Source organism: Triticum aestivum, chromosome 7D (genome assembly GCF_018294505.1).
Source record: "Triticum aestivum cultivar Chinese Spring chromosome 7D, IWGSC CS RefSeq v2.1, whole genome shotgun sequence".
NCBI lineage: Eukaryota > Viridiplantae > Streptophyta > Magnoliopsida > Poales > Poaceae > Triticum > Triticum aestivum.
In genome coordinates this window covers 632,967,822-633,038,197 of record NC_057814.1, presented here as the reverse complement: position 1 = coordinate 633,038,197, position 70,376 = coordinate 632,967,822, and the positions used below count along the sequence as shown (strand labels likewise).

General features: G+C 46.9%; 5 protein-coding genes across 8 annotated transcripts in view; 4 read left to right on the top strand and 1 right to left on the bottom strand.

Moving 5' to 3' along the window:
• Positions 1–24,521: 24,521 nt before the first annotated feature.
• LOC123166882 (beta-glucuronosyltransferase GlcAT14B-like) lies at positions 24,522–28,564 on the bottom strand. The gene is made up of 4 exons (XM_044584689.1): positions 27,861–28,564; positions 27,649–27,724; positions 27,422–27,546; positions 24,522–26,061 (listed from the first exon to the last, which is right to left on the bottom strand). The coding sequence occupies exons 1-4, from the start codon at positions 28,474–28,476 to the stop codon at positions 25,517–25,519; spliced, it is 1,362 nt and encodes a 453-aa protein (XP_044440624.1). The 5' UTR covers positions 28,477–28,564; the 3' UTR covers positions 24,522–25,516.
• An 8,579-nt stretch (positions 28,565–37,143) lies between these two features.
• Positions 37,144–40,512, top strand: LOC123166563 (uncharacterized). The gene is made up of 13 exons (XM_044584370.1): positions 37,144–37,368; positions 37,477–37,599; positions 37,674–37,793; positions 37,985–38,065; positions 38,182–38,300; positions 38,640–38,741; positions 38,831–38,947; positions 39,030–39,083; positions 39,486–39,552; positions 39,640–39,693; positions 39,792–39,866; positions 39,978–40,010; positions 40,234–40,512. Exons 1-13 carry the CDS (start codon positions 37,273–37,275, stop codon positions 40,330–40,332), a joined length of 1,140 nt encoding a protein of 379 aa, XP_044440305.1. The 5' UTR covers positions 37,144–37,272; the 3' UTR covers positions 40,333–40,512.
• A 4,970-nt stretch (positions 40,513–45,482) lies between these two features.
• LOC123166562 (uncharacterized) lies at positions 45,483–49,402 on the top strand. Of its 2 annotated transcripts, XM_044584368.1 has the most exons (13): positions 45,483–45,727; positions 45,814–45,936; positions 46,026–46,145; positions 46,287–46,367; positions 46,468–46,586; positions 46,692–46,793; positions 46,890–47,009; positions 47,106–47,159; positions 47,308–47,374; positions 47,465–47,518; positions 47,617–47,691; positions 47,779–47,808; positions 48,004–49,402. In XM_044584368.1, exons 1-13 carry the CDS (start codon positions 45,632–45,634, stop codon positions 48,097–48,099), a joined length of 1,137 nt encoding a protein of 378 aa, XP_044440303.1. In that variant the 5' UTR covers positions 45,483–45,631; the 3' UTR covers positions 48,100–49,402. The 2 variants fall into 2 exon arrangements, with proteins under 2 accessions (XP_044440303.1, XP_044440304.1); XM_044584369.1 differs by lacking the exon at positions 47,779–47,808.
• A 164-nt stretch (positions 49,403–49,566) lies between these two features.
• LOC123171478 (very-long-chain 3-oxoacyl-CoA reductase 1-like) lies at positions 49,567–63,209 on the top strand. The gene is made up of 3 exons (XM_044588964.1): positions 49,567–49,588; positions 50,852–51,268; positions 62,956–63,209. The coding sequence occupies exons 1-3, from the start codon at positions 49,567–49,569 to the stop codon at positions 63,207–63,209; spliced, it is 693 nt and encodes a 230-aa protein (XP_044444899.1).
• Positions 63,210–68,127: 4,918 nt separating this feature from the next.
• Positions 68,128–70,376, top strand: part of LOC123167879 (F-box/LRR-repeat protein At3g03360) — a 3,570-nt gene continuing 1,321 nt past the window's right edge. The window contains exons 1-3 of one of the 3 annotated variants that reach the window (XR_006484122.1): positions 68,128–68,286; positions 68,452–68,605; positions 68,746–70,376. The exon at positions 68,746–70,376 is cut by the window's right edge and continues 49 nt beyond it. Coding sequence is in view for 2 of the 3 variants with exons in the window: in XM_044585743.1 (XP_044441678.1) it covers positions 68,463–68,605 (143 nt within the window). In the remaining variant the exon portion in view is untranslated. The remainder of the gene's footprint in view (positions 68,287–68,451; positions 68,606–68,745) is intronic. The other 2 variants (XM_044585743.1, XM_044585742.1) reach the window with 2 other exon arrangements.

Sequence of the window (70,376 nt, the reverse complement as noted above, 5' to 3'; positions counted from 1 at the left end):
GCAAATACATCGACATTCGCCCGCAGGAAGGCGACGAGCGCGCTTTCTTATTTGCCGTCGAGGGTGGAGCTTATAGTGAAAACTCCGCCCGTGCCGTCCTCCTTGATGGGCACCCTCTTGGTCTCTGGTGGTGCAGCCCTGGATTTCTTGTTCTTGCCGGTGGAGCTCTCTAGCACGTCCTCAACGGGAACGCTGCACTCCGAGGAGGCGCGTTTGCCGGAGTGGGTGCAAGAGGTCTTGCCGGGGCCAGAATCCTTGCCGGCGACTGGGGTTTTGCTGGTCCTCTTTCCCCCGGGGGCTCCACAGGCAGGAGCAAGTGCCTTGGCAGCAGGTGCTACCATAGCCTCCCAATAGACCTGGTCGGCGCAAATGAGCGCATCCTTTTTGTCAGAGCCGACAGTGATGATGCTCATCGGTCCGGGCATCTTCAGCGTGTTGTAGGCGTAGTTTGATGCTGCCATAAACTTGGCCAGTGCTGGACGACCAAGGATCCCGTTATATGGCAACGGGATCTTGGCTACATCAAAAACGATCTTCTCTGTCATGTCGTTCAGCTCGCCGCCAAACATGACTGGTAGTGTGACTTTACCCTTGGGCTGGCTTCTCCCTGGGTTGAACCCTTGAAACGTGCTCGTCTCTTCAAGGTCTCCATCGGGGATCTGCAACCTCTCAATCACGTTAGGTGAGAGCAGGTTCAGACCGGCCCCGCCATCGACTAACATTTTTGTCACCTTGAGGTTGCGAATTTTTGGGGAAACCAACAACGGCAAGCACCCGATCGCTGTTGTGCGATCAGGGTGATCCTCGGCGTTGAAGATGATAGGCGTGCTGGACCATTTCAGTGGCCTCTGGGCATCGATCGATGGCTCTGCCGCATTGATCTCGCACGCCCACGGTTTAAGTTGGCAGTGAGAAGAATGCAACGAGGCGCCACCATCGATGCACATGGCTTCCATGGCCTTCCGAAATTCTTGGTCACTGGACTCGTCTCCCTCTTCGTGGTCATCATCCCCGTCTTTCTTGTCACGGCCCCAAGCAGGCCTCTCTTGTTGCTTTTCCTTGCCGCAGCGCCCTCCTCAGCCACCGCGCTTCTTGCCGAACCCCTCAGCACCATCTTGGCCCTTCTCCTTATCCCGTCTTTCATACTCAGCTTTCTGCCTCTCCACAAGCTACTCAACTTGCCGGCAGTTTTGGAGGTCATGGCCTTTGGTGCGATGGATCTTGCAATATTGCTTGTCGGAGCCCTCCAATTTGTCGGCAGCCGCCAAGTCCTGGCAGGCGGCACACTCGGCAACTTCCTTGCCGGGGTTATCAACCTTGGCCTTCTTGGCGGTGCCGGGGTTGTCGGATCCGTCGACGGCAAGCATGGTCTTGCCCCTGTGCTTCTTGTTGCGCCGTCGGCCCTTCTTTGTCGGGCGGCGGCATCTTGGTCTCCAGAGGCGCTTCCCGTGCCGGCATCTTCGCCGGGGTATTTCCTTCCTTCTTCAGCCCGAGTGCATCTGTCTGCCAAAACATATAGTTCGGCAATATCCCTAACCTTGTTCATGGCCAGCTCTTCATGCATCTTGCGGTTGCGCACGTTCTGATGGAACACGCTGATGTATTGCACGCGGCTGAATCTCTTTATATACTTGCGCAAGGTTTCGCCATCTTTCTAGGGGATGAGATGCAAATCACTTGCCTGGCCAGGAGCTTGATGACCTCCGGTAAAGGCGCCAATAAACTCGTGGCACAGGTCCGACCAAGAGGAGATGGAATCGACCGGCAGGTGCATCAACCACGACCTGACGTTGGGCTTAAGTACCAACTGGAAGTAGTTGGCGAGCACCTTGCCATCCTGAGCCCCGGCAGCTTGCATCGCAATCGTGTAAACACTCAGAAACTCGTACGGATGAGTCTTGCCGTCGTACTTCTCCGGAACCTCCGGCTTGAACGTGCGGGTGTTGGGCCACTGGAACTGCCGCAGCCTATGGGTAATAGCTGGACAACCTACCTTGTAAGGTAGGTCATTAGAATCCCCCGGCGCAGGCCTGTGCACAGTGGACCCCGTGCGCCTATCAGATTGATGGTGCGCGTCCCGTTGCTGCTCGATGGTGGTTCGAGCGTCCTCGTTAACCCGTTCCTAGAGAACTTGATGTTGGTCGCGACGAGCTCATGGATCGGATGAAGCCATGGATCGATCTCCATGGGCATCGACCCGCCGAGCTGACGACTGTTGCTGCCGTGGTGGAGGGGAGTGCACCGTGGTTGTGGCGCCTCCGGCCCTTCTGCCGTCGATACGCGCCGGTTCGGTAGACCGACGCCGCGAGGGGCCTGCCTCCTGATATTGATCTTTATTGGCGTATCCAATAAGGCTCTGAATAGCAGCCCTCCACTCTTCTTGCTTCTCCGCAACAGGAGGGAAGTTGAGGAGTAGTTGCACTTGCGCGACTACCCCGTCGCCCGTCCACGCCGGCACGGGTGGCTCGGCTCCAGATGAACCGATCGCCATGATCCCCTTCTTCTTGGGAGCCATGGTGATCGAAGAAACGATGCGCTAGCCGCTAGTCCAGATTTGAAAAATTATCTGCCCCTACCTGGCGCGCCAAAGATGTCGGGGAAACGACACTTACGGGACCACGAGGATCCCTTCTACGGGTTTGCAGGGAAGAGGAGTAGACCAAAGAGCAGATCTAATGGTCAACACGAGGAACTTTACCCAGGTTCGGGCTGCTCGGGAGCGTAAAACCCTAGTTCTGCTTGAGTGTATATCTGTGTTCTTGAGCTTCGACTAGCTGCAACGCGTGCAAGCTGGGCCGAGGCGTTCAAAAGTTCGAATCCCCCTCCAGTATGCCATGGGCCTCCTTTTATATGTCCAAGGGCTTGCCACAGTGGCACACACGAGGTGTAAAGTAGCTACAGTGCGTATGCTTATCGCTGATATCTTAGGACAAACGCATTAAATGCGCTGGTTACGTGCCCTCTAGCTTTATCGGGGACGGGAATAGAGCCCGTGTCGTCCGTTGCCGCTTCTCCCTGTCTTGACACGCGTCCTCTCCGACGGGGCACGCAGTGCCAAGTTGGCTGGCCAGCTGCTGCGCTGGAGAGGTGGCAGGGTCTTCATGAAGATCTGCATGCCACCACGCTGGTGCTTGCCAGGCTGGCAGGTCGGACACTGTGCTGGGGCCGCGACGGGGCGGCAGAGCCTTGCTGCGGGCCGATGCCCCAGCAAGGTTCTTGCCGGGGCTTCGCCGATGTCTCCGGCAAGAATCTTGACGGGGCCTCGTCTTCCGGCATTCACAAAGGTATGCACGCCACTACGCGCGCGCCCCTTGGTCTTGGCCTTCACATTGTCGATGGTGTCAGAGCTCTCAACCCCAAGGGTGGAGCTCTTGTGAGTCGTCCCGGCAAGGATCTTGCTGGGGTCTCGTGAGCCGTCCCGGCAAGGATCTTGCCGGGGGCCCAGCTTGTCCTCTGTTCTCTGGTCTCTGGCTATTTCTTCATGGTCTTGCGTCTTGCTCTAGCTTCCCTCGTCAGCCCGTGCCACGGGTGTGGCTGCAACTGCCCGTGCACAAGTAAGGGGTACAAAAGAGCCCAAACTTTAGTGCACCGACAATATACTACAAAAAAAGATTTTTGTGATTTTTGTAGTATTTTTTGAGTGAATTCCAATTTTTACCCCCTATTTTGAAATTTTTGACACTGATTACTCCATTTAGCAGGATTTCATCCATTTTACCCCATTTAGCAAAAGTGTTGCCACAAGTTACCCTATTTTAAATATTGTGTGCGTTCTGACCGGCTGGCATGCCACGTCAACAATTTTTTCCTGCCAATTTTTCTCCTTACTCAACTCGTTTCCGATATGAACTATTATGATGGGACGACTATGCTTGATCAGCATGGCATATTACCGTTGAATAAATTATAGGAGAAATTGTCACTGATATAATTTGAAATCGTGTTTGTTTTTCTTTATTTATCATAAAGGGCCTTAAGTATGCATGGTTCTAAGGATTAGACTAAAGCGGTGTAAATATACTACTTTACTAACTCTGATACACCTACATAACTGAATATCTAGGTAGCAAATATGTTGACCGGAAGAGTGTTAATACATGTACAAGTGATAGCATCTATTGCTACTTGCTAGCTGTAAAGGAATTTTGGATCGTTGTATCTTACGATGCATGCTGAAACATGTTTATTTACGTTATTAGAGTAGACTATGATTTATTATGATTGCAACCACCAATTTATTTTATTTTTCTTGCACAAAGCAGATGCCAACCAAGATGTGGAGTGTTAGGCATATTTTACATGTCCATGGATACAAGAATCCAGAGCTAGAGATGATTGAGAGGGATTTCATTATTTATTTTGATATAAAGGAGAATATCAAGGAATTGGGTCCCCACCCTTGGGACAACGTTTATTATCAGAACAACGTGGCCAATGGGAACTCCATGGTTGAGTTAACAGATGATGCAGGCATGATGAACATGCTAGAGGAATTTGATGCTTATACGGAAATCAATTTGCATGTTTGATTGGGGGCGAGCAATGCCAACGAGAAGCCACGGGAGGCGAGCATGGCGCGCGGCTGACTTAGGCGTTATGCGTTGGACGTGACGCGAGCGACCGCCATCGAGCCGAGCCGGTAGGGAGAAGCTCCGTCGCCTGTTTCAAAAGTGAGAGAAATCGTGAGGAAAAACCACCGACGTGGCATGCCAGCTAGACCTAACAATTGTGACCGACCGGTCAAAATGCTCACAAAATTTTAAACACGTAAATTATGGTAACATTTTTGTTAAATGGGTAAAATGAATGAGATCTCGCTAAATAAGGTAATTAGTGTCAAAAATGTCAAAATAGGGAGTAAAAAACCAGAATTCACCTTATTTTTTTGAATTTACTATTTATAACGGGTGCGCGTGATGTTTCATCAAATCTGCGCCCGCATCACTCCTCCTATTTCCGTTCCATCGCATTCGCTGTCGAAGAAAACAAACCAAAAAGGAAAGAAATAGAAGAGACTGCTGGCTGCTTAGCTGAGGTGCTGTCATGAAGGCCGTGGCAGGGCGGAGAAGCCGGTGCCGGCACCGGCGGGGACGCTTGAGGTGGACTTGCTGCCGTATGAGGGGAAGTCAACGCCGCCGTGCAAGTGCCTGCCGGTGGAAGCGTGGATGTTCCCGAACGCCTGCGTCGTGGAGATCGTTGCGCCGGACGTAGCACTTGCTGTGCTTGCATAACCTAATGACTGACGGATGGCTCACAAAACGTGACCCGACCCTGCTCGTACGTCTTTTTTTGAACGGAGGAGCCTACGACTTTGAATTAACAAAGCCATCAACCGGCCAGGAGTACAAGAGCATACCACGAACAAAGCAACGGCTAAAGGATACAAGGGAGAAAGCAGAACAGCTTACAACGCTACACCTATAACCAGCAAACGGAAAATTACATTGAAGTGCAGCTAATTGAGGATAAGCCCACTACACAAAGGCCCTGAAACGACTACGGAAGAAGCCACGAGGATCTGCAGCCGCTAGAATAGGTCGGGCAAATGACTGAAACCAGGAACTGGAGATGACATAACACATGCTTTCTCTAACACCGAAGGGGAACCCTTCCCCTCGCCTAGGCTCGAAGGCGCCGAACCGTCAAAGTGTAGAGACGCTCACCCGAGAGCTAAAGCAAGGTTGGCCTCAAGTCCGGGCCAGCCATGGATCACAACCAACATCACGCCAGAGCACACACACGGAGGCTGCGACGCAGACGCCGTAGGGAACCGATGGAAGAGGGTAAGCCGCCGGGAGAGTCGCGAAAGGAAGAAGCTGCCAAGCCACATGGCGAAGATTAGGTCCGAGGAACTCAAGAACCAGCCGAATCGGCACCAACGGCGCTGCTACTGCCAGGAAGGGGAACCCGATCCCCTTCCGCCCTGTCTCGAGGGCGCCAACCCGCCGGGGCATTGCAAAACACCGCCGCTGAGCAACTTGTGGCTGGATCTGAAACCTGCACCGAATATATACGCCGTCGACTCTACAGACGCCAGATGCCGACCTGCAGCTGCTACACGCCCCCAAAGCACCAACCTTCCCCAGACGGCGCCTCCAAGGAGGACACGACGCACCAGGCGCCGCCGCCGCCCATCCCACGCCGGGATTTGAGCTTTCGCCCGGGAGGCGTGGCCGGGGTGTGGACGGGAGCCCACGGCTGCCACTCCAACAAGCAGACCGACGCAAAAGGGGCGCCGCCGCCGCCGTGTTGGGAATACCAACAGGGGTTTCCCCCGGGCTCGTCCAGCACCACCAGCTCAGGGAGCACCCCGCCGGCACCGGATCCAGGGATCAGAGGCCCAGAATCAGGCGAATCCAGCAAGGGAGAGCAGAGAGAGGGAGAACCTGTCCTTCAGATCTGGAGCAGAGGAGGGAGAACCTCGCCGCGCCGCGACCACTGCCCGCCAGGACCTCGCAGCCCGAACAGCCGAGGGATCCAGCCCGCACCTCCCGCGCGCGCCGCCAGCCGAAGGACGACGCCGCCTCACCAACCGGGCCGCCACCCGGCTTCCGGGGTCCAACGCAAGCGAGCGAAGTGCCGAAGCCCCGCCGCCACCGTCATCAGCAGTCGCCCAGGCGAAGCCCGACGACTCCCTCGGGTGACGGCAGGGGAGGAGGGGTGGAGGGAGCGGCGCCTAGGGAAACCCTAGGGGCCCTCGGGTCGCCCCGGGGAGGACGACGCGAGGGGAGGGGGGGGGGGGGCAAAGTCGCCAGCATCGGTGCTGCTGCTCGTACGTCTCACTCACGTAAAGGAGATAGAAGCTAAATCAGGAGCTCTTTACCACGTTATGCCAGGAGAGAAGAGAAGCGTTGCGGACCAGCTGTTCACCCTGATGATTAGTACCACCTTGCTAGACGACCAGCTCATGCACCAGCTTATATACCCAGCACTCGTCCCTCGCTACGGCCGAGCGTGGCAGCCCACGCTTGTCACTCCAGCTACGGAGGGCTAAAGAGTTGGTAGTGTGGGGTTGTGGGCTAGGAGGAGCCCGTGGCAAAGGTCGGTGCCTGCTGCGTGCTCGCTACCCGATCTTAAGGGGCCTGTCTGATTCTCCCCCTTTCCTCCTTAACAGCCTAGGCCTAGAAGCAAGCCTAGGCCTAGGAGGCAGTCAGGCGTGTGCGCTGGGAAATATTCCCCAGCCGTAGCCTACTGCGTTGTGTGCTTCGGTTTTCACATGCAACGGGTTCGCTCACTCAACTCCATATACCAACTCTTTTTCTGAAAGTAAACTTATATATCCATTTTCATGGGGCCTGTTCGCTCATTCAAATTCCATATACCAACTCTTTTACTTTTTCAATATTTTTTCAATGCTTACTTAGGGCAACTCCAAAGTTGACCACCAAATGGACACAACAAATTTATGTTTTATATCTGGACATCGTCCGCGGACATGATGCGCAGGGAGTCATCCAATGGTATTCACAAATTAATCCGGTTGGGAGGAGACAAAGTAGAGGGGGGCCATGCTTGTGGTGAGATATTGTGGTATGGTGTCCGATTGGGTGGAGAGAGAGGAGAGGGGTTCATGCATGTGAAGAGAGAGAAAAGAGAGGAGAACCACGCGGAGGCTTTATGCTGGTCAAGTGCATCTTCGGACTGCTGCATAGCTCCCCACTTCATTTCCAATTTGCGGGAGAACAGATGTCCATACTGCTCCGCAAACTGATAGGGGTCCTCAATTTATGACAAAAATTAACAAATGTCCATATACCAACTCTTTTATTTTTTAATATTTTTTGTTTACTTAGGTCATCTACAAAGCTGTCCCGCCATCAACCCACCTCCCGAGAAGTTGGGGACGCTGATCAGAGCCAAATGTAGCCGATGCCTGCCGTCGGATGCCGTCGCCTCTCATTCTCGGGCCGCCACCCAAAATCCCCAGGTCCTCCACCACCATATGGAGCAAGTAAGGCCTCACCGCCACCTTCACCGATGTCCGCCTGAGCTTGCTCGGCGACGACCTCATATGGCGGCGAGGTTGGGCGGGGAAAGGGGCTGGTGGCGTGCTGGGAACCCTAGACGCCATCTGAGTCGCTCGAGCAGGCTACGAGGGACGCCTCTCCTTTGTTTTCCATATAGTATGTCCGACCCCCCCACCCCCCCACCCCCCCCCCCCCCCCCCCCCCCCCGCGTTCAGAGATGAGGGTTCAAACCCAAGGCCTCGCATAGTGGTGCCAACCACTGTAACACAACTCTTTGATGAGATGCACAACTATATAACAGAAGTTTACTTTAGTCCAAAATAACTCTCTACATACAGGGTTGTTCTAGAACAATATCTTTGTACTAGAAACTTTCTTTACTACAGGAAAAATTGTTTTTCGAAAAAGTTTGTCAGAATATGCCACATGGGATCTAGTTTCAATGTTCATATCCAAAAAAGTATAACGTTGAAAATGAAATTTCATTTGGACATCCCATTTGAGAGTAATACATTTTAAAGTAATCATACATAATACAGTTATGTGCCATGTTTTTTATGCCGGGACATATTTGCATGCACTGACAAAATCTACGTCGTCGATATGTGGTACCATGTTATTTCTTTTGCTACGTAGAGAATCTACAACCAGACTGGGAAAATCTGGGCCTACGTCCGCGCATACGCCCACTTGGTCCTCATATATCCTACTTGATAACCACACTTCCCATATGCAAATTCTCCTATCCGTGTAAATCCATACATGTCCATCATGTAGCACAAATTCATCACCAATTCAACAATTTGATAATACAAAATAAAGAACAATTCAACAATTCATTACATGCCAAAATAAAATTGAACAATTCATATATACATAGGCGATACAAGAATGAATCAAACACCTCCATTGTTGCGGTCGTTGATCCTCTTCTTCGTGTCAGTCAACCACCTCTTGCCTTCATCATCCAAGAGATTAGTTTCCAGCAACATGATCCTCGACTCATCCATATTTCTCGCAAGACTCTACATGGTCTTCGAAATTGTCCAGGGCCTTTGGAGTTGCGGCAAGTCAGCCATCATATCCTTGGGGGTGAAGTCTTCCAGAAAGCTATCCAGGATGCCCGCTCATTGGGAGGCTGGAACAGAGTCGGGCTCTTATGACGAGTTGTTTTCCCCAGCGGCTAGGATGGACGGACCGGTCGTGGTCACCAGACCGCCTGCGGCCAAGTCCATCTTGTCAACACCGGCTCTCTCTGTAGCTACCTTCCCCACCACTTGACACTCACGCTGCTTCCGGCGGCGCTCCATCCAGGCGACGTTCTCCACCTTGCAACTGACCACCACAGTCGGAAACCCCACGAATTACGCGGAGGCATCATCCATGCCGGTGATGCCCAATAGGGTAGTCGGCAATGACATGTACAATGGCGTACGAGAGAAAATGGAGGACAAACGTTGGAGGAGTGCGGTCGATTTGGTGGACTAGTCAATTTCGAGCGGATGTAGGATGGGTCAGGTATGTCGGCTCCGGCGTAACGGACGTGTCTGGGCGTGCCCATATTTGCCCCAAATGTGGGCTGGATATGGGGACTATCGGTCAGACCGAAAGTTTGAGCTGAGTTTGCCAGGTCCGACCGTGTGACAATTTTCTCTTCGGGCAGTGACCAGGCAGGCCGCCCGGACCATTGTGGCGGATATGGGGCTCCGCTTATGGATGCTCTTATAGCATGCAGAGAGATGCATTGCATGCACGAGTGCGCTTGGGAAAGAAATAAAAAAATGCATGCTTGCCACTTAGCATTTTTTGACATATTACAAACGCAACCGCTCATACATATGTACATACACTCCCTCTTATGAACGCACAGACAACCTACCTCTACGTGCACCTCCGAGAGACTGAGCCGGCACATCATCTCGAGGTTGACAAAGTCGCCATTGACACCTTCGTAGTCGACAGGAACATCTCCTCCCACAGAATGCATATATCACCGGAAGACCTAAAATAAATCCAGGGAAATGCGAGAATCAGTGTCAGGTTTAGGACTTGAGTCCTGGTGGGATGAGGAAACCACTATCTTCCTAACCATCCAACCACACATTGGTTCGCCACACCAGTTAGCGTTTGAGTTTATCGATTGGACATAATAGATGATTAACTTGTACTTATTTTAATTTTTCCAACGTCTTTTGCTCAAGATCACTGTTTAGATGGTAATTCATTTTATCAACTAAAGTAGTTAGAGCTGGCCAGCACGTGTATTTTTGTTGGCCGCACGGCAGTTAGTAGTCATTAGCACTGACTCTGATGGCATAACCCTAGTGAGTAGTGACTGGCTGCGATATCGCTTTGTGCACGCATGTGTTGGACTCGCGCATGTCCCATGCACGCAGAGAAGATAATAAGGCTAATCAGACCAGATGTTTACGCCGGGACGCTGATCCAGCGAACTAATTACAAAACAAATCAGAACCTTAACCCCATCACCCACAAAAAAATAAATCCTTAACCCCGATAATAGTACCACCTCGCTAGACGGCTGCGACCCCCACCAGCTTATATACCTAGCACTCGCCAATAACATCGGCCGAGCGTGGTGGTGCACGCTTGTCACTCCAGCTACGGAGGGCTTAAAGAGTTGGGGTGTGTGGGGTTGTTTGAGCTAGAAGCAAGCCCTTGACAATAATCGTCCTCGGTGTCGCGCGCTTGTGGGCGCCTGCTCGCTGCCTTCATCTTTCTCGGTGGGTGTCTTTATTAGCTGAAGTCGTAACAGGGGGCACGAGATGGCTACCCACAAGCCTTCCGGGTATTGTGCGCTGTGGGAAATCATCCCCAGCCGTGGAAAAAGTCCATTTTAAACCTTGAACTGGTAGACATTCGGTCCTAAACTATGCATTTAAACCTTGAACTTGTAGACATTCGGCGAAACGAACCCTCAACTCGAAATCTCGGTCGATTGCATCTCCCCGGCCGTGGATGCGTCACTCCTCCGACAATGCCATTCCTGGCACCACAGGTGCGGTTGCAGCACGCGGCCCCATAGTTGCAGCATCGGGTTGTGCTGCCCTGCCGTCCTCGCCAACAACGCTCAGCGCGCAGGTGGCACCCGTCCGCTGTCTCCCTCTCCGTCATCTCCTGGAACTCCACTGCTTCGCCGATTGCGACCATTGTTGTCATCGTCTCATTATGGTTTCCAGCTTTGGTGGAGAACGGTTTCAGCATCCACATAGCATGATTGCAACTCCGCTAGTAGACGGTTCCAGCAAAGAAAATTGTCTGCCGGTCGTAGCACCATGCAACTCCGTTATGAAGGATGTAGTAAATTCCCTCGTCGGTAGTAGCAAAAGAGGACGACTGTTGGAGCAAAAAAGGTCGCCGCCGTTGCACCATTGCTTGTGAATGCAGCTTCGATGGTAGTCAATTCCAGCTTTTTTTACCTGTTGGTTCCAGCAGTTCCAGCCGATGGTTGTAGCTTTCGACGACACTGGTCCCAGCTTTCCCCCAGGCAAAGTCTGCAGCTCCTAGCGACAGTGGTTCCAGCATCTCGCCCGCTTCTTCCAGCAAACTACATGGCCGCAATATAAATTAGTTAATAACTATGTTTGAGAAACTCACATAGGGGTAGAACTTGCAAAGTGCTTCCCAATTTGGGCAACCAAAATGGGTTACGCTCTGAGAATTGTACAGATTTACTTCAAAATCCATACCATGATGGGTCCTTATGTGAATTTTCTTTGTTTCGAAACTTTCATGGGCTAAAAAACCCATCTTCTCGAAGACATAGCGTCTTGCATGGCATGGGATAAGCTAGTCAAATTGTAAAAGATGAAAATTACACGTCGAAATAGTTGAAGTCGTGCTTAATTATGAAAAGAACACTTGTCGTCATTGCGTACTGTTTCAACATCGAAGGTCTCCTGGAGCTTAATGCTGAAGCGCCGATCTTCGTCCAGGTGGGGCCTGTCGCACAGACCGCGGTCGTCGTTACACCAGTCGCACTCCCCGGGAGACTTTCGTCGTTCGAGTACGACATTTCCTATGTTCATAATTCAAAGATTAAACTTGTACAATTAAATATATGTACTACAAAAGCTAAATTAGATAATTATTATTCATCACGGGTTGACTATCGGTCTGTCGGGTTTTTTCTTGAAAACTCTTAGCTCACGTGGTGTATATATTCGACCGTCGCTGATGGTAGCTCCTCCTTTCGCTCCCGAGTGCATTACACCAAATTGTCTAGCACACGGGAATGAAGGAGAAGCTACCCCCACGACAACAGTCGGGATTCTTCGTCCTCTCATATATGGTGGAGACTCTCCCTCACTGATTCCTCTCTGACATTTGCGACCGTGGGTGATGGTCGTTGCTCCTCCTTCCCCTAGTGCATAAGAAAGGTCTAGCACAAGGAGAAGAAGGAGAAACGACCCCCACTACAACAGTCAGGATTCTTCGTCCTCTCATATATGGTGGAGCCTCGAGAGACTTAAAGTCAACCCGAAATATCGTTTAATTATCATTCTAGAAAATCCAGGCCACTCAATATTTCCTACATATTCTGGCACAAGTCATACCAAAATTCACGGAAAAATTCGGCATGAACTTCGCTAAAAAAGGACATATCGAGCGCCTGAAATTTGCCGGAACATAAATTAATCAACACTCTGGCAAAACATAGGCCACTCGGAGGTGTAACCTGCAAACATGACCGGCCACTTGGGCAAGCACATATCCTATTTGAGCAACACAAGATATACATGTTTTTATCTACATCATATGAGCATTCAAACTTGATGGTCATTCCATTTCAATGGTTGAAAATATGAGCAAAAACATTTCAAAATATCTTATAGGACTCATATTGACATGGAGATTTCTGCAAAAACAAAAATCCTATAAGCTAATACAGCTCGAACTGTAGCGCCCGACGGGTATCGGCATGGGCGGTGGACACCCAAAGAGAAGGAACCATCACAGGATCATAGCTCCAGTGAGATCCCTGAAGAAGCTGCCAGGTATTGTCGAACCTGCCCTCCAACACAACCATGTAGCGACGGACGTGCTCGTCCTCCTCGCTAACACAGTGACGTACCACCTCCGCGGTGTCCGGAAGCCTCGGCACTGTCACTGGCCCACGCGACCGCCACCAAACAAGGTTCGGGTCAACGACGGGCTGGCTCCTCACCAAGCTGCGCCCCCCGGAAGGTAGCACCTCCCAGTACCCTAGCCCGGCGGAGCCCAGTCCCGGACATGGCCCCTCTGATCAAGCAGGCCTCCTCCGCCGAGTCGAGGACGAGGATGCGGGGTAGGCATCGTCGACGTCGATGCAGGAATAATTGCTTTAACTAAAAAAATAACAACAAATGTGACACCTAAAACACCTAAATTCAATTAACTACGCCTAATTAAAAACCTATATTTTAACATGATTCGATCATAACTAGGGTTCATACTACATTATTCTAAGATTAAACACCTAAAATACCTAAATTAAATTAACAACATGGGGTGGCTGGTCTCACCTCGATCGAGGTCGGAGGGGGTCGGTGACGGGGATGACAGCGGGGATGATGCATGGGCTCCTTGATTTCTGCAAAAACAAAATATAAACAAAAACATTATTATCGTCGTCTTAGGACTTAGTGAAAGTGCATAAGCTAAATTTAATTATTCTATTCAAATTTACTTATAATTTCCTATTCTTTTCAAATTTACTTATTAAAATTTTCTAAAAAATTCCTATTCTATTCAAAAGTCCTACATTTACTTAATTTTTTCAGTTTCGTGTTTTATTCTATTCAATACGGATGTAGTCCTCACAATCAACAACGGGATGTTGAAGCTGCGTACTGATCTTACATCAAATAAGAAACTCGCTGCAAAAAAACATTGTAGAAGAAAATTATAGTAATAAAAATTCCTGTGATGAATTTTGAATTTATGTACTGATCTAAGTCATGTAAGAATGATAAAATGGTGCTTTAGAAAGAGCATAATAAGCATTAACCCACAAATTACGATATTTCGCTTCTCACAATTTTAGCGGTTGTTATAGGACCATCGAATTTCGTATATCATATATATGAATAACCATTAAACAATAAATTTATTTCTCAGATATTTGATTATTTCTTAGACAGGTTCAAATAATTAAAGACAATGCCTGCTAGTTATATACTAAAAGGAAAATACGGGTAAAAATAGGGGAATATCCTATAAATTCCCACAATAATTGGAAACATTCGACCGTCTATTTGATACATGAATGAACCATGACCCAGCCATCTTCGTAATTAAATTTTAGACATTAAGGTTAAATAAAATTACCCACCTTTGTCATTAAGTAAAATAGACCTTTATTTCACGTCAACAAACCTTCGCTAAAAATCCTCAGATGCAACCGTAGCCATTCCCAAATCGTTGGTGCCGCTGCGTTCGACTAGATTCTTCTCACGCCAACGCCGCTGCGCTCGTTTATACCAGCCAATTGATTGGAAGTCCACTGCTTGCCGCGTTCGGCTAGCTTCTCCTCATATCACCGCCATCGCAATTCGTCCTAACCTACAGCGGATCGATCGGGCGTCTACCCGTGCACAGATTTTTATAAAGCGGGGAGCTACACACGCGATCTGCAACGCCAGCAATAACTAGGCAGGCCAAGGGCCACTACGCGAGGACGCACTCACCCACGCCGGCTTCCGATCAGGCACCGGCAATCGGTCAGCTTGGTGCATGTAATTAAGTAGGCATGCCTGATCTGACCTGAGGCACGTACGCAACTTGATCATCTCGTGCCCTTTTTTTTACGAATAAATTCTTGCATTACTCTAATATCAGATATTACATTTCGTCCCACAAGTGGCAAATTGTAATATCTGATATTTGTGTAATGAAAGAATTTATTCGCAAAAAAATAATTCAGTTTCATCTCGTGCCCTTTCTGTCATGTACGGGAGAATATTAATTAGGAGCACCATACAGTAATTATGCATATACGAGCACACCCTCATCCAAGGTTTCCAATTTCAGTTTCAGAAAAATTTCAGCATCAACCGAAATCACCGAAATATGTTTCGGCCAAAAGGACGAAATATTCAATTACATTTAACTACATATTTGAATTTTTTCGAATTATTTTTGAAAAATATTTGAATTCATGTGTACTACTAAAATTGCTGAAATATTTTGGCCGAAAGATAAATATTTCAGCGACTGCTGAAATTAGTGAAATTCAGTGAATTTCATCGAAATTTCACTGAAAGTGAAAACCATGCCCTCATCCCGATGTGTGCATATGCAGCACGCATGCATTTTGTTGTCTACAGTCGAAGCACGCATGCATCCTATAAGCATCTCTTCTCTGAGTTTTTATGTTTCACCAAAATATTTTATTAGGTCGCTTATAATCACGAAAAACATTTTAACCAGGGACAATATACACACAAAACAAGTTTCACTTAGATAAATTAATTTGAAAAATACTTTCCTTAATATCCAAAAGTATATATTTTTATGCTGTGCATATATTTTTATCATCTGTTTTCTTATGGTGGGTAAAAGGCAATGAGATATATTTTACAAACACAAAATACTTGTACTTACCATTGATTGACAATTTATGATGTTGCATATAAATATAAAAATACATACATTTACTTATAAATAAGGAAATGTCACATAAATAAAAAACTTAACACGAAAATTGTTAATTTTCATGCATGCAGGTTGGAATTTGTTAGTAGTTGCATGTGAAAAATAATAACAATGAGAAGGCAATAAGTGCATCTGTGATCATGGAAAATCTTTGTCCACTTTCACTCGTGGGGAATTACGAAATTGAATTTAATATGTCAAGCGGCTTTGATGGATGGTAGCTTCACAATCTATCGTACATTTATTTAAGTTTGCATAATGAAGCTTAGCTTCACTAAGTTCATTTAGTAAACTTTTATTGTAATTGGCATATGTATATAGTGATAATTGCCCGAAATTAATAAATATAATTTTATATACAAAGTTGTGATGGCTTTTGGTAAGAGGAAATAAAATACCTCCATTTTTCTAGCTAATGGGGCAAATAGGAAATATATATACCTTAATATACTAACTAAACAAAGATAAATCTTGCCATGACTATATTGACCATGTTTATATTAAAGAATCAAAACCCATAGTTCTTATTGAGTATACCTACAGAATGTCTAACCATTGAGTTGATTTAATCACCATGATCACGAGAATTTTGTATTTCTAATAGTACCCGTTCACAAAAACACGAAAATCTATTTGTTGGGAAACGTTGCATGGAAAACAAAAAAAAGTTCTACGCACGCGCAAGATCTATCCATGGAAATGCATAGCAAAAAGAGGGGGAGAGTGTGTCTATGTACCCTCGTACACCGTAAGCGGAAGCGTTTCACAACACGGTTGATGTAGTCCAACTTTCTTCGCGATCCAACCGATCGAGTATCAAACGTACGACACCTCCGCGTTCAGCACACGTTCAGTCTGGTGACGTTCGCGCCTTCTTGATCCAGCAAGACAGCGGGATCGTGGATGAGTTCCGACAGCACGATGGCGTGGTGACAGTGATGGTGAAGTTGTCTCCGCAGGGCTTCTCCTAAGCAGTACGAAAATATGAACTGGGGTGTAAACTGTGGAGAGGGGCGCCGTACGCGGCTAGGCAATTGTCTGTTGTGTGCTAGGCGCCCCCCTCCCACATATATATAGGTGGGAGGGAGGGAGGAGCAGCCAAAGGGGGCACCCAAGTAGGATGGGGTCTCTCCCAAGCCGCGCCCCCTGCCTTATATACGTGCGGTGGAAAGGCACCCAAGTAGGAGGAATCCTACATGGGGTCTCTCCCAAGCCGCGCCCCTCCCTTATATAGGTGCGGGGGAAAGGCAGGGGAGGGTGGCGCACCCCCCCCCCTTCGTTTCTCCCATGATACGGACAGGCAGGAGGGGCTAGCCCCCCCTTTCCTTCCCTAGGGCTGGCCGGCCTGGGAGAGGGGCGCACCAGCCCCCTGTGGGCTGGTCTGTCCCTCCCTTTGCCCATTAAGCCCATAAGACCTACCGGGGGTGTCCGAACCCCTTCTGGTGACCCGATGGCTACCCGGTGCATCCCAAAACCCTTCTTGTGTCCGAATACCATCATCCTATATATCAATCTTTACCTCTCGACCATTTAGAGACTCCTCGTCATGTCCGTGAGTCATCTGGGACTCCGAACAACATTCGGTCACCAATCCTATAACTCATATAACACTATATCGTCAACGAACGTTAAGCGTGCGAACCCTACGGGTTCGAGAACTATGTAGACATGACGAGAGACCTCTCCGGTCAATAACCAATAGCGGAAACTGGATGCCCATATTGGCTCCTACATATTCTACGAAGATCTTTATCGGTCGAACCGTTATGACAACATACGCAATTCCCTCTGTCCATCAGTATGTTACTTGCCCGAGATTCAATCGTTGGTATGTTCATACCTAGTTCAATCTCGTTACCGGCAAGTCTCTTTCCTCATTCCGTAATACATCACCTCGTGACTAACTCCTTAGTAATTTGCTTGCAAGCTTATGATGTGTATTACAGAGAGGGCCCCGAGATACCTCTCCGATACTCGGAGTGACAAATCCTAATATCGATCTATGCCAACTCAAAAAACACCTTCGGAGACACCTATAGAGCATCTTTATGATCACCCAGTTACGTTGTGACATTTATAGCACACAGGGTATTCCTCCGGTATCCGGGAGTTGCATAATCTCATAGTCGAAGGAACATGTATTTGACATGAAGAAAGCAATAGCAATAAAATGAATGATTATATGCTAAGCTAACGGATGTTTCTTGTCCATCACATCATTCTCCTAATGATATGATCCCGTTATCAAATGACAACAGATGTCTATGGTTAGGAAACCATAATCATCAATGATCAACGAGCTAGTCTAGTATAGGCTTACTAGGGACACGGTATATGTTTATGTATTCACACATGTATTTAAGTTTCTGACCAATACAATTCTAGACTGAATAATAAACCTTTATCATGAATGAGGAAATATAAAATAACAACTTTATTATTGCCTCTAGGGCATATTTCCTTCACTATTAAAGGTCACGAAGCAGTTATTTCATAAATGAAATATATATAGCATAATATAGTAACTCCAAAAAAAAGATTAATCTTACCTTGAATAGATTGACCATGTTTATATTAAAGAATCATAAATGACATATCTTGAGTATACCTACACAGTGTCTAGCCATTGATATGATTTCATCACCGTGATCACGACCATCAAGTATTTTAATAGGACCTGTCCACAAAAACATGAAAATTTATTAAAGGTCAGGAAGAAATTATTTAATAAACAATATTAATCCATTATATTTGAACAAATAAGTCACTAGAAGATTCTTAGTGTTTCTAATCATCTTCGCGGGTATGATTTCCATCTTATTTTACAAATGTTCATTTAAGGAAGCAACCACATGAAAACCATATCTCTATTGTTCGATGATTTCCATGTCTCGGACCTTAAATTCTTATGGAGTGGAAGTAGGGACACATCAATCGGTTAATAGGATGGGCCACTATTTTGTGAAGTTGACCCACATATCGTAAGTTTTAATGGGGCTATTCATTATTACACTATTAGCTGTATATATGAAAGGATTCCATCGTATCAACTTCAATTTACTCAGATCAACGATGTATGTGTATACATTTAACGTTGTAGAATAATTGTAATTGCCCATTTCACAAAACACAACCCCTCATGAAAGGATGTAGCAAAAATCCTCGTTTGGGCATAGGAAAAGCTGACGATAGTTGTAGCAAATCATCGTCGCCGCCATCACAGGTCGTAGCTCTGCCATGAGTGGTGTAGAAAAATCTGCCATGGTTCCAGCATCTGGATGCCCCGGTTCCAGCATCTGGAGATCATGGTTGCAGCACCCTGCGTTGGCATGGTCACCAATGACAGTTGCGGCTTCCAGCATCTAGCTGCCATAGTTCCAGCATTTGGACACCACGGTTCTGGCATCTAGCAATTTCACTTGAAGTAGATACTGATACTTGTCAATTATGTTTCTCTTAGGACCCTATTAGTTGGCGACCGTTCCCTAGGAGCCCTACTACCAGCGTACAACTTGTTCCCCCGATCAAGGGGAGCGAGCGAACCAATTAGTTTGTTGGGGCGGCAGCCAAGCGCGAACCCCCCTAACGCATTCACGATAGATTGTTTAGTCCACAAAAAGGCCCAATTTTCACACTACCAAAATATATGTTTGTTAAATTATGTACAAAGACGTGTGTATTTGCCAGGGTGAAAAAATAAAAGCATATAAAAAAGAGAAAGAAAAAGTATCCTATTTTCGCACAAAAAAGGGTAAAAATGATCCCGTGGCAAATTGTTGGAAGAATTTCAACTTGTTGTAATCATCATATTCAAGAAACAATTATCTACACATTTTCCATGGAACATTTCAAAAAAAGTCCTACAAACATTCCACCTGTCTAATATATTAAAAATGCCTTGCTATTAATATTAAAAATGTCACAGTATTAATATCAAAAAATGGCATGTTGTTAACATGAAATATGGCAGGCTTTATTTATGGGAACATGTCATGCTCTTAATAGTGGAAATGCCATGCTGTTAACATTAAAAATGTTATACAATTTTTTTGAAGGAAAATGCCATGCTCTTAATATGGAAAATGCCATGCTATTAATAATAAAAAATTAGTGTTCTTAATAGTAAAAGTGCCATCCTATTAATATTAAAAATTCCATGATCATTGTTAAGAGAAAGTGCCATGCTCTTAATAGTGAAAATGCCATCCTATTAACAATAAAAATGCCATGCTCTAGAATAGTAAACTAATGATTATAAAAATTTAGAGTTTTCATGGCATTTCAAAATAAATTTACCATCCTTATAGATTAAAAATGGCATGCTCTTAATAGTGAAAATGCCATGCTATTAATAATAAAAAAAGTCATGTTCTTAATAGTAGAAATGGCACACTATTAATATTAATAATTTCATGAATTATTTAATGGAAAATGCCATGCTCTTAATAGTTAAATGGCATCCTATTAATAATAAAAATGACATGCTCTGAAATAACAAAATTGCGATGATAAACAATTAAAGTTGTCGTGCCACATAAAAATAAATTTACCAAACTTACCCATGCTATAGACAACAAAATATGAGCGGGAAAGTCGGTAAAATAGTGTGGCCAAATCTAAAGAAAATATTTAACAAAATTTCATGTTCTACTGAATGTCATATTCTGTTCCAATTTGATATGTGCAAAAACAATGGTATAATTGTCATCTTATACAACAATTTGTTATTAAAATGACATGCATGCTATTAATATTAAAAATGACATGCTGAGAAAAAGACATTCCATGATGTTAATATTAAAAATGTCTTGCTATTAATATTAATAATGTCACTCTATTAATTCAAAAAATGCCATGCTATTAAAATTAAAAATGCTATGCTCTTAATAGTGAAATTGCCATGCTATTAACATTAAGAGTGCCACACTCTGTGTGTTCGAAGGGAAAGTGGCATGCTCTTCATAGTGAAAATGTCCTGCTATTAATAATAAAAATACCATGTTTTTAATACTAAAAATGCCATGCTATTAATATTAAAAATCTCAAGCTCTTAATAGTGAGGCGGAAACCCTAGTTTTTTTGTGGAGGAGGAGGAGGCAGCCCGACCCGAGCTCGCGTCTGATTTGCCAGCACACCAACTCTTTTATTTTTAGTATTTTTTCAAAGTTTAGATAGGTCATCTCGAAAGCTGGCCACCAAATGGACACGGTAAATGTCTGTTTTTTATATCCGGACATGGTCCGTGGACATGATGCGGGAGGATGCTATCTCATGATACTCACAAATTAATCCGGTTGAGAGGAGAGAGAGTAGAAGGGGACCATGCTTGTAGTGTGGTGTCCGATTGGGTGGAGAGAGAGGAGAGGGGGCCATGCATGTGAGAAGAGAGAAAGTAGAGGAGAACCACGTGGAGGCTTTGTTTTGGCCCAGTGCATATCTGGACAGCCGCATAGCTCCCTCTTTATTTCCAATTTGCGGGAAAAAGACGTCCGGACCGCTCCGCGAACTAATAAGGGTCCTCATTGAATGACAAAAATTAACAAATGTCCATATACCAACTCTTTTATTATTTTTCAAAGTTTACTTAAGTCATCTCCAAAGCTGTCCCGCTGTCGACCCACCTCCCGAGAAGTTGGGGACGCCGACCAGAGCTAAATGTAGCTGACTGCTGCCACTGGACGCCGTCGCCTCTCATTCTCGGGTCGCCACCCAAGATCCCAGGGTCCTCCACCACCATATGGAGCAAGTAACGCCTCGCCACCACCTTCACCGACGTCTACCCGAGCTTGCTCGGCGACGGCTTCAGATGGTGGTGAGGTTGGGCGAGGGAAGGGGGTGGCGGCGTGCTGGGAACCCTAGACGCCACCTGAGTCGCCCGAGCGGGCTACGAGGGCGCCTCTCCTTTGGTTTCCATATAGTATGTCCGCCCACCATTCAGAGATGGGGGTTCGAACCCAAGGCCTCGTGTAGTGGTACTTGCCAACCACTATAACACGACTCTTTGATCAGATGCACAACTATATACCAGAAGCTTATTTTAGTCCAAACTAATTCTCTACATACAGGGTTGTTCTAGAACAATATCTTTGTACTAGAAACTTTCTTTACTATAGGAGAAATTGTTTTTCAAAAAAGTTTGTCAGAACATGCCATATGGGATCTAGTTTCAATACTCATATCCAAAAAAAGTATAACATTGAAAATGAAATTTGATTTTGACATCCCATTTGAGAGTAATGAATTTTAAAATAATCGTACATAATACATTTATGTGCCATGTTTTTTCTGCCGGGACATATTTGCATGCACTGACATAATCTACTTCGTCCATATGTGGTATCATGTTATTTCTTTTGCTACCTAGAGAATCTACAACAACCAGACTGGGAAAATCTGGGCCTACGTCCACCAGACTAGGATAAATCCATGCATATCCTCCCATATGCCAATCCTCCTATCCATGTAAATCCATGCATGTTCATCATGTAGCACAAATCGCCAATTCAACAATTTGATGATACAAAATAAAGGACAATTCAACAATTCATTACATGCCAAAATAAAATCCAACAATTCATACATAGATAGGCAATATAAGAATGAATCAAACACCTTAATTGTTGCGGTGGTTGATCCTCCGCTTCGTGTCAGTCAACCACCTCTTGCCTTCATCATCCAAGAGGCTATTGTCCAGCAACGTGATCCTCGACTCATCCATCTCTCTCACATGACTCAACATGATCCTCGAAATTGTTGGCCCCTTTGGAGTTGCGGCAAGTCAGCCATCATATCCATGGCAGTGACATCTTCCAGAAAGCTATCCAGGATGCTCGCCCACTGGGAGGCTGGAACGGAGTCGGGCTCTGTTGACGAGTTGTTTTCCCATGCGGCTAGGATGGACGGACCGGTTGTGGTCACCCGACCGCCTGCGCCCAAGTCCATCTTGTCATCACCGGCCATATCAGCACCGCCCTCTCTGTAGCTACCTTCACCACCGCTTGACACTTGCACCGCGGCCATATCCAGGCGATGTTCTCCACCTTTCAATTGACCACCACGTTAGGAAACCACACCAATTCTGCGGAGGCATCATCCATGTCGTTGATGGCCAACAGGGTAGTCGGTTATGACATGTATGATGGCCTACATGGACAGCAACGCGGATTCGAGAAATGGAGGATAAACGTTGGAGGAGTGCGGTCGATTTGGTGGAGTAGTCAATTTGGAGTGGATTTATGATTGGTCCGGTATGTCGGATCCGGCATAACGGACGTGTCTAGGAGCTTTCAAATTTTGTAACGCGGTCTTCCGTCTGATATGCGGGACAAACATCGTTATAAGTTGTCCAAGTTTCCAAGAAAGAGTTCAATGGCATGAGTAAGAAACTGAGGTATTTTCACGGGTCACCCTCATTCAGTAGTTGAGTTCTTTCGCATTTCTCGTATCATTTTTCGTGGATTAGCATCTCGAGGTTCTTTGATGGGCATAAAGAAATAGTCTTGGTAGCAACCACCAAACCAATAGAACAAAGGTCAACTCTGTAGCTAGTCCACAAGTAAGGGTTGTAGGTCCATTACCGTTTGGCTCCCGACCGAAACTAACGGATTCATCCCAACTCTCGGATCAGAGATGCTAACGGGACAGGAATCGAAGTAGGGGTCAGCCCGAACGTTTGAGCCGAGTTTGCCAGGTCGGGCTGTGTGACAATTTTCTCTTCGGGCAATGACGCAGGCCATCCGGAACTTTGTGGCGGATATGGGGCTCCGGTTGTAGATGCTCTTATCCCATGCAGAGGGATGCATTGCATGCACGAGTGCGCTTGGGAAAGAAATAAAAAATGCATGCACACCACTTAGCATTTTTTGACATATTACAAACTCAACCGCTCATTCATACGCACAATAGTTTCAAATAGCGGAGATAGCATCCGCAATAGCGCTAGCGCAATAGCGTCCACTACTACTCAAATTAAATGTCTTTCTTTTTTGTTAATGATATAGAAATACACACAATAATTTAGTGTTTTTACAAATCTTCTACGCGGACATAGCGCCCGCAATATCGTCTGCAATATCACCCGCTATCCGCATTCCGCTACGCGGACCCCAATCCGCTATTTAAAACCAAACATACACTCCCTCCAATGAACGCACAGATCAGCCTACCCTATGCGCACCTCCAAGTGACTGAACCGGCATATCATTTTCAGATTGACGAAGTCGTCACTGGCGGTGTCATAGTGGACAGGAACATCTCCTTCCACAGAACACATATCACCGGAGACCTAAAATAAATTCAGGGAAATGCGAGCACCGGTGTCAACTTTAGGACTTGAATCCTGGTGGGCCGAGGAAACCACCATCTTTCTAAGCATCCAACCACACATTTGGTTCGCCACGCCAGTTAGCATTTGAGTCTATCGATTGGACACAATAGATGATTAAATTGTACTCAATTTAATTTTGGTAATATCTTTTGCTCAGGATCACTGTTTAGACGGCTGCGACCCCCACCAGCTTATATACCTAGCACTCGCCAACAACATCGCCGAGCGTGGTGGTGCACGCTTGTCACTCCAGCTACCGAGCGTGGGGTTATTTGGGCTAGAAGCCCGATTCGAAAGTAGTCCCCTGTAAAACGGTGTACAGCGGGGTCGCGCGGTTGTGGGCGCCTGCTCGCTGCTTGATAATCTTGTCGGTGGTGTTGTTCTTAGTCGGAAGTCGTAACAGGGGGCACGAGAAGGCGGCCACCCACAAGCATATCGGGCATTTGAGCGCTGTGGGAACTGTTCCCCAGCCGTAGCCCTGTCGGGCTCGCTCACTTTCAACCCCATATACCAAAGCTTTTTATTTTTCATCATATCACTTTTCTGAAGAAAAAGAGAACTGAAAACTTCCATGATACATAATACTTCCCCTCTCCTGTATAACATACATAGTGTGCACCAGGGTGGTAGGGGTATGTCATCTTACTATATACTCCCTCCGTTCCAAAATAAATGACCCAACTTTCTACTAACTTTATAGTTTTAAAATAGATGACCCAACTTTGGTTGGGCTTATGCTTGGAAATGGATTCATCAACTTTGTGTCTAACTAACAACCTTCTAATTTTTTTTATTTTGTTTGTGTCATTTTTTCTACCAATCCCATGAAGACACGTGTCTGTGCTAAGTACTCGGAACAACAAAAAACTTTTGTTTTCATTCTAGGTTCCGGTCGAATTTGTGTAACAATTGTGCGCCGGACTGTCCCTAACGGCCCGGCTGACAAACCCGCTGACACGCAAAATACACAGACCCCACGGCTCTTCCCTGGTGGCCTCCTGCTTGTGGGCTAGTCTAGCTTGCAAAATCACCACCCACACCCCTAGTGTTGCGATGCGTATAAAGTTGAGTCATCTATTTTGGAACGGAGGGAATACCAATTTGCTTCACCCTGTCCTAGGCCCCACTTCGCCCTGTCCCATAGTACACCGGGGTGGAGGGGGTATGCGTGTCATCAGCAAACGATGTCGTCGGGTGAGAACGGAGGAGGGCTTACGTTCTTTCCCACTAGCCACCGGCGCGCAGCATGCTTTGTGTTTTTACTTCGTAATAAAAAAATTAGAAGGTTGTTAGTTAGACACAAAGTTGACGAATCCATTTCCAAGCATAAGCCCAACCAAAGTTTTGGCAAGGAATTTTTTGATAGGGTAATCCTAGGCACAAACCAAACGGACCCTACCTCTATATTTCGACTCTCAAGAGTTGGGCTCCAGTAGTAGCTAAACAAGAGAAGAAACTGATCAAGTGATCCCAACCTAAAAACAACTGATCAAATTCCATGAAGAGATGTCTCGCTCATTTTGAAAACGGAAAAAAATGGAGCACCACCGGCAGTAGCAGTAGCAGCTCAATCGTTGTGGTCTACTATCTTGCATTGTTTAGGCCGGAAGTTGTCCTTCGACATGAGCAACTCGACGAGCCGCTGCAGCCGCGCAGCCCCTGGGCCAGAATGCAGGAGTGTCGTGTCCCCAATGGCCGAGCAATGATCATCGCTGCCGCCTCCACCAACATTTCCTGTGCACCAGCCGCCTGGGATGACCATGCCGGGCTGCCGTGACAGGAGTTCCACGTCAATCTTAGCGAGCACCGGGTCGTTAGGGTCTCGGCCGAACTTGCGTGCAAAGGGGGCGTCACTGCGGAGCATCCTATCCCAGTGAGTGGCGTTGATGAGCTCCGGATGCTGCCCTAGGGGCTCGCCCCAGGAGATGTAGTGCATGTCGTGGTTCACGGTGGTGTTCCGGAACTCGTCGGCGTTGCAGGCCACCGTCTGGAAGTAACCCTCCGGAGAGGAGACGAAGTTGCCGTAGTAGAGGAGGAGGGTGCGCGGGAGGTTGTCCCACCCCCCGATCAGGTACTCCACAAAGGGCCGCGACAACACCGTCCAAGCAGAACCTGGTTATTATCAGACAGAAACTATCAACAGCTATCTAGAATAATACTCCCTTCTTCCCAAAACATATGGCGCGCATTGACTTTTTTGGTCTTCATCACACGAACTTGACTATAATTTTCACTTGTTATATGCCTACAAAATTATTATAAAGACATATGAAATAGAATTGTTCTTTAAGATAAATACGATGATACTATTGATACATGTTTAATTCATGTATTTTAGTATATAGTAGTGGTCAAAATTGTGCAGAAAAGACTGTGCAAAGTCAAACGCCCTTATATTTTGGAGTACATAAATATAATATGAAAGTATACTTTATAGTTTGTTTAATTATACTAATTTGATATTTGTGGTCATTGATAAAAAATTTCCAACGAACCTAATCAAATTTTGTATGGTTTGATTTCATACAAAATTTATATGCATTAATTTCAAATAGAAAGGGAGTGGTATACTAGCGCAGGTTCTGGCTCCGCCACGGCTCCTTGCTAGTTAGTAGTACTAATTAAAAACGCAATTTCGAATTCATAGAGGGAGAAATTGTTGGGACAAACCCGGTCCGGTGACGAACGCCCCTCGCCGCCGAACGGCGCCTCGGCCGCACGCACGGCCTATTCTTTTTCTCTGGGCACATACCACGTTACAATACACAGGCCGGGTGAGTTTATACTCGAGTGCTCACCCGTCGACACCGCGTCCCACTCTGGCCGCTGCGCGCGATCCGCACTCGCCGGCGCCCACGACGCGCGCTCGTACGCGTATGTCTCGGCTACGCGAACCGATCGCTACGCTTGCAATGCGCCACTCACACCAACTGCCTCCACGCACGCACGCACACACGCACGCTACAAACCATCGCCATGCACACATGCACGCACGCCTGACTAACTAACCTGGAGTCTAACCAACCTACGTGCATAACACACACACACGACCTAATCAACTGACTCAATCATGATTATTATCCTAACATAAGTGCCCTCCATGCATCTTCCCACTACGAAGCACGAGCAGATTAGTTGGAGGCCGGCTACTGAAAAATGATGACAGCCGGCTACTCTCTCTCTCTTACGTACGACCGTTTGTCCATACTCGATCGTGCTTAGGCGTCGCACAGACGACGTGGCCTGCAACTCATCTGCACGTATCCGGACGTGTGTTTTCAACTGAGACATGAATTGCAGTCCAAGAACTTTTATTCTATTTGAAAAAGAAGGAAATGCCGTCCTCTTGCATAGATTAATTGATGCATGCATGAGCAATCATTGAAGTTCATGAGCAATTAGGAGCTTGGATCAGCCATGGACAGGAACGATGGATGATGCAACCGCAGCAGCGCACATGGATGATACGTACCGGTGAAGAGCGTGAAGGCGGTGGGCAGCTCCCGCTTCTCGGTCTCGGTGTTCATCCACATCAGGTCGCGCTTCTTCTTCAGGTACAGCCCCGGGTCGACAACCAACGGCTTCGCCCTCGCATGCCTGCCATGCCAACAACGTCCGTCAATGCTACACCACTCGGCCGTTCGCGTCGTCAATTCTAGCTAGCTAGCTGCAGATTTGGTAACGATCGAGAACACGTACGCTTTCCAGCCCATGTCGCTCGTGTGCTCGATGAAGTTGAGGTCGCGCGGCAGCCGCGAGAACACGTCCATCAGATCTGCAAAGGTTGACAATGCCATGGCGAGGGAAATCATCAGCAGTAGAATTCAGCAGGAATGGAAGAAGTCATGTGCACTGCGCCATGGCCATGCAATGCAAGGCAGGACAATGGAGATGGATATGTATGTACTGACCGTCCTGCGTGACGAGCGGGTAGTCGGAGGCCGAGAGGTTGATGAACCAGTCCCAGTCGGCGGCACCAGAGCCGTGCAGGAAGGCAGCGGCGGCGTGCAGCGTGGTGGTGACCATGGTGATGCCCCGGTAGGTCACCAGGTTGGCCTTCTCCACCACGCGCACGTTGCCGGCCGCGACGAGGACCGGATGCGCCGCCACGAAGGCCGCCAGCTCCGCGCGGTCCGAGTCCGGCGCCTCCGCGTCCAGGTGGAGGATGTAGCGGTTCCGCGGGTGGTAGAGCGCGAGCAGGCAGCGGCGCAGCCTGCCGGCGTCGCCCTTCGAGCCAGAGACGAGGTAGGCGAAGCGCGGTCGCGACGGGCGCTGGGTGGCTGCGGAGTACCGCTGGAGGAAGAGTGAGGCGGAGGGGAGCGCGGCCTGCGACGCCGCGAGGAGGAACACCGTGAAGATTCCCCCGAAGACGACGGAGAGCAGGACCCGCAGGTCGATGCCGGCGCAGGAGGAGGAGCGGCCGCGCGGGGAGGACGAGGGGGTGCCGATGTCGATGTCCATGGTGGCAAAGCATGGCTGCGACTCGGCAGGGTGGTGCTTGATGGGCGGCAGACTGGCGGCAACCATGGCGGCAAAGCACGCAGGGTACGTTGTGACCGGTGAGCTGCCAGCAAATAAGTTTTGTAGCTGCTGCTGATGCTGGATGTGCGACGAACAAAGCAAACCACCGGCGGACTTGTGCCTCTCTCGGTCGTCGGATAAAATACCCTATCTTGCCGAGGACTTGACCCCACGGAATGAATGAGCGCTTAATTAGAAATCTGAGATGAGCGTTGATCGGACAAGCAATCATGGGCAGTGGCACGTCGAGGATATAGACACGTCGGTGTCGGTGGCTCGGGAGTTGTACGTGGTCTGTTTCGTCGGGAAGTTCCGGATCACTACGGAACAATGTACCTTAGCAACAACTTACCCAGTTCAGGTCCTCACCCCCTTGCCACGGGACATAGACATTTTTTTGATAAAGGACATTTAATTAAATTGACATATCGAGGTGATACAATCGCATCGAAAAAATGCCCGGCCTCTCCATAGCTCGATGCACACAGCCAATAAGTCCAACCGTCCCAAAAATAAAAATCGTTTTACAGCTTAAAAAATAAATAGATCTGTCCAGCCTATGATGTGGCAGATCCTATCCGGAATTACACCACCATCCATGGGGGTAGAAAACCTCCCTGGCCGTACGCTCCAGCCGCGTAGACGCCATCATAAATAGGTCCCTGTCCTCCGGCCTCTGCAGGATAGACCAAGTACGGAGCCATCGCGTACATACATGAATAACCTGCATAGGAGATGAAACACATTTTTTATTAAAAACCACATCATTCCTGGTAAGCCACAATGCCCAGCATAAGGCAGCCGCCCCCACAAGAATATGTGCAGAAAATTGTTTATCAATACCCCTCAACCAGTTGCCGAACATGTTACGTGCACTACGTGGGGGTTATAAATTTGAAGCTACTTGAACTATGGCCCAAACCGACCGAGCGAACTTACACTCAAAAAATAAGTGTTTAATAGACTCATCATGTTGGCAAAAGATACATGTCTTGGTGCCTTGCCAGTTGCGTCGTGCCAGATTATCTCTAGTTAAGATGACCCCTCTGTTTAGGAATCAGAGGAATATCTACACTAGGGATTTTAAACTTCCACAATTTCCTGTTATCAACCGGAAAATCACAATGAACCATTGCATCATATAGGGATTTGACTGTAAACTTGCCATTCTGATGCAAATTCCATCGAAAAATGTCCGGTTCATCTGACAGCTGAATAGCCTCCAGACGTATGAGTAACTCATTCCAAGCTGCCAGGCGAGGTCCTAAAAGGTCCCTACGGAAAGAAATATCAGGGTTTTCTTGCCCCAAAACTTGTTTGATGGTGACAAATTTATGTCTAACAATCATATACAAGCTCGGGTATTGCACCATAAGTGGTGTGGTCCCTAGCCAGGTGTCTTCCTAGAATCGAGCCTGGGAACCGTCCCTAACCGAGAAAGTTCCAAATTGAAAAAAGAACTCCTTGGCCTCATGACGCCAGACCAAAAATGTGAGTCACCAGATTTCCAATAGACTTGAGAAACGGCTTTGGGATCCCATGTACTTGTTACGAATGATTTCCTGCCATACTCCATTCTCACTGAGTAGTTTCTAAACCCATTTGTTGAGAAGAGCAATATTTTTAATATCAAGGTCTTGAATTCCAAGTCCCCCTTGACTTTTAGGTCGACATAATACAGGAGATAGACATGCTTGTTCATTTCTTGGATTATATTTTGTGTTTGTATAATTGCAAAAATGTGGAACATAAGATTGATAAAACTCGTAGTAGTTGGCAGGGGAGAGGCTCCTGACCATTAGTGGCAGACTTATACTTATTAATCTTGTTTGTCTCCTATATCCCAAAATTTATGATGTACTTCTATGGCCTCTGCGTTGGAGTGAAACAAAATGGATTTCTTTGGAGCTGAAGATGTTATGGCAAGAAGATGTAGACAAATGAAGATATCACTTAGTTAAGTGGTCAGAGGGATGCAGATTTTCATATCTTGTGCACCGGGCCTCGCTATCCTGGCTGCTCCAATGTTGCTTGAGATCTGTGCTACACAATTAACTTACTACATGAAAATTTCACGTTTTTGTTTCTCTCATATAGAACATGTCTTGACATTCGGACTTTGTTGCACAACAAAGCTTTCTATCTAGAATGTGGGATAAAAATTTCAAAAAAAAATTGGTCCAACATAAATACTAAAAACAGATTTTTTTTAGTAAAACAAATCTCATTTTGTATATTTATGTTGGCCGAAAAAATCTGAAAGTTTTATCCCGCATTATAGTTAGAAAGCTTTGTTGTGCTGCCAAGTTTGAAGTTCAAGACATGTTCTATATGAGGGAAACAAAAAAAGAGAAAAGTACTTGCACGTATCGCCATGCAGAAAATGAGTGGCTAGATTAGAAGGGCTCGGGTGCATATGCTCAAAAACATGTTTTCGGTGGTCTGTTGTATGGCTGCCTAAAAATAAAGGTAGAACTAGGTGTACATAATTGGATATGATGAAGAAGACCTCGGTTTTCAATGGAGTTTGACTGACTGCTCGTAGAAATAATTCATTTTTTGTATAGTTAGACTTAATGGTTTCTTGAAGTCCAATAAAGTCCTGCTTCTTTTCCATTATCAAATCTCTCACAAGTATACCTCTTTTAATATCTTGACCCAAACCCCTCACATTCCAGTAACATTTTTGTCAGGTGGATCATGTGCTCTCTTATTATTCTTATCCCCACAAACTGAAACAGTATGCTTCACACATCCAATCACTAGTGGGCCACTTTTCTTCCTTTTTCCATCGGAAAAGATGCCTTTGAGTTGTTAATGGTTCTCAATTTATGCATCAGAATGATCACTATCAGAGCAAAGATCATTCATATCAGCATCACCAGTGACAAATAGGACCCGGTGAGCTACATTATGGAAGATTTTGTTTTATAGTTATATTCCGAAGGAAGAAATCCTTCCTAACTTTCTCCATTTTCAATTGATGTCCAAGTTGTGATCAACCATTTATATAGAACAATCAAGGTCATTTCCTACCATATCAATCATTTGCAAAAGAGAAGATTACAAGTATACAACTTTGAATCATTACCTCAATTAGCCCTTTCAGTTGCTCATTCCTAGGCAAGATCTTCCACACTAATATCTTCCTTGTCTTTATGTCTGATGCACCTTCTGGGAGGACCATCACCATCAATCTCACCTCCAGCAGCTAGTTTCCTCCCATGAGATTTCCCATCTTAGAACCAAAGGAATCAAATAGTCTCTTCATTACCATTATATATAATCAACAGGATCGGTGTAATTATCAGCTTCCTCATCACAAGATTGCCCATTGTCCTTATCTAAATTGTCTTCATCAAATAGCTCTGCAATTTCTCTATAAATTTCCTCTCTTCGGCTAACTTTCCGAACCAGCTGCTGCAAAAAATCATGTTGTTTGTGCATCTCAATCTCTAGGTTATTTTTCTTAGCTTCCAGATCTTGATGTTTTTCCTCCTCCAGGGCTCTCATTGGAGTGAACTTCTCTCTCTCTCTCTCTCTCTCTCTCTCTCTCTCTCTCTCTCTCTCTCTCTCTCCCTCCCTCCCTCCCTCCCTCCATCAACTGCACTTTTTCCATGTTTGCTTCCAAGTGGGACTCAAGTTTATTCTTATCTCAAGTTAGATCAATATGTTCTAAAGGCTTAACTATATTAGCATCATTTCTAATCTCCTCAATCGTCTTCTTATTTTCTACAAAATGAGCCAGAGACATACTTCCCAAGATAATCACTTCTCTGTACCCATCACTTACTATGTGTTTATTTCTCAGCTCTCTGCCTCGTCCAACATCCCCAAGAAGATCTTGATTAGCAGAATTTCCATTGAAATTAGTATACCAACCCTGTTGCACCACACTTTCTAGCTTAGTAGTCACCCTGTAATCATTAAATCTTTGGTAGTGACCTTAGTGTAGGGAGAGGAATTTAGTTCACAACTCTAACTCCTACCTTAGCTCTCACATTCTCAACAGCAAACACATGGCCCAAAGAAGAAGCAATTTCACACATCCCAAAAAAACCTAAATAATTCATGAAATTTATCAAACTTAAGCATAACAATATGCAACTTCCCTACTGCCTTACTAGCCAAGGACCAACTATGCACATTAATAAATGCACCACTGCCCAATAGATTGAAATCCTCGAAAGTTCAACCAGTTTGCCTTTATTAGGGAATCTCACCAGATAGCAATTTCTCCCATGACTCTTAGTTCTCCATTGCCAACTCCAACTAAACATGTTATTAAACCCTTTAAGGAACTGAGTCTCATTGATGTCACCATTTCGTATACTCACAATAGCCATGGGATTTTCATACTCAATAGCCAGCACATCTTTAGAATTTTGTACAAGGAGCACACCCAATCCTCTAGCAACATATGCTACATACTTTGGAACAAGTTTCATCTGCTTAAGCCAAGCATACTCATGAGTAATGTGAGAATCTTTTCCAAAATTAATGAGACATCTTTGCACTTGTTGCAAAGGATGTCTGAAGTAACTAGTTCCTCTATTAGTATCCAAATTGTGTTGTGGCAAGAATATGTAGACAAGTGAAGATATCACTTACTTAATTAAGTGGTCAACTGTATGTTTACCAAAGGATAAAGGTATAGTCCTTTGGGCTGGTTTGGATTGTGCCAAGGGAGGGCAATGTCCAGTGGCATGGGAGAACATCTGCAACCCCCAAGCATCTTGGTGGCCTGGGGCTGCAAAACCTCAAGCTGCTCAAGGATGCACTTCACATGGAATCATTATTGGCGGCGAGAACTTCAGATCTCCTATAGTGGTCTGTGCTCACTTGTGGTTTATTTAGAGGCAACCTCGATCATTCGGGCATCCATGCGGCTTTCTTTCGATGATGGAAACTCCACACTATTCTGGCGGGATCACTAGGTGGGGGCGCCTGCATCTCCCGGCTTGATCGGACCTGATTTTAATGTTTAGGCCAATGAACGTTTCTCTGTCACGCCACAATGGGCTACGCGACTCAATCTTGGTGGGTGATCTCCACGGACGTCTCTCTGTAACGGCCATCATGCAGTTCCTCGACGTTTTGCCACTCATCTCAGGCGGAGTGCTCTCGTAGGCCCTTGATCTTTGGACCTGGAAGTGGATGTCATCTGGCATCAACTCCACCAACACTGCATATAGCGTCGCTTTCCGTGGCCGTATTGACTACTGATGGATGCAACTTCTGTGGAAGCCACGGGCACCCATGAAATTCAAAATTTTCATCTGGTTAGTACTTCCCTTCGGGTGCTGGTCTTGAGATCGCCTGGCTATACGAGGTCTTCCTCACCAGGCCCCGTGCCCTCCCTGCGTCCAAAGCAAAAAGACCATTGAACAGTTGCTCCTTTGCTACGTCTATGCGTGTGAGGTTTGGCATGGTGTGCTACATTGGTGGAACCTACAATGCCTCACCCCAAACGCAAATGACTAGATCCTTCCCTCGTGGTATTCTTTGCAACCAACGATTCCGGCAAAGCTTCGTAAAGGCATCAACTCGATCGTTATCAGCACGCTTCAATGCATATGGCTCAAGAGAAACCGTCACGTATTCAAGCACACTTCGCTCGTTCCTCTAGCAGTAGTCGATAGGGTGCACGATCATTGCCTTGAATGGCGTACCACAGGTAACTATAGCCTTAGGAGAGTAATTACGAGCAAGCTCGCTCAGGTTGTCTAATTTTGCTAGCGCCATTGAACAACTCCTTGTAAGTTGGATGCTTTCTATTTTTATATATCGGCACACAGATCTCCTGCATATTCTCGTAAAAAAAGGAAAACTAGGTGTACATAATTTGGATTTGATAAACTAGCACAAATGCCCGTGCGTTGCAACGGGAGAGATATTTTTTTGCGAGAAGCAACGGGAAAGATAATTTATATGTAACCAAAAAAAAGGTCTCCACACTGGTAGGCGCCAGAGCAAGGAGTTATGGTCTTCCCACTGGACATGTTTGACACCGGAAATCTTGATAGTTGTGCGGTTGGTCGGTGTGGTGGCGAGCCCAACTTATGCCTTTTTTCCTCTCGGTCTGCCTGCCTCTAGGGGTTGTGCCTACCTCCTCATTTGGTGGCTGCAAGGCAACCTTCAGGGCAGCGTTGCTTCGACCAATCTGTCCTCTGACGGCGAAACCAGGTGGATTATTAATAGCAACGCATAAATCATGTTTCATTAGCATAATCAGGAATGAATGTCCCTTCTTTTTTAGGTTTTATTCTCTTTGATTATTTTAGTGCTCAATTGTCCATGATTTTTCTCTAATTAAAGCCAAACAACTTTTTTTATTGGCATGTGCCCACAATTATTTTCATTTTTCGAAACGTGAACAATTTTTTAAATCACAAACATTTTTCAAAAAATGCGAACAATTGTTTTTTGAAAGTTCCAATATTTTTGGAAAAACACGACCAAAATTAGAAACATTAATATTTTTTGAAATTGAGAAACAATATTTTGAAAACATGAAAATTTATAAAAGCACATAATTTTGTGAATTTTTGGATTTTCAAAAGAGGATCATTCGAAAAAATTAGAAAATGTTTTCTTAAAAGGAAATATTTTTTTGGATTTTTGAAAATTTCACGAAAACAACAATATTTTAAAATATAGAACATTTTATAGAAAGTATATTATAAAAAATCGCGAAGAATTTTGGAAAAACACAAACATTTTCTCAAAAATGAGAAAAATCTGAAACAGGAAATTTTGTAAAATTTTCTGACATTTTCCAAATAAGGTAATTTTTTTAAAAAATTCTGACCATTTTTTGTAACAGGAATTTTTGTAAAATTTTCGTACATTTTCCAAATCAGGAAATTGTTATTTGAATTCTGAGAATTTTTTGAATATTTATAAAAAATTGAAATTCTGATTATATTTGTAATTTTGTTACTTAATAAATATAAAAAATAAAGAGAAAGGAACAGAAAATGAAAAATAAAAATAGAACACCGAAAAAGGGGAAACGGGCCAGCCCAGTCTTAGGCGCCTGTGGGCAGCTTCACCTATTTATTGCTCCACGCGACAAATAAGGTCTTCTCAACTGCGTGGGCAATAATAAGTGGGCTGGCTTAGTTAGGCCGAAGCGTGCGTGGCCCAATTACAGAATACAGGGCAAATCTTTTTTTCTTTTCTATCGGATAGACACAGAAAAGTTTAGTACCACATCGGATAGAAAAAAAATATTTCCGACAGTGAACGGATGAAAAACTTAGAGAAACGCACCTTACTTTATTAGTAGGTATAGATATAGATAAAACCATGGTTGTGGAAACTCTCCACCATCAATGAAGTTTGGCTGACTATTCTTATAATATGTAACACACATAGGACTAGTACTATCACTATTGTACGTACTCCCTCCAGTCCAAAATAGATGACTCAACTTTGTACAGTTGAGTCATCTATTTTGAAATGAAGGGAGTACATTGCTAGGAAACTAACCAAATCAGCAAACTTACTAGGACAGGCTAAGCTAGCGCTGCACAAAAGCTGATTGCATGCCTGACTAATTTGCTAACATCGGTATTATTATTTCCTAGATTAATCATAATTCTATACCTAAACCACTATCTCAATTCTCTCAACATCCACACGTGTCACCTCACTACGCATGCCACCTCATCACCCCCACTAATTATTTATCTTAACATGCATGCGAAATGGCATTTATATTCTCTCAACATGCACACATGACACCTCACCATACATGCCACCTCATCTAAAAATCCAACTTATGTTCTATATATATATATATATATATATATATATATATATATATATATATATATATATATATATACATATATATATACATATATATATATATATATATATGTATATATATATATATGCAAATATATAGTAACAAAATACAATATATTGCAACCAATTCCGCAGAATCACGTGGGGTATCATCTATTTAATGTTGATTCTAAACTTAATTGTATTTGTGCAATTAATTTCATTTCCAAATTACAATTAATGCAATTTACAATTTTGCAAATTATTGATGATGTGATAGATAAATCGTTGGAACACCGTGATACGTTGCATATAGGTATTAGGTGGTTGGATGGCTCGGATCATTTGGATTCATCAAACTTATGCTTTTATAAGTAGTATAGTATATTAATGTTGTTTCCAAATTATGATTAATGCAATTTACATGTTCTCAAATTATTGATGATGTGATGGATACATCCTTGGAGCAGCATGAGACGTCGGATATAGGTGGTTGGATGGCTCGGGTCATTTGGATTTATCAAACTCGTGTTTTTATAAAGTAGTAATAATAGACTAATTAAACTCAAGATTACTCTGACAAGGAGCTCTCTGTTTCGACGAAAAAAGAGGCAAGAAAGAGACAAGAGGTGAGGCCCATGCACGTACGACGCAGGGCGGGCGCACGTCGATTAATCAGCGATGTCCAGCTAGCTTTTGCATCTGCTAGCTTCCATTAATAATGCACCCAAACAGAAGTGCGTTTTAGTGGAGGAGTCAACTCTCTATGCATGCGCCGTGGCATGTACGGGTGAGCACGTTGGAGAAGTCAAGCTCTTCCTCTAGTCTCTACACCTACTACGTGGAGCTGCATGGTTGGATGGATCCAAAAGGTCTAGAATTCCCGATCGAGCCACAACTCAAGCCTTCATGTCCATACTCCCAATCTACCGGAGATATATTTGCTCTGGGAGGTAAGCGAACGAGTCCTCTTCTCCATACGGCCGGCACCGCACACATACAGTGAGGATGAGAAGGAAAGGAGGCAAGGTCCTGACGGCGCTGGCTGCGGCGGCGTTCGGATTCGTCGTCGGCATTTCTTTTCCGGTGGTGATCACACCCAAGGTAGAGATCTAGAGAGGGAGACTGATAGAGATAGATACATACATTGCTTATATCATATATGTGTGTGTGTGTGTGACTGATCAGCCAAATGTATGCATATATATGCAGCTTCAGTATGGTGGCATGATGCCATGGTCGAGTAGTAGCGGCGCTGCAAACTCCAGCTTCCTTGACATGAGCATATTGGGCAGACTATGGCCGCCATCCAGTCCAAATCTGACGAATTCTGCGGTACCTTACAGTTGTGAAGTTCTGTTCGTTGCCAAGCAGAAATGCAAGATATGCCAACCTCTGCCTCTTTCCAGTTTGCAGAGGTTGCAACAGCAAGAAACCCTGAAGAAGGCGCGGAGAGGCGACTGCCGCCGGGGATCGTGGTTTCGGAGACCGACCTTCACCTTCGCCGGCTCTGGGGATCCCCAACACAGGTACGCCTTGCATCTTCAGTTACCTTTTTCGAACCTGCTGGCTTAGTTCAAGCATTGCAGTTCATTCTTGGCTCTGGTCTTTGGATCAACATATATCAAAGGATATTGTTTCAGTTTTATTTCATATCTCCTGGTTTAATTTCTGACGATGGCCTGTTCCGGCATGTGTGTGTCTCTGATACGGTGAGTAGGACAGCGCGACTCGCAAATACCTTCTTGCGCTCGCTGTAGGGTACGATGAGAAAGCCAATGTCGATGCAACCATTCAGAAGGTGATAACTTAAGGAGAGGTTTTTCATATGGTTGTAAAGAATAGAGGAATCATGAAACAGATTCCTTGGTTTCCAATGTATGTATAAATCCCATTATCATCAAATGGCACTTGCAGTTCTCCGACAACTTCGACATCGTGCTGTTCCACTACGATGGCCGCACCACGGAGTGGGATGAGGTGTTTGAGTGGTCCAAGGAGGTCGCGCATGTCAGCGCAAGGAAGCAGACCAAATGGTAAAATAACTTTCCACTCCCGAGGCTTTCTATCAATCCTAACTAGCTCCTAACTGGTCCTCATTTTCATTTACTATGTACCCAAATGTTTCGATGCAACATTAATTTGAGCCAAACTATTTCAAATGGAACCCAAACTTCTGCCAAATGTGCTCAAACTTAGGTTTGATTCCAGGCAAGTTCAACTGCCAAAAACTTTAGTTCATTGACCAGATTTAAAGCGGAAATATCAACAGAAATTAGTGGGGTCCCAAAATATTTCTGAGATCAGAATCCGGAGCTGGCCAACAAATGTATTGACAATGTTCAACCTCTCACCTGAAAATAATGACAATGAAGGTGGTTTGCCAAGAGGTTCCTGCACCCGAGCATCGTGGCACCTTACGACTACATCTTCCTATGGGATGAGGACCTCGGTGTTGAGAATTTTACCGCGGAAGCGTATGTGCCTTAACCTTTCCATGCCTATGCTTCCTCTGAGCTCTCATTATTTCTCTTTGTGGTGGTAAACAACTTGTGGTTGCATGCAGGTACCTTGACATTGTGAGGAAGCACGGGCTAGAGATCTCACAGCCGGGGCTAGACGCAACCAATGGGACGACGAATTATGATATCACCATCAAGAGAAATGACAGCGAGATTCACAAGTAAGCATACAGGATCCGTGACGATGCATTTCTATCTTGTTAGCACTGTCCGAAATTAATTTGGGTTGTCTGCCATAAACAGGACAGATGCAGCGAGGGAAAGTTGCCGGGACGTGCACAAGCCGCCATGCAGCGGGTAACGACCTGAATTCTTCACTCTATCACAAGCAGATCATTTTTGTTAACGGTTCCTATTTTTGAAAAGGAAGCTTTATTGTTTTCCTATTCCACCAACGCTTTGTTTGCCATGACCTGTAGAATTTGATGAGCTTAACTAAGATGCACGCACGTGTGCATTATGCATACGGCCAGGGAGGTTTTCTCCCATCCTGGATGACTGCTTAGTTTTTGAATAGATCATCTTATATCCTAGGATACTCCTTATTTACTTTTCTGTTTTATATAATTTTGGAACTTGTTGGTTGTATGCATCTTGTTATGTACTGGCTGTGTATTCTTTCATTGCGGTTATATCAGCTCGATATAACGTTTGAATGAAATGACCATTATCGGAGTAAAAATGTGTGCATGGATGCAGGTTCGTCGAGGTGATGGCGCCCGTCTTCTCAAGGGATGCTTGGAGATGTGTGTGGCATATGATCCAGGTGCGTCTGTACACTTGTCAAGAAATCCTAAGATTGACATTTTCGGTTGTGTGGCCTGAAATGAAGATCGAGTGGGTTTGAGTGCAGAACGACTTTGTCCATGCATGGGGTCTTGACTCCAATTTCTGGAGATGCGTCCATGTAAGCCTAGTCAGATTAACTATTTGAGCAGCGTTTGGAAACATATATGGTCCGAACAACAACTTGTTGCATTTTACCCATCTGAATGAACTTGGCAGGATCCCGAAGAGCAGATCGGTATCGTAGATGCGCAGTACTTGGTCCATCATGCAGTTCCCACACTCCAAGGCCAGGTAATTCTACAATTATTCCCAACGAATTAGGCTCCTGAAAGAAAGTAATGTCTTATTTTTCATGCTCGATCACTTAACAGCTCTCCCCCAATCTTCTTTTTCTCTTTTCAGGGTGAGAAAGAAAAGGAAGGAGGCCGTTCGGAGGTATATACTACTCTTTGTATCTCAATAAAGCATGTTACCTATGAATACTACTCATATTAACATATGTATGTGGTGTGTTAATGAAGATGGAATTTTTATGCTTAATAACGCTGTGTGAGCAGCTTGAATTCGAAGGCCTTTCCATGCTTTATACTAATGACTGGATATATAATAGTCCTTCCAGTTTTACCTTCAAAATAACTGTGACTGTTGCTGCTGATAGGTAAGAGCGCGTCAATTTGAGGAGATGCGCGCCTTCCGCTCCAGAGTCTCCGATGCGGACGACGAACTCGCCAATAGAACATCATCAATACAGAACTAGTACAGACGGTTACTTAGCAGAGTATACACAATTAAGTCAATAATTAAAAGGTTTGACTTTTTTGAATAGAGAAGGATAAGATGCATTAGGTGATAATACATTCATTCTTTATGTTTCGAATCATCAAGTTTTGTGTTGCTTATTAACACTAGTTCACGTGATAAATATATTCTTTCTTCATTTTTGAGCAACCAGCAGGAGTTCTACCTACATTCGTCGTTTATTCACATATTGATTGATTTCTCATTGTGAAAATTATATCATGATTTTCATTTCTTTTATATGTGAAGTGTTTTTTACATCACTCTACTGGGCTGAGTGGTTGTTTTATCTGCTCAATTTACATAGTTTTGTAAATTGACGAAGAAGGGGTCAGGGTGAGAAGGAGGCCGGAGGTAAGGAATACGAGGGATAGGTTATGAGGTTGAGCACAGCAACCAACCGGGTCACGCGGTCACCGCGAGACGGGCCAGCCTGTGAGGCTCCTCTGTCGCCCGACCAGCTCCCGCGAGTGGGGGAGGCAAACCCTAGCCGCGCCGTCTCCTGTCCTTTCTACACCTCCCTCCCCCCGCCGCCGCCGGCATGCGTCGTCGGGCAAAGCCCGGTTGGTGAAGGTGGCGGCAGGGCGTTTCCTTCCCCTCCCTTGGGTGTGCGCGGCGCGGGCTACCGCATCTGGCCGGAGGCGCAGCGCTTGTGTGGGGCTCATCGGAGGGGTGCTAGGAGGATAGGGCGGCAGAGGCTACGCGGGGATCTGGTGCACGGCGGGGAATGCTCAGCGGGGCTGCGGTGGGCTGGCCGTGGCCGTCAGATCTGGCGGCGGCGGCTCGGCTAGCGAGCTGCGAGGAGCGGTGCAGGCTCAAAAGGTGAGAACTAAGGGCAACTCTAGATCCCCTATATATAACGGAGGATCCGATGGAGCAAAACACTAGTAGAGTCTTTTTACTCCACTAAGGTTTGGTCGGACCTAGCCAATCCCTATATATAACCGAGCAAAACACAAATTTGCATAATAGTTCAACCTAGTTTCGATTTAAACCACCGAAATGACCACATTGTCTTGAAAACCGAATGTAAACAACCAAAATTTTACTCATTGTTTTGACAACCAAAATTTAAAATAAACTTAAACTTAAAACTAGAACTAAAAATAAACTTAAACTAAACTAATATTCTTTCTCATCCTTGCCATAGTATAGATCGAGCCAATCTTGCCTCAACATGCCTCCATCCATGGGGTCTGGGCCGGTGCCGTCTTCGCCAGAGTCGAGGAAGATGTGCCGCCACTTCTCGGCGTCGAACTCGTCCTCCGTGCTGCCATTGCTGCCGCCGCCGCCTTGCTCCTCATCGTGGGAGATGGCGACGACCTCGCCTTTGACCGCCCGATCCGCCTTCACAAGCTCGGGGTGCTGCCGATGGAGCTCCGCCATGTATTCCTCGTCGGCGGCCTCCGCTGCAATGACCCCCCCTCGCCTCCCGGTGGAGCTCCTGAATCGTCATTGCATCCACCACTCCCAGCGCCACCGGGAGGAGGTGGACCGAGGCCATCCCAAGCGGAAAGCTGACCTTTGCCGCCGCACCGTCGAACTGGACCTGCCACCAGTTGTATTCCAGGGCGGCGAGTTCCACCATGTGGAACGACCCAATCCACTTCTTTGTGTGGGTCCCCGGTCAGTGATCTGGGCCACCCAAGTCCCCCATGCGTGGTAGTGGATGTTGAGGTATTTCTTTTGTGGCTGTCGCGGCGGGGGAAGATCCGGGAAAACGGAGATGTGGGCGAGGGGGGATGTCAGCTCGAGGATGTGGCACGGATCCGAGCTGCGGATTGACGGCGGGGAGCGCCGTCCATGCTGTCCAGCCATTGGGAGGAGAAGGGCAGTCGGGGAACGGCAGCGGGGGGGGGGGGGGGGGGAGGATGGGGGAGGATGAGAGCTAGAGAGGCATGGGATTTTACTTGGCCGCGGAGCGGTGGAGTAAAACTAGGGGTATCGGTTTTACTCCTCTAACAGGTTATTTTTTTACTCCTCTAATGCCAATTAGGGATCGGTTTTACTCCTCTAACAGGTTATTGCAGATCGGCTTGAGTTGCTCTAAGGAGTGGTTTCTCATATTTTGTGACCAAAAACAACAGTTTCGGATATAAACTCCATGCTCATCGGTTGTCTTGTCTGATCAGGCACTAGATGAATATGAACCTTTGATTCCAATGTATAAACTCCATGGCCATCAAATAGCACTTTCAGTTCTCCCACAACGTCAACATCATGCTGTTCCACTACGACCGCGGCACCACGGAGTGGGATGGAGAGTTCGAATGGTCCGAGCAGATTGCTCATGTCAGTGCCAGAAAGCAGACCAAATGGGGCAGTGGATGTACAAACCCAACACCTGGGTTTAAATCCTCACGGAAGCGAATTTAGGTTCCTATTTTATTCTTGAAGACCAGGCTTTTCTGGTACTCACGCATTTATTGAGAACTAGGCTCGGTGCGTAACCGAGATTAAAAATCCTAATACTCATACTTAAAAGGCAGTATGCATCCCTAGTTGGTGCAGAGGCCGGGGAAGTGAAATTCTCCCCCAATTTTAGGGGCCCTTTGGGTCAAAGGAATGTCATCACTCAGAGCGACCCCCTCGCGCCGCCACCCAGGGCGACTCCAGCGAGACCAACTCCTCGCGCCGCCAGCCCTCCCGCGAGGCAGATCTCTGCCACCGCTGCCGCCGGCACTGGCCGCGGTGGTGGCGGCACCCGACGCCTAAAGGGCTAGGGCAGGAGGCAAGCGACAGATCTCCCATCAGGCGGCAGGGGCGCCTTGTGCGGGGTATCTTCGTGCGGCAGCCACGGCGGCGTCCTGGCTGTGCGGTGGCAGCCAGCGAACCCAGGGCTGGCAAGGTCCTCCGGTGGGATTCTCCGCTATGCGATGGGCGGCGGCGGTGGCCGTGGATCTGGCGTCCCGGCCAGATCCGTCGTGGTTTGGCTATGGTCGGCCGGCGGCACGTGATGGGGCCGGGGTGGGGCGGCCGGTGGTCCTCAACCGGCTTTCCTACGACACCATACGTCTACATGGCGAGGGTGTGCTCGGATCCAGTGAGCGCCGAGATCGTCGTGGCGCTACTTCCGGTGAAAATCGCGCCGACTTCGGTCATGGCGGACGATGACGGCGTCTCCGACGCCCCCTGTTGAGGCATCATCATTGCAAACTGCGTCAAACATGATCGGGATGTTCCGAGGGAAACCCTAGATCTGAGTCTACCGGGTCGGACGATGACGGGCCCTTCGGTGTCGTGCTCCCTCCTGAGGGCATCGTTTTGGAGCAGGAGCTGGCTGGAGGGGACGAGGAGGAGCAGTGTTTCATCTACCGCAAGGCCGACGATGGATCCCGGCAGCATGCATGCCGCTGCGGAGTTTCGGCGACAGGTGCGTGTGGATGGATACGTGCAGGATGGTGGCGTTGTCTGGCGCCGTGGTGGCTTCGACGGCAGCTCGACCGGGCAAGGTAGATGCAGCAGTACAGTACTGAAGATGGATTGGTGGCAGGTGGCTGTGGCGGCCTCATACCCGGCAGGTGTCCTGGTTGAGAAGTGCACCGGACTGGTCGGTGCCCCATACCCGGCAGGCATCCTGGTTGGGACCTCCGGTCTTAGATATTAGGTTTGGCGAGGTCTGTTTAGTATTAGGCCCAGACTATTAGCATCCCTTCATCAACTGGATAGGAGTAGCGACAGATGTTGCCTAGACGGTGGCTTTAGTCTTACTGGTGTATGACTTTGTAAGGTCTTCTGTGAATAATTAATAAAATGGCTGCATGCATCGTTCAGATGCAGAGGCCGGAGGTCCTCCTCCATTTCTAAAAATAAAAAAATAAAAAAATGGGGCAGTAACTTTCCACACCTGAGACTTTCTTTCAATCCTAAGTGGTTCTCATTTTCATTAACTATGTACGTAAATGCTTTGGTGCAACATGATTTTGAGTCAACTTCAAAAGAATCCTAACAATTAAAAAATGATTTTTGGCACAAAATTAAATCTCCCGCAAAATAGCTGCGCTTTAGCTATCCGGGAACCTCGCCGCTTCACTATGTCTGTCGCCACGTAATCCTTCAAAAATTCCTCCGAACAGCTCGAAGATCAATGACAATCTCTAGAAATCATCTCTCATGCCGGAAAAATTACCATGACTGCCAGCTATGGCGGCCGCTATAGTTGCTGGGAGAGGCCACCACCAAATTGTTTCTTGTGCGATTTTAATCTTTGATTGTTTTGTGGAGCAGCGAAAAAGGTCCTTCTAACCAAAGGAAGAATTGACTCGTTCAACCCTCCTAAAAGCAACTCCAATAGCTCCCTTATCCATAAAAAATATTGTTTATGGAAAGTTGAGGCAAAAATATCCCTCCAACAGTTGTCGTATATGTAATCATGTATAATTGTATTCAGCTCCGCTCATGTTTACAGGAAGATGACCTTCCCTTATAATTTTGGCGGGCTGAATTACACCTAGATATCCTCGCGCCACCGCCACTGTCCCACACCGTCATGATGCCACACCACCACGCTCCCGCACCACACCGCCACCAGCACCGCCGACCACCGCCACCGTGCCAGCACCAACACCGCCGACCATCGCTACAACGAGTTTCGCCAGCATGCCGACATGCGCCATCGTGCTGCACGTGTCACTGATCGACTTGCGGGTTGTAGGCTATTAGCTAGGCTTTTTAACGGAAAATAAAGAAAAGGATTTTACGGAAAGATATTTACGGGAACCGACAAATATAGGGGTCAGACAACTTCCTGTAAATTATATGATCATCCAATAAAAAGATTTTCATGGGAAGTTTAATTGTTAGGGGAGCTATTGTAATTGCTCTAACTAAGCCAAAACCATTGCAATCCTAATAACTCTGTTGTTGCATATAACCCTATAAACCCTTGGTAGCCCTCAAACCAAATGCCGCGTTGATAGATCTCCTCCAGCAAACTTCTCGATTCCTTCATTTCATCCAATATATAAAATGTGTCGTTTTAGTTGGGTGGAAGAGATTTTCAGAATCACGGGGCACGTGCCCACATTTCCGTTGCTCGAACGAAACAAAGCTACTAGTAAGCACTTGGGTCAGTGTAGAACTAGAAGTCAAACTTACCCCTCTCAAGTATCAAATCTCAATGCATGCTTAGGCTCGATGTTAATTAAAGTCTTCTCCTCGATTCCCCTAAACAAGTCAAGTCTTCTTCTCCACACACACCCGACAAATCAAATCAGGTTCTTTCATGTTCTTTCTTGTATCTTGGTTCGCTACCCAGGATGAAAATGAAAGCAAGCCTGGTTCTAACGACGTTGCTCGCGGCGGCGGTCGGGTTCTTCATCGGCGTTTCCTTTCCTGTGGACATCACACCAAAGGTAAACAAAAGCCATTACTAGTTCTTTAACGGCTAGCTGTCCAGCTTTGCCACCATTAACCAGCTCTGAACGGACTATGCGTGCAGCTTCAGTGTGGCATCCTCCCTTGGAGCAGCAGCTTCAGTCGCAACACCATGTTGGGCAGATTATGGGGAGCGCCGTTCAGGAACAGCAGCTCCGGCACCCCAAATGCAACGGGTTCAGAGCCGGTACATTGCATTTCTGAAGTTTCTGAATGATCCTGTTGTATTTCGTCCCAGCTAAATGCCTGATCTCTTGATCAATCAATGGTTTGTAGCTTGTAGAGGTTGCAACAGCAAGAAACCCTGTAGAAGGGGCGGAGAGGCGGCTGCCTCCAGGGATTGTGGTCTCGGAATCCGATCTTCACCTGCGCAGGCTCTGGGGATCCCCAAAACAGGTCTTTCTTGCGTGTTTAGTTGCTTTTCTGAATCTGAATGAATTCATGCATGACATTGACTGCACTTCACACTTCACTCTGTCTGAGGGATCATGTTTCATTTCTTCTTATTACTTCATGGTTTGATCATGCGATGCGCAGGACAGCCCAGCCCGCAAGTACCTCCTCGCCCTCGCGGTCGGGTATGGTGAGAGAGCCAATGTCAACGCAACTGTCCACAAGGTAACAAGAACTAGCAAGAGGTTCCTCAAGCTAGCACTAGATTTTAAGATGTACAACTCTATGGTCATCAGTTATCTGACCATGATCATCAAATGAGTAGTTCTCCGACAACTTCGACATCGTGCTGTTCCACTATGATGGACGCACTACAGAGTGGGACCAAGAGTTTGAGTGGTCTAAGAAGGTCACTCATGTCAGCGCCAGGAAGCAGACCAAATGGTAAAATAACTAACTGCCTGTCAAAACTTTCCTAATTTCAGTCCTAAGTGAAAACAGGTGCACTGACAATCTTCAGGCCTTTTCCTGAAAATAACAACAATCAAGGTGGTTCGCTAAGAGGTTCCTGCATCCGAGCATCGTCGCGCCCTATGACTACGTGTTCGTTTGGGACGAGGACCTCGGCGTCGACAACTTTGCCGCGGAACCGTGTGTACTCTAGCTATATGCTTTTCTCTGAGCTCTGAATATGTACTGTAGATGATGATGATTAACAGGTAGGTTTCGAATGTGCATTGATTGCAGGTATCTGGACATCGTGAGGAGGCACGGGCTGGAGATCTCGCAGCCGGGGCTGGACGTGACCAAGGGGCCCGCACCGACTTACTACATCACCGCCAGGAAAAACGGCAGCGAGATGCACAAGTAAGCATGCCTTCCATGATGATGCATAGTACATTTCCAGGCAACATGTTAGCACAGTCTGAATTTGGGTTGTTGTCTCTATCATGTCATAAACAGGACAGATGCAGGTGGGGAGCATTGCTCAGACGTGGGCAAGCGCCCGTGCAGCGGGTAATTCTAGTTAGTGAACTGAATTCTTCACTCCGGACGCATTTTGGTTTGCGATTTCTCTTTTCAAAAATGAAGATTTTGTTTGTGATCATCGATCGGTAGGATTGGATGGGATTAATTAAGATGTATGTGTATATTATGGATGCAGGTTCGTGGAGGTGATGGCGCCGGTCTTCTCCAGGGATGCTTGGAGATGCGTGTGGCATATGATCCAGGTGCACTTGTCAAGAAAATAAGTTATTCCTACGGTTGACATTTTTTCACTTGTCTGATCTGAAATGAAGATCGAATGGATTTGACTGCAGAATGACTTTGTCCATGCATGGGGTCTTGACTCCAATTTCTGGAGATGCGTCGATGTAAGCATAATCAGATTATTTGAGCAGCGTTTGGAAACATATAGTATGTCTTTAAGAACAACTCTTTGCACCTTTACTCATCTGAATGAACTTGGCAGGACCCCGAAGAGCAGATCGGTGTCGTAGACGCGCAGTACTTGGTTCATCATGCCGTTCCCACGCTCGAAGGCCAGGTAATTCTCGAATTATTCTCCACGGATTAAACTCCATGCTCGATCACTTAAGAGCTCTCCTCCATCTTCTTTTCTCCCATCATTCAGGGTGAGAAAGAAAAAGGAGGCCGTTTGCAGGTATATGTATTTTTATAGTATTTATTTTATATGTCAATAAAGCATGCTAACAATGAGTGCTAGTCATAGCTAACATATATATGATCGTTAATGAAGAAGGCATTATTGTGTTTAATAACGTCGTTTGAGCAGCTTGAATTTGAATGTCTTTCCACTTATACGTTTAAAATAACTGTGTGTGTTACTTGTTGATAGGTAAAAGCGCGTCAATATGAGGAGATGTTTGCCTTTCGCTCTAGGGTTTCCCGTGCGGACAAGGAAGTTGCCAACAGAACATCAATACAGAACTAGTTTGCGGGATTAGTTGCATACAATATATATGGAAGTCAAATAGTTAAAAGTTTTGACTTCTTTGAATAGAGAAGGATGAGATGCGGTAGGTGATAATACATTGAGTTAATTCCATTTTTTACCCCTCGTTTCGTCCTTTTTGACAGGGATTACCCCATTTAAGCGAAATTCATCCATCTTACCCCATTTAACCAAAATATATGCCAGATTTTACCCCTCTTTAGATTTTTGCTCATTCTGTCAATTGATTCCCACATGATTTACAGGCATTTTTCTTTGTCTGTAGCCAGTTTTATTCACTTCCTCGACCGCACATCCGGTTCGGCTCCAAGCGCTGGAGAAAAATACACTCGGACCTATCTTAATCTGCTCCTCGTTTAGGAATTAGGACCCATCAAATTGATCAATTCCATCGACTCCTTGCCCATGCTAGTTTAGCCATTTTGCGCGCGTGACCTGCTCGTGATCGAGTTTGAGCTGAGCCGCGTGCGCGCGTGTGTGTGACATACTCGGCGTCCTTCTCCTATTCTAGCGCTGCCGCCTCGCCACACTCGCAGCTTATGGTAGCTGCTGCTTGGTCTGCCAGTTGCTGTAGGTGCAAGCTAGCTGTTGCTTGGTCTGTTGTCTGCGTGCTGCTGCTGGTTGGTCTGCTTCGTGTGCCATGTTTTTGTTTTGTGCTTCGCATTAGCCCCTACTGCATACTGTGCGTAGCGCTAGGTGCCACTACTTGCAAAGGCACTTGCAAATTGATGTACGCTATCAAATGTTTGAATTGAGATGCAATACAAGCAGACATTTGTTTTGGTTGACATAACATCTGCAAAGAACGCCCAATTCGTAGAGGAGGCTCGGGAGAGATGCAAAGCGGTTGATGTTCTAGTGGCAGCGGATGCGGTATAACAGGACAAGGAGGAGTAGCGATGGAGGAGGGAGACAGGGAGCGAGATGGAGGAATGACATGGAAGGGGCCTGCGTGATGTAGAACCGAAGAAAGAACCGGGTGTGCAATCGAGCGGGGAAGAAACGGGCTGCAAAAAATAAAAGATTGACAGAATGTGCAAAAAAAAGGGTAAACTCTGGCACAAATTTAGTTAAATGGGGTAAGATGGATGACTTTTGCTTATATGGGGTAATCCTTGTGAAAAAGCACAAAAGAGGGGGTAAAAATGGAATTAACTCTAATACATTCGTTCTTTATGTTTGGAATCATCAAATTTTTTGTTGCTTATTAACACTAGTTCACGTGATAAATATATTCCTTTCATCTTTCAACATCCGGTAGGAGTTTTACCTTTGTTCACCATTTATTCACATATTGGTTGATTTCTAATGATGATAATTATATTATTATTTTTCTTTCCTTTTTGATGTGAAGCGTTTTTACAGCACTCTGGATATGCGTGGTTGAGTGATTGTTTTATCGGCTCACAGTAAATAGTTTTGTAACGAGCCTGAAGTGTGGCATACATGAGGGAGAAGAGGATTGGCGGTGAGGAGGAGGCTTGAGGTGAGGAAGGCGAGGGTTCGGTGAGGTTCAGACTGCGCAAGTTTAGAGATGTTTCTTCGGACTTCTATTACAAGAGATGTTGGTGCTTACACCTAGCCATGGCCCACCTACCGGCCACATACCGAATTGATGTGTGCCAACTTGCTTACCTTGACGACTAAGTCTCTCAGCTGATGAGTGAGACCACGTTTGTTTTAGCTTCAACTACTGTCGAAGCATTTGTGGATTTGTTTCACTGGCAGAATCAGCTTTGCCACTAAAGTACATCGGGGTGTGCTTCAGGAAAATCGTTCAGAATGACCCGATTCAGATTTGTAGAAGTGCATGCTCTAGATAATGCAATCAAAAGACCGATCTGATGGAAAAGACTAGCCAATACATTTATATGTCAACACATTCCCTCACGTGCAGCTCCCTCAGGTCTAAACATGAACCAAAAGTGGGTTGCGATTTAATTACGCCAACCTCTTGGCTCCGATACTATGTAGGTTTTGAGAATTGCACATGCATTGTATTCATCGGGTGTTGTGTATATATACACATACAAGACCTAACCAACTACATATCTATCCCATGATTTAAACAACTAAACAGAATCTACAAAGGTTTAAACCATGGAGAGGTAGAGTAGGCAGAGAGATAAACACATGTGATGTTAGCTATTCTTCACTGCCGACCATAGTTTTAAATAGCCGGCTATAGCTCCGCTATAGCCTTTTCAGCAGGGTGCCGCTAAATGGCTGCATTCACAAATAGCCCGCTATAGTTCCGCTATAGCTGATTTGGAGGTCCGTCGCTATTTTTATATAGCCAGCTATTTAAAACATTGCTGCCGACACTGAGTTGAAATAGCCGTTTGTTTCAGATTTAGCTTTTTCAAAGCTGAGTCTGGTCTCTCGAGCTGAAACAAACAATCCTCATTGCATTGTTTTTTCCCTTGCTCCTTCTCCTTTAGTTGCCAATCTCCATAGCTAGCGTGCATGCCCTGAATGAGGGGAGGTGCAGGCACGAACCCCCCTGCACATATGGATCTAAGAGCATCTCCACCCATGCCCCTGGAACGCCCCTCAGACCACTTTTTTAGCACCGACAACAAAAAATCCTCCCACTCACGCCCCCAAAGCGTCACTTTTAACCGGATTTGAAGAAAAACGACGCCGGCAGTCCCACCCCGAACCCAACCCCCCCCGGGGGGCAGCTGGGCGTGTCGGCGGCTTCTTTTTCTCGCTGCTGGCCCACCCTCAGCCTCCCACCTCCCTCTCTCCTCCCGTGAGGCAGTCCCACTTCATCTTTTTCTCGTCTTCCTCGCCCTCGGCCTCCGCGTCGTTGTTGTATCCGCCGCGACCTTCCTCGCGTGGCTGTACCGCGCGTTCCTCCGGCGGGGGAAGGATCTGGGCCTGCGATACGGCGCGTGGGCGGTGGTCACCGGCGCCACCAACGGCATCGGCCGTGCGTTGGCGCTCGAGCTCGCGCGCAGGGGGCTCCACCTTGTCCTCGTCGGCCGAAACCCCGCCAAGCTGTCCCGCGTCAGCAAGGAGGACAAGGATGTGGCGCCGTCCAAGAGCGTGGTGTTCGACCTCGCAGGCGACGCGAAGGAGCTGTCGCTGGGCGCGGCGATGGTGGCTGTGAAACCCTCGATTCAATCGTACACTAATCATACACGCAAATGTGTATGATCAAGATCAAGGACTCACGGGAAGATATCACAACACAACCCTAGACACAAATTTAAAATAATACAAGCTTTATGTTACAAGCCAGAGGCCTCGAGGGCTCGAATAGATAAGCTCGAAAACACAAGAGTCAGCGGAAGCAACAATATCTGAGTACAGACATAAGTTAGACAAGTTTGCCTTAAGAAGGTTGGCACAAAAACAGCAACGATCGAAAAGGCAAGGCCTCCTGCCTGGGAGCCTCCTAACTACTCCTGACCGTCGGCGGTCTCCACGTAGTAGTAAGCACCCTCGGGGTAGTAGTAGTCATCGGTGGTGTCGTCTGGATCCTGGGCTCCACCATCTGGTTGCATCAACCGGAAAGAAGAAGAAAGCGGGGAAAGGGAAGCAAAGCAACCGTGAGTACTCATCCAAAGTACTCGCAAGCAAGGATCTACAGTACATATGCATCGGTATCAACGAAAAGGGTTGTATCTGTGGACTGGACTGCAGAATGCCAGAAGAGAAGGGGAAAGCCTAGCCTATCGAAGACTAGCATCTTCTGGAAACCACCATCTTGCAGCAACCGGAGGGAGTAGAATAGCATAAAGTAAAGTAGTAGAAGTGTTATCAACCTCGGCCAGAGATCCTTTCTTGACTCCCTGCGAGAAAGCAATCCCAGAGCCATACTATCCAGTTCCAATCATAATCCAATTCTCATATCCATGTCTCATCTCAAGTATCCAGTTCTAGTTGTATCGATCGGGATACAACTCCAAGTGTCTGTTACCGTAGGATAGGCTATCGATAGATGTTTTCTTCCCTGCAGGGGTGCACCAACTTACCCACCACGCTCGATTAACTCCGGCCGGACACACTTTCCTGGGTCATGCCCGGCCTCGGCCAAACAATACGCCGCAACCCGACCTAGGCTTAATAGAGAGGTCAAGCACGCCGGACTAAACCTATGCCCACAGGGGTCATGGGCCATCGCCCCGGGAACTCCTGCATGTTGCGTGGGCGGCCGGTGAGCAGACCTAGCTACCTCCTTAAAAAAAGGCAGGAGCTTACCAGTCCAACCCGGCGCGCGCCGCTCAGTCGCATGACGTCTATTAAGCTTCGGCTGATGCATACGACGCAGAACGCCCATACAATGCCCACGTGATGGTTAGTGCTATCAGGCCAGAGGCCCCTCGGATCAAATATCCAAATCGTAGTGGATTAGGAATGCGCGGTAACAAGCAGAGACTCACGAAAGATGTGACCCCGTTGCCCGTCTCGAGGACTTGCGGCAAGGGCTAGGAATGCCCGGCCACACCTCGTAATTATCTCGCGGGCACCTTCCAGGTCAACCCAACTTCACATCACTCGCAAGCAAGCTCGCGCGGGTACCCCTCAGGGTCGACCCGTCTTTAGTAACATGGTTCAGTGTAAAGTCATAGTAACCATAGTAACCGTGTGTCTAACACCATGAGGAAAACCTGAGGAATCACCCTTGATGGATTCCACTTGATGTAATCATCAAGGTGAACGTAAGAGGAATCACCCCCGAGGTTCACACTTGAGGGGTTGCACGGCAGAGTCGTATCGGAAGTGGTTAAGGCGGAATCACCCTCGATGACCACGACCGAATAGCTACACTACAGGGTTAACATCAGAAGTGCTGTAGAGGTCTCACCCTCGGCACTCGATAGTAACCCAGTAGTGTCGAGCAACTAAGGGGAAAGTGATGTGCGGTGCCGGGGCCTGGTCTTCGATCCCGTTGATCGGGTCTTCAATGATGAAGCAGGGGCAACAAGGACAAGGTGGGGGTCACTGATGGATCACTAACCAACCTATACTAAGCAGTTTTAAGATAAGCAGGCAGGGTACAATGAGCAGGTTACAAAAGCAGGCTATGCATCAGAATAGGAGCAAACAATAACAGTAGCAAAATCTAATGCAAGCATGATAGAATCGAATGGGCGATATCGGGATGATCAAAGGGGGGGCTTGCCTAGTTGCTCTGGCAAGGAGGGGTCGTTGTCGACGTAGTCGATCACAGGGGCGACATCGGTCTGGGGGTCTACCGGAGAGAAGAGGGGGAAGAAACAGTAAATATAAAGCAAACAAAGCATCACAAAGCATAACAAGACGGAAAGCAGAACTAGGGTCGACCTAACGTAGTACTGAACGATATAGGTGAAGGGGGGAAATCAACCAGGAATGTATTCCCGGTATCGGACTTGTGTTAGACAGATGACCGGAGGGGGAATGTTCCATGTTCAGCATGCTAGAGGCATGTGACAGATGAATGGACCGCGTATTCGGATTCATCTCGTCGTTCTGAGCAACTTTCATCTAGAAAACATTTTCATCCGAGCTACGGTTTATTTTCTATGATTTTTCAAAGATTTGAACATTAATCTGAAATTATTTTAAAATTAACAGAAAAGGAATATGACATCAGCATGACGTATGTGTGACGTCAGCAGTCAACAGTCCGGTTGACTGGTCAAAACTGACATGCGGGACCTATCTGTCATAGACAGTGGGTTAAACAGAGTTCAAACTAATCTAAATTTAGTTAGTAAAACTACTGGGCCCACCTGTCAGTGTCTAGTTAAGCTAATTAATTTATTTTAAAATCCTTTAGCTATTCAGTGGAGGTGGGGCCCATTTGTCAGCAGCTGGGCTGGTCCAGTCAGCAGAGCTGACCGGTCAACAAGTTAAGGCGGGGCCAGCAGGGACCACTGGTCAGCGACCCAGCGGGTGGCCCCGGAGTGGCCACGTCGGCGGGCCAGTGCCGGAGTGGCTCCGGCGACCAAGGCAATGGCGGCGCCCTGCCGGAGTTGGCCGGAGCCGCGCTACAGGGGGCCTTCGGACCTGCGGCTTGGACCTAAGGGTGCGGCCCTGTGCCGCGCACACGATGTTGACGACGACCGGCGTCGGGGACGACCGGAGCATCGCCGGCGTCGAGGTTTGCGGTCGCTAGAGTTGGGCAAGGATGGAGTCGGCGACAGGGGGCACGAACGGACGCGAGGGTGGGCTCTTTTGAATGTCGGGTCGACACCGCGTGAAGTGGTGGTAATAGGCAACGCTGGGGAGGCCGGAGCTGGCCGAAGCAGCGACGGGGAGCAGCGGTGGCGCTCGGGCCCCGTTCGAATCGCAGCGGGAGCGGCCTAGGCGTGCGGTTGGGGCTGCGGCTCGGTGCTGTGCGCGCCCTGGCGGGCGCCAGTGACTCGCGCGGGGGTGCGGGAGCGCGCACGGCGCGCGGACGGCGACCATGGTGGGCGGCGGAGGTCGGCAATGCGGTGGAGCGGCTACGGCTTGGCAGAGGGACAGGGGAGAGCGAGGAGAGGAGGGCGAGCTCACAGTGGAGCCGTAGGGAGTGGTAGCGAGCTCAAGGAGGGTGCGTGGTAGCCGGAATCGGTGACGAACGCCGACGATCTGAAGGTTGAAGACGAAGGGCGTGGCGGCGATGCAGTGCAGCTCCAGTCGCATGGACGGGCTCAGTCGACGTGGAAGAAGGCGGCGCAGTTGTTGGATGTCCTCCAGGGCGTCGGGGAGGCTGGTGGCCGCGGGTACTAACGGCGACAGCCGCGCCAGCCCCTTCTCTAGATCGACGGAGAGGGAGAGGTAGAGAGGGGAGAGCGAGAGGATAAGGGGAAGCGCGAGGGGCAAGTGGGGTTGGGGAGACGAGGGGAGCCCGTGGCTTTGCCCTTATCCCCTCCGGCGCCGCCGGCGAGGCGGTCTGGCGGGAGCGCGCTCGGGCGCTCGGTCGCTGCAGCAGTGAAAGGGGGAACGACCGCGAGGCGTTGCCCAACCGGCTGGGCCTGCTGGGCTAGGACCCAGTGGGGCAGGGGGGCTTCTCCTTTTTTTTGCTCTTTTCCTATTTTTTTACAAAAGAAAAGCTTTGCAATATTTGAGCTGCCCAAAAGGATTCTGTAAAATGTGGGACTTGGCCACATAATTACATTGCCCTAGTTGGCACTGCCAAAAAGGATTGTGAGGCTTTTGAAATAGTTTGCCACTTTTATAATTAAAAAAAGGCATTTAAACTATTTGTTTTAGCCACTGTTTATCCAGTTTAGGCCACTTAGACATTTTGCAAAAATGTTGGTTCACCACCAATATTTGTTATGAATTACATGGCACAAGATGAACATTTTAGACTTCATGTATGAGAAGTTTGAATTTTGACGTTAAATTGGATTTGAATTAGAATTGTGATTTGGATCAGGTGAAGATTAGCAACAGTAACATTATGACATGGAACCATTAACAGGGGATTACTGTAGCATGACACTGGGGTTGTTACAAATCTCCCCCACTACAAGAAATCTCGTCCCGAGATTTAAGTGGGGAAGTAAAGAGTAACTTCGAGAGAACTGACCCTTATAGGGTTAATTATCTGGTGAACAATTCAGGGAATGAGGTGAAAGTATCTCTCGAGTTGAAACTTAATAAAACATCGAGAGCAAAGTATGAAGGTACCATAAGAAGTTTCAAGCGAGCAGCCAATCGTTCGATGCCTAATAAAAAGGTGAAAGGGTTTTAGAACAACGGAAATAAGATTGTGTTTGATACGAGAGTTGATCATCTCTAAGAAGGTGGCTCGTGATTAGCATATGAAGCCAAGTGTGAGGAATAACTTTGGAAATAGGGGTGTACGGTAGAGTCAGGTTTCGATCCTGTGGAACTGTGGGTTAAAGTAGTAGGAAGGGCGATGATAGCAAGGCATGTCAGAGCATAGACTGTCAATTATGTTCGCAACAACGTTGGTACCAAGGGCGAGGGACGAAGAGAACCATTTTCCTGCTCGTTAAGACGAGGCGGACCAATATGCAAAGTTCTCATCCATCGGTGGCTACCGGAAAGTCATCAACAATAGTAACAAGGTCTTACTGACAGAGCTTGTACATCGAGGTGTCTACATAAGCAGGGAATTATCTCTGCTCAGACAAGTTAGATTACAAGAAAGGTGAAACAAAACAATGGAAAGGAAAATGTGATTATTATGATAATCAGACCAATGGAAAGGAAAGGTGTTTATACCCAAGTATTGGAGTATAACTTTCCCAAGGAAAGGCAGAGCATGATAGGGCTCCAAGTATTAAACCATTTAGTCAAAGGGGCAAGGAATTTATGAGTTTTACCCATACAACGGTGTCCGGATGATAGATCCAGAACCTTTGGTAATGTGCTACCAATGTTTTTGCCGATATTTGGAATACCACAGTCATGCTTCGTGGTAGCATTGATTTGGTGTTTCTAGTAAGGTTGGATCTAAAGATCACAAGAGATACAAAGGAACATTTCCAAGATTATCTTGGAACGTAAGGAATAACCGAACACAACCAGGTCTGTGTTGGCAGAAAGTCAAGGATGTCGTCGATGATATCACAAATCATCGAAGAGCAAGGATGGTATTTCTCAACATGAATTCGATTGACATCTCTGAACAAATCAAAGTGTTGACGGTGATCATGACAAATTTTGTCGGGAGATTCTAGGAAGATGTCATCGAGCAGCGACGACAACAAACAAAAAGGGTAGATGAAGTGAAAGGCCATGAGAACCACGGATTCGACACAAGCTCGAAATCAAACTTGTTGTTCGAGATGAAATGATAGGATGAGGAAGATCGACGTAAGCTTAGCTCGTCGTCGGAAGTTGTGCTCCGGGAAGAAGGACCGGGTAGCATAGTTAAAATTAGCACGATAATGATATGGCCGATCAGGCTAAGAATGATGTGATGGAGTATCATTCCAATGAGAATTCACAAGAGGTAGTGCAATGACACAATATCCTCGAGATAACAAGGGGCAATACTCGAGGTAGATCAAAAATAGAGGTTTGACAGATGAAATGATCTGCAGAAGACAAGTATTTTAACTTGTCCGGGAAATGGAATTAAGGAGAAACTATAGTCGGAACCACGGTTATGAATGATCAAACCACCGATACAAGATGAACTTATAACAAGGGGTAATCATTTTTACGAGCATCTTCCACGATAAGTTCTACATCGGGTCCATGGGCATGAACACAAAGGTTCAAGGTCGACTCCCACTTCTTCAATGCATAACCTTTCATTCACTCCTCGTTTTTCGAAGAATTGTAGTGCAGAGGATTTACCTGGCGAAGTACCAGAAGAGTAAAACTCATGAGAACTCTCGGGTTCGCACGGATTATGGAAGGCATAAGTTCAACCCATCGGGGCATTTTTACGAATCTATACAACCATCAACAAAGCAAAAGATACGAGTTCAAAAGCAGTGTATCGGAGTCAAAGCAGATGATACAATTTACCGAAGGTATTATGTATCAGGGAAAAACTCACAAGACTTTGGATGTGAAGGACATTGTCGGATAACAACCCAGCAATGGATCTGGCGATTCACGACGGAGTTGATGTGAGTATCGGTAATCAATCAGATGAAGAAGGGGATGCAAATGCATCGGCTTATAGAAACGTCTGAATGATTCGATGCTTGGGTACAAAGGAAATTATGATTTCAAGACGAAGGATCAGAAGCAGAGGCTCTGATCAAAAGATGAGTAAGTTGAATAGACTTAGAGGTGTACCCGATCAAATCTGGATTGGGCAAGAACCAGCTCATATCTGGAAGGATGTCTGAGCTGGAAAGAAAATTTCCAAGGATTAATTGATGATTGCGAGTATTCGCACACACGCTGAATCCATAGGAACAGAATGTCAATCACAAAGAATTTTAAAGAATATTGCTAGACATATGGAATTAATCTTAATGCAAGCAGGCAAGGAGAATCAAGAGCAATAGGCTTGAGAGGATTTTGAAAGATCAGATAGCATTTTCAGGTATTTTGGAAAGCATATGAACAACTGGGGATGAACGAACCCCGGTTAAGTGAATTATCCATAGTGCAAAAGAAGCTGCAAAGCAGAAGGCACAAAGGATTCTCGAAACAACGGAGAGTATTAGGGGTATCTTGTAACAACAGGAACAACTGGGGAAGAATGTACAAGCGGCAAGGATGTTATTCACGGGGATTATCGATGGTCAGGAACTGCGAAGCAGTGGGCACAGGGCCTCGGGAAACATCGAGGAGTATCTGCAGAATCTTGTGGCAAAGCAAGCGATCATCTGTAGTGAAGGGGCTCTTCGGGAAGAAGTGGTTACGAGATCCTAGAGTCAGAGTTAGTAAAATCTTTAACCCGAATAGATGAGAGATCGAGTCCCAGAGTATAGACGAGGAATAAAAAGATCCTAATACCACCCAATTGGCGACGTGGGCCCGTAAGCCACACAGCCATGTTAGTAAAAGTTTTTTTAAGTGACTAGACTCAACTTCGGCCAAGGAGTTGGAAAGGGGGCTACCTACAGGCAGTCGGCTCTGATACCAACTTGTGACACCCTTGATTCAATCGTATACTAATCATACACGCAAATGTGTATGATCAAGATCAAGGACTCACGGGAAGATATCACAACACAACCCTAGACACAAATTTAAAATAATACAAGCTTTATGTTACAAGCCAGAGGCCTCGAGGGCTCGAATAGATAAGCTCGAAAACACGAGAGTCAGCGGAAGCAACAATATCTGAGTACAGACATAAGTTAGACAAGTTTGCCTTAAGAAGGTTGGCACAAAAATAGCAACGATCGAAAAGGCAAGGCCTCCTGCCTGGGAGCCTCCTAACTACTCCTGACCGTCGGTGGTCTCCACGTAGTAGTAAGCACCCTCGGGGTAGTAGTAGTCATCGGTGGTGTCGTCTGGATCCTGGGCTCCACCATCTGGTTGCACCAACCGGAAAGAAGAAGAAAGGGGGGAAAGGTGAAGCAAAGCAACCGTGAGTACTCATCCAAAGTACTCGCAAGCAAGGATCTACAGTACATATGCATCGGTATCAATGAAAAGGGTTGTATCTGTGGACTGGACTGCAGAATGCCAAAAGAGAAGGGAAAAGCCTAGCCTATCGAAGACTAGCATCTTCTGGAAACCACCATCTTGCAGCAACCGGAGGGAGTAGAATAGCATAAAGTAAAGTAGTAGAAGTGTTATCAACCTCGGCCAGAGATCCTTTCTTGACTCCCTGCGAGAAAGCAATCCCAGAGCCATACTATCCAGTTCCAATCATAATCCAATTCTCATATCCATGTCTCATCTCAAGTATCCAGTTCTAGTTGTATCGATCGGGATACAACTCCAAGTGTCCGTTACCGTAGGACAGGCTATCGATAGATGTTTTCTTCCCTGCAGGGGTGCACCAACTTACTCACCACGCTTGATTAAATCCGGCCGAACACACTTTCCTGGGTCATGCCCGGCCTCGGCCAAACCATACGCCGCAACCCGACCTAGGCTTAATAGAGAGGTCAAGCACGCCGGACTAAACCTATACCCCCAGGGGTCATGGGCCATCGCCCCGGGAACTCCTGCACGTTGCGTGGGCGGCCGGTGAGCAGACCTAGCTACCTTCTTTAAAAAAGGCAGGAGCTTACCAGTCCAACCCGGCGCGCGCCGCTCAGTCGCATGACGTCTATTAAGCTTCGGCTGATGCATACGACGCAGAACGCCCATACTATGCCCACGTGGTGGTTAGTGCTATCAGGCCAGAGGCCCCTCGGATCAAATACCCAAATCGTAGTGGATTAGGAATGCGCGGTAACAAGCAGAGACTCACGAAAGATGTGACCCCGTTGCCCCATTGCCCCGTCTCAAGGACTTGCGGCAAGGGCTAGGAATGCCCGGCCACACCTCGTAATTATCTCGCGGGCACCTTCCAGGTCAACCCGACTCCACATCACTCGCAAGCAAGCTCGCGCGGGTACCCCTCAGGGTCGACCCGTCTTTAGTAACATGGTTCAGTGTAAAGTCATAGTAACCGTGTGTCTAACACCATGAGGAAAACCTGAGGAATCACCCTTGATGGATTCCACTTGATGTAATCATCAAGGTGAACGTAAGAGGAATCACCCCCGAGGTTCACACTTGAGGGGTTGCACGACAGAGTCGTATCGGAAGTGGTTAAGGCGGAATCACCCTCGATGACCACGACCGAATAGCTACACTACAGGGTTAACATCAGAAGTGCTGTAGAGGTCTCACCCTCGGCACTCGATAGTAACCCAGTAGTGTCGAGCAACTAAGGGGAAAGTGATGTGCGGTGCCGGGGCCTGGTCTTCGATCCCGTTGATCGGGTCTTCAATGATGAAGCATGGGCAACAAGGACAAGGTGGGGGTCACTGATGGATCACTAACCAACCTATACTAAGCAGTTTTAGGATAAGCAGGCAGGGTACAATTAGCAGGTTACAAAAGCAGGCTATGCATCAGAATAGGAGCAAACAATAACAGTAGCAAAATCTAATGCAAGCATGATAGAATCGAATGGGCGATATCGGGATGATCAAAGGGGGGGCTTGCCTGGTTGCTCTGGCAAGGAGGGGTCGTCGTCGACGTAGTCGATCACAGGGGCGACATCGGTCTTGGGGTCTACCGGAGAGAAGAGGGGGAAGAAACAATAAATATAAAGCAAACAAAGCATCACAAAGCATAACAAGACGGAAAGCAGAACTAGGGTCGACCTAACGTAGTACTGAACGATATAGGTGAAGGGGGGAAATCAACCAGGAATGTATTCCCGTACCGGACTTGTGTTAGACAGATGACCGGAGGGGGAATGTTCCATGTTCAGCATGCTAGAGGCATGTGACAGATGAATGGACCGTGTATTGGGATTCGTCTCGTCGTTCTGAGCAACTTTCATGTAGAAAACATTTTCATCCGAGCTACGGTTTATTTTCTATGATTTTTCAAAGATTTCAACATTATTCTGAAATTATTTTAAATTAGCAGAAAAGGAATATGACATCAGCAGACGTCAGCAGTCAACAGTCCGGTTGACTGGTCAAAACTGACATGCGTGACCCACCTGTCGTAGACAGTGGGTTAAACAGAGTTCAAACTAATCTAAATTTAGTTAGGAAAACTACTGGGCCCACCTGTCAGTGTCTAGTTAAGCTAATTAATTTATTTTAAAATCCTTTAGCTATTTAGTGGAGGTGGGGCCCATTTGTCAGCAGCTGGGCTGGTCCAGTCAGCAGAGCTGACCGGTCAACTGGTTAAGGCGGGGCCAGCAGGGACCAATGGTCAGCGACCCAGCGGGTGGCCCCGGAGTGGCCACGTCGGCGGGCCGGTGCCGGAGTGGCTCCGGCGACCAAGGCAATGGCTTCACCCTGCCGGAGTTGGCCGGAGCCGTGCTACAGGGGGCCTTCGGACCTGCGGCTTGGACCTAAGGGTGCGGCCCCGTGCCGCGCACACGATGGTGACGACGACCGGCGTCGGGGACGACCGGAGCATCGCCGGCGTCGAGATTTGCGGTCGCTGGAGTTGGGCGAGGATGGAGTCGGCGACAGGGGGCACGAACGGAGGCGCGGGTGGGCTCTTTTAAATGTCGGGTCGACGCCGCATGAAGTGGTGGTAATAGGCAACGCTGGGGAGGCCGGAGCTGGCCGGAGCAGCGACGGGGAGCGGCGGTGGCGCTCGGGCCCCGTTCGAATCGCAGCGGGAGCGGCCTAGGCGTGCGGTTGGGGCTGCGGCTCGCTGCTGTGCGCGCCCTGGAGGGCGCCAGTGACTCGCGCGGGGGTGCGGGAGCGCGCACGGCGCGCGGACGGCGACCATGGCGGGCGGCGGAGGTCGGCAATGCGGTGGAGCGGCTACGGCTTGGCAGAGGGTCAGGGGAGAGCGAGGAGAGGACGGCAAGCTCACATTGGAGCCGTAGGGAGTGGTAGCGAGCTCAAGGAGGGCGCGTGGTAGCCGGAATTGGTGACGAACGCCGACGATCCGAAGGTTGAAGACGAAGGGCGTGGCGGCGATGCAGTGCAGCTCCAGTCGCACAGACGGGCTCAGTCGACGTGGAAGAAGGCGGCGCAGTTGTTGGATGTCCTCCAGGGCGTCGGGGAGGCTGGTGGCCGCGGGTACTAACGGCGACAGCCGCGCCAGCCCCTTCTCCAGATCGACGGAGAGGGAGAGGTAGAGAGGGGAGAGCGAGAGGATAAGGGGAAGCGCGAGGGGCAAGTGGGGTTGGGGAGACGAGGGGAGCCCATCGCTTTGCCCTTATCCCCTCCGGCGCCGCCGGCGAGGCGGTCTGGCGGGAGCGCGCTCGGGCGCTGCAGCAGTGAAAGGGGGAACGACCCCGAGGCGTTGCTCGACCGGCTGGGCCTGCTGGGCTAAGACCCAGTGGGGCAGGGGGGCTTCTCCTTTTTTTTGCTCTTTTCCTATTTTTTTACAAAAGAAAAGCTTTGCAATATTTGAGCTGCCCAAAAGGATTCTGTAAAATGTGGGACTTGGCCACATAATTACATTGCCCTAGTTGGCACTGCCAAAAAGGATTGTGAGGCTTTTGAAATAGTTTGCCACTTTTATAATTAAAAAAAGGCATTTAAACTATTTGTTTTAGCCACTGTTTATCCAGTTTAGGCCACTTAGACATTTTGCAAAAATGTTGGTTCACCACCAATATTTGTTATGAATTACATGGCACAAGATGAACATTTTAGACTTCATGTATGAGAAGTTTGAATTTTGACGTTAAATTGGATTTGAATTAGAATTGTGATTTGGATCAGGTGAAGATTAGCAACAGTAACATGATGACATGGCACCATTAACAGGGGATTACTGTAGCATGACACTGGGGGTGTTACAAATCTCCCCCACTACAAGAAATCTCGTCCCGAGATTTAAGTGGGGAAGTAAAGAGCAACACCGGCGCGACGTACCCTTGCACGGCCTACTTCTATGAGGTGGAGACCCCGGTGTGGGAGGGCGTGGTGCGGGTGAACGTGGAGGCGGCCACGCGGATCTCGCGCGCCGTCGTGCCAGCGATGGCGGGCAAGGGGAGGGGCGCCATCGTCAATGTCGGGTCCGGGTCGTCCGTGGTGGTGCCGGCATTCCCGTTCTACGCCGTGTACCACTAGTAGAAAAATAGCCTTTAGTCCCGGTTTACTAAAGCCTCCCCCTTTAGTCCCGGTTCTTACACGAACCGGGACTAAAGGCCCTCCACGTGGCCGCTGCCTGGAGGTCCACCTTTAGTCCCGGTTGGTAACACCAACCAGTACTAAAGGAAATTTTATGATTTTTTTATTTTTTTGATTTTTTTTTTGATTTTCAAATTTCTGAATTATTTTAACCTCTAATCGCTAATCACCCCTCATTACTGCTCAATTTAACCTCTAATCTCTAATCACCCCTCATCATCTAACTTCCCGGACGGTCACCCATCCTCTCACTACTCCAGTCTGAGCACGCTTAACTTCCGGGTTCTACTCTCCCTCGTTTCCAAGTCCGCACTTGTTGTTTTCCTCACAATAGTAACATGTCAATCCTATTAAACTCTCAGGAATTTAGCTTGAGCATGAAGTCACACATTTCACTGTTTGAGTTTGAAACTATTGTTCTAAAAAACAATAATTATTTAGTAACACTAATATTTCTTGAATAAGTAGTTTGACCACAGTTTGACCACAGTTTGTCCAAAATTCAAAAAAACTAAAATAATTATTTAGTAACACTAATATTTCTTGAATAATTAGTTTGACCATAGTTTGACCAGATTTGACCAAAATTCAGAAAAACTGAAATAATTTTTTAGTAACACTAATATTCTTGAATAATAATTTAGTAACACTAATACTTCTTGAATAAGTAGTTTGACGATAGTTTGACCAGATTTAACAAAAATTTAAAAAAAAACAGAAATTTGAGCATAACTTTTTTTCCTTTTAGAATTTGAGGATTCTAAAAATTTGCAAACAAGCCGTAGGTTGTCAAAATCGGATGTGGATTTTCGTGCTGAACATTTTGATATATTATAATTTTTTTCTGACATCGGATGCAAAAGTTATAGCCGTTTTACATTTTCCCTACACTTTTTGCAAAACATGTCCAAATTTAAGTTTTTAAATTTTCCTAACTAGTACATGTAGTAACATAACTACATCTGAAAGGATTTTAATTTTTGAAGTTTTTATCATTTTCTTTTGCTTTTTACAAAACTGAAAAGGCGATCGGGGGGGTGGGTGGGTGGGTAGAGTTTGAAAATGGGACCTTTAGTACCGGTTCGTGCCATGAACCGGTACTAATGGCTCAAACCCCATTAGTACCGGTTGGTGGCTCGAACCGGGACTAAAGGTGTAACCTTTAGTACCGGTTGGTGCCACGAACCGGTACTAATGGGCATCGCACCCTTTAGTCCCGGTTCGTGGCACCAACCGGGACTAAAGGTCCCATTTGAACCGGGAGTAATGCCTGTACGGTGCCCTAGCCGCTCGAACCGGGACTAATGCTCACATTAGTCCCGGTTCGTAATGCAACCGGGATTAATGCTCTTTTCTGGCCGAACCAAAGCCCTGTTTTCTACTACTGTACGCGGCCGGGCGGAGCACCTTCTCCACCGGCGCGCTCCGCCTGCTCGAGGTCGTACGCCTCTCCGCCAAGACCAAGCCCATGCGCGTTCCCCCACCGCGGCGAGAACTTCGTCACCCGCAAGATCATCCGCGCCATCGGCCGCATCAAGGTGGGGCTTGGGGGTGGACACGGTTGGGAAATTTTTTATCCCCGGGCCAAAATCTTCGCCGGCAGCCCCCCAGGCGGCAAAAAAATTCCTCCTGAGGGGCTCAACCGCTGGAGATGCTCTAATCAGTTTTAGTCCTAAACCGGTGTTGTGTTAGCCAAGGTAGCGGACATAACGTCATTAGGGTGGAAATATGGAAAGGGACCTCCTACTTGATGCCCGTTGGCGTAAAATAGTCGAGGTTGCACGTCAAAAAAAGAATAGTAGAGGTTGCGCCTGAAGCGATGCGCAATGGGCATGCCCACTCTACCGAGCACACTTGAGCGTCTTTTTGTCTTTATCCTCTTATATTTCCTAGTTGGTTTTTCCCACAAGAAAGTTGTTTGATTTATTTACAGCACAGTTTTTTTAACCAATTAATAATTATTTAAAAAATTAAATATGTTCCCCATATATTTAAAAATATTCAGTATGTATTTTTTAATCACCATATATAAAAAACATACATAAAAATGTTTAATTTATATTTTAAAAATCATAGTTTCTAAAAATGATTATCATGTTTTTAAAAAATGTGCATGTATGAAAAAAATTAGATTTATAAAAGGAAAAGAAAATGAAAATAAAAACCAAAAAGGAAAAGAAGCCAAAAATGAAAATAAAAACCTACCAAAAGCCAAAGGAACAGTAGTAAAATAAAAAGTAGGAGAAAAACCGTTGGAAATCCAAAAAACAAAAAAACTGGAAAAGAAAACTCAATAAACTAGAGCCGCACAGAAACAGTAACTAGACCGGCCCGATAGCCAGTGCTACATGCATTGGGGCGACTATTTGACGGATGTGGGCGTCAAATAATAATTAATGACAAAAAATAATTCGAGAGAAAATTATCAGAAACAAGCATTGATCTTTATTAATTAAGGTTGGACCCTAATTGTAATGTCAGCAGGAAAGTAGCACAGACCCCGAGTCATGGTTCTAAGAAAAAAGACCTTAGACTGCGCTAGAAGCCACGCTCAGCTCGTCCGCTCTTAGGCCTTGTACAATGGGAGATGCTTAGAGGGGTGCTTAGAAAAATAAACCGAGATTTTCTGAAGCACCGGTGCCTATTTCTACAGGAGAGATGCTTAGTTAAGCGTCTATCCTGTACAAATAAGCACCGGTGCTTAAGGAAAATCGAATTTATTTCTCTAAGCACCTCCCCTAAGCACCTCCCATTGTACAAGGCCTTAGGTAAGGTGTGCCTCTTTATTTAAATTGGCTCGTTCAGAAGGTAGAATCATGACTTGGTTTGGTTCACGTCCTTTGGTTGCTATGGAACTAGCTATGATTGATTGTAAGGATGTTGTGAGTTGAGTAATACAGTATTTCACCCGCAAAAGAAAAACATTTATTTTTTAGCGTTAACAAAAAAATTACTCCGGATCTTTTTATGGGTGAACTTGTTACGCTTCATTAAAAAAAAAAGGAGTTCCGGGCGTCGGTTGGTGGATAAATCCGATGGGCTCCAGCGATGGACCACTCCAACACTACATGGGTTGGGCCAACAGAGAAGAGGAGAAGCTTGCTCCGATACAAGCAAGAGTGCATCGAAATTTCCATTAAAAAAATGGTGGCATCGAAATGGAAACCCCGACGATCCCTTCCTTGGGCGCTCTCCCCTCTGCCCGTCCGTCCTCTCCGAGGCGCAACTAACACTGGATTCCTGGTTCGCACGCGTGATTCAACCCTCTGCCCGCCGGCGGATCCTGCTCGGCCGGAATCGGTGAGCGCGCCGACCCCTGATGTGCCCGCCGTCCTGGTTCCATTTCTCGGTCAAATCGTACCATAGTACGCGGGCGCTGTCTGTCTGATTAGCGAGGAATCAGGAGCTCCGCTGGTTCGCGTTCGCAGTGCGATGCAGAAGCGTTGCCTCTAATCGCGGATGAGGCTCACAGGGCAGGGGGTGCCACTGCCACGGGGATTAGGGTTTCTGGCGGCTTGGTGCTGAGTTCCTGGGCATGGGCGACTACCTTTGAATCAGCAGATCTGCTGATGGATAGGGTAGTCTTGATGCTCGATTCATGTGCCCCCTTCACTCTACTTTGTCAATTCTGCTTGCTTGCACACTCATTCGATGACCAAAATAGTGTCAATTCCTCAGTTATGGATCTGAGAATAGCAGTTATGAGTCTGACCCAATCTGTTTGGACTGATAGATAGAGGGCGGCAACCTTGCATACTAGGTAGGAAGTGCGGCTTGCCACACCCAACAGCGGTGCTGCCGCGTAGGAATTTGATTTTGAAGAAGATGACGAGTCGGAAGAAGATGATGTACCTGAGGCAGACAGGGATGAAGATGAGGAGGAGGAGGAGGAGGAGCAAGAGGAGAGGGAAGAGGACGAGGAGGAGCGAGAAGAGTCAGATGTAGGAACAACAGCATGGGGAGGTTGATACCAAGGAGAAGGGCGAGGAGGGGACTGCCAAAAATGATGATGAAGTAAGGGGAGATGATGAGGACGATGACGATAGTGACAACATAGATAATGACGGGGAAGGTGGAGGATCAGATAACCACAAGAGCGATGATGGTGGTGACGATGATGCTGGAGGCGGTGGTACTGGTGGGCAGACAACGATGGCAGCAACAGTAAGTCAGCGAACGAGAACGCCACACTCTTGCGGTGGATGGAGGAATATTGTTGGAAAGACAATGTTTCAATGTCAAACAAGAAAAGCGAAGTAGTGCGAGGGGAGGACATCAAATTTGTTTGAGCTTTGCAAAATGATTTTTTTCTGAACCTCTAGACGTTCCCAGTTTTGTTCTGAAGACATGTATGCAAGAACCAAAAGGCACCTTGATTATCAGCCGTTACTTCAAAGCGAAAAGGACAAATTTGATATGAAGGAGGCATCCAAGGGTTTGGAATTTGTTGGGTCAAAATCATCGTACAAAAAGCTATTGGATAGCATGATTGCACCATCAGCAGCTGGTAGCAGGAGGATGGAGGGTGGCTTCCGGCTGATCGATGTATTTTTTTGTAAGGCTTTGGTGATTTCCTTTTTTCTGTTATTAATAAAAAGAAAGCTGTGTGCATCAATTTTTTTTTGAGGGAGAAAGCTGTGGGCATCATTTTGATGCAGAGGATAGGGGGTTCATCCTCCATTTTGAAAAAATTAACTAATTAACGAAAAAAGGAAGAGCAGCTGCGGGTCCAAAAAAAAAAACCGACGCAGTACCTTATACTCTTTTTCGTTGGCCCAGCCCACGCAAAGTTGGAGTGGTCAATCTTTAAAGCCCATCAGGTGAAAGGTCTTTCCAGTAAAAAAAAATCAAGTAAAAATGACTGGAGCCCGTCAAGCATATGGATCAGGGCGCCCCACGATTCAGGCCGCCGCGCCGCCAACGGACGCCGGGGACCACACCGCCGCCCCTTCCCTCCCAGCGCCGGCGCGCCACGTGAGCCCTTGACTCCATCCCTCCCCCGCCGCGCGTCAACGATGTGAGTGTCGTGGTCTCTTATCCCCTTGATTTGTTTTCGTTCTTTATTGATCTATTAATCTGTTATAATGCTAGATGGATAGGGCTCAAATGTGCTTGTTCACGAGTGATTTTTAGATAATGTTTGAACTCTCTGTTGTCTGATTTGGTAAAATGGATCTGCAAGTCGGCCCAGACATGGCGGCGGAGGGCGACCAAGTCAGCGATCCAGACCGCGACCTGGGCACGGCGGCGGAAAGCGCGACGGCGGAGGGAGAAGCCGTGATTGTCGTGCTTCCTTCGGCGAGCTCAGCTGCGGCATCGTCGGCGTGGCCACAAGGGTGAGTTGCTTGACCAATTGCTCTCCAAATGCACTAGGAGTAGATAGCATTTTTTTTCTGATCGCTCCCGTGGTGCTTGTCTGATTGCTACAAGTGGTCAAAGTATATTGAACCTGATTGTATATATGAACTGTGTGCAGGAATATGGCATCAAAAGTATATGGGAGCCCTAAATTGTAGGGGAGGTTTGGCAGAGATTGAAGGGGGTTAAATCCCATACAAGTCAAATACCCCCCAAATCCCCTCCAATCCCCTTGGGACAGGGTGTAATTAACCGAACAAAGCCTTAGGAGTCTCTTTTCATTTCAGATTAGTTTCCATGACACACCTCATCTCATGGCCTCCTAGACAGATCTCTTGCAGTAAAACATAGATATTTGACTTCAGCAAGACATCAAAGCATTTCCAAATAACCTCGAGTCTACAATGACTTTGTAATTAAAATTTATATGCACTCACCTTCCTCACTGGCTGAGCCACAGCTTGAGGAGGGCGTCTTCCTGGAAGCACACGTTGCTGGACAAGGGAGCCTCCTACTGCCGCTACCACCTGAGGCCTAATGAGCAAGATGCTCTCGTCGTCACACGCCTCTCAGCTCGCACTCGCACCGGCGAGCCTCTGTGGCCTGCTCTTAATTTAGGGCTCAGCAGATTGGGAGAGAAATGAGTAGCAGGTTACTGTCATGGAAGGGTCGTTGCAAGGGTCATCACCATTGTCGAAAAAGCTACTGCCACTGTCTCTGCTTGTGGCTGCCATGGAGGTCGCTGCCACCGCAGCCAAGGGGAGATGGTGGGAGGACATGGAGGAAGGTGGCAGGAAATTTTGTAGCTGCCACACGACTCTCTCTTGTCTACCGGAAGAGTCCAATCTGTATGCAGCACGTGGCCTAGTTAGAAATAAAGATTAAAATCACGGGCGAAACTACAGCGATCGCGGCGCAATCGCTGGTTGGAAGGCTCCGCGCAACGCTATGCCACTAATCCCGTGATCTGGCGCTAATCACACGATTGCGGCGTGAAACAGCATGAAAAGCCTTTGTTGTCCCTGGAATTTTGCTGGAACAGGCCAAAACATAGGCCAAAACCAAGCTCGGCCCATCTTTTTCCCGATAGAGTAGCTCCTCCGGGTAACCTAGCATGCTCTCCCCATTCCTTCTCTCCCTACCACCGAAAAGGTTGTGGCGGCTCGGCGGCCGGCGGCAGTGACAAACAAGCGGCAAGGCGGTGACCAGGGATCCGGCAAGCTGGAGGTAGTGACGGGTGAGGCGGCAAGGCGATGAGCAACAAGTCCAAGATGGCATCTCCAACTCCCAGTATGCCTGCAGATACATCTAGATATACGCAAGCCCTCTGTGCTCCGTTTGCTTGAGACCTTAATGAACGTGGTGTTTTGGAATTGGTGATGCTTCTTTTTATTGAACTGCTGCAGACCTTGAGACATTAAAAGTGGTGAACTAGTGATCCTTGGGACCTTGAATATATATCGAATATTATGTGGTGAATTGGTGTCTGTTGTAGACCTCCATTTTGCTAGTTATGTCTGAATTTCTACTGAAGATCCCATGTTTTCTGCTGAAAATCCTCTGTTTCTGGGACAAATATGCACATATACTAATTGCCGCAATTGGCTTAGTGGCCGCTATCTCCCGCTATAGCAGCTGTACCGTTTGGGAGGGCCAGCCGCTAAACAGTTTCTCCCTCGATCTTAAACTTTGGTTAGAAATAACGAGTTGAGGAGAAATGTGTTACTGCCCAACCTTTGCAGACAATGC

What these genes read in the sequence shown, in the direction of transcription:
- LOC123166882 (XM_044584689.1), bottom strand. Translation starts at nt 28,476, where the DNA reads ATGGTTGCCGCCAGTCTGCCGCCCATCAAGCACCACCCTGCCGAGTCG. An exon ending in CCCGCTCGTCACGCAGGACG is followed by an intron (nt 27,725 to 27,860) that starts GTCAGTACATAC and finishes CAACCTTTGCAG; the next exon opens with ATCTGATGGACGTGTTCTCG. An exon ending in CGCCTTCACGCTCTTCACCG is followed by an intron (nt 26,062 to 27,421) that starts GTACGTATCATC and finishes GATAATAACCAG; the next exon opens with GTTCTGCTTGGACGGTGTTG.
- LOC123166562 (XM_044584368.1), top strand. Translation starts at nt 45,632, where the DNA reads ATGAAAATGAAAGCAAGCCTGGTTCTAACGACGTTGCTCGCGGCGGCG. An exon ending in ATGCAACGGGTTCAGAGCCG is followed by an intron (nt 45,937 to 46,025) that starts GTACATTGCATT and finishes AATGGTTTGTAG; the next exon opens with CTTGTAGAGGTTGCAACAGC. An exon ending in ATTTCTGGAGATGCGTCGAT is followed by an intron (nt 47,519 to 47,616) that starts GTAAGCATAATC and finishes TGAACTTGGCAG; the next exon opens with GACCCCGAAGAGCAGATCGG.
- LOC123166563 (XM_044584370.1), top strand. Translation starts at nt 37,273, where the DNA reads ATGAGAAGGAAAGGAGGCAAGGTCCTGACGGCGCTGGCTGCGGCGGCG. An exon ending in CAAATCTGACGAATTCTGCG is followed by an intron (nt 37,600 to 37,673) that starts GTACCTTACAGT and finishes GCCTCTTTCCAG; the next exon opens with TTTGCAGAGGTTGCAACAGC. An exon ending in GAGAATTTTACCGCGGAAGC is followed by an intron (nt 38,742 to 38,830) that starts GTATGTGCCTTA and finishes GGTTGCATGCAG; the next exon opens with GTACCTTGACATTGTGAGGA.
- LOC123171478 (XM_044588964.1), top strand. Translation starts at nt 49,567, where the DNA reads ATGAGGGAGAAGAGGATTGGCG. An exon ending in GAGGGAGAAGAGGATTGGCG is followed by an intron (nt 49,589 to 50,851) that starts GTGAGGAGGAGG and finishes GCCCACCCTCAG; the next exon opens with CCTCCCACCTCCCTCTCTCC. An exon ending in ATCGTACACTAATCATACAC is followed by an intron (nt 51,269 to 62,955) that starts GCAAATGTGTAT and finishes CCCCACTACAAG; the next exon opens with AAATCTCGTCCCGAGATTTA.